General features: G+C 32.5%; 2 protein-coding genes across 3 annotated transcripts; both read left to right on the forward strand.

Annotated features, from left to right (window-relative positions):
* The first annotated feature begins 28,910 nt into the window (after positions 1-28,910).
* LOC123694603 (sodium-coupled monocarboxylate transporter 2-like) lies at positions 28,911-39,294 on the forward strand. The gene is made up of 10 exons (XM_045640078.1): positions 28,911-29,149; positions 30,714-30,838; positions 31,282-31,434; positions 31,731-31,950; positions 32,550-32,820; positions 32,905-32,993; positions 33,096-33,204; positions 34,654-34,815; positions 35,736-35,917; positions 38,979-39,294. Exons 1-10 carry the CDS (start codon positions 28,932-28,934, stop codon positions 39,271-39,273), a joined length of 1,824 nt encoding a protein of 607 aa, XP_045496034.1. The 5' UTR covers positions 28,911-28,931; the 3' UTR covers positions 39,274-39,294.
* Positions 39,295-49,358: 10,064 nt separating this feature from the next.
* On the forward strand, positions 49,359-54,680 carry LOC123694590. 2 transcript variants are annotated; one of them, XM_045640058.1, is made up of 5 exons: positions 49,359-49,486; positions 50,393-50,445; positions 51,555-51,737; positions 52,396-52,526; positions 54,176-54,680. In XM_045640058.1, exons 1-5 carry the CDS (start codon positions 49,462-49,464, stop codon positions 54,555-54,557), a joined length of 774 nt encoding a protein of 257 aa, XP_045496014.1. In that variant the 5' UTR covers positions 49,359-49,461; the 3' UTR covers positions 54,558-54,680. The 2 variants fall into 2 exon arrangements, with proteins under 2 accessions (XP_045496014.1, XP_045496016.1); XM_045640060.1 differs by lacking the exon at positions 50,393-50,445 and having other exon boundaries at positions 49,371-49,486.
* Positions 54,681-68,473: the final 13,793 nt, after the last annotated feature.

Consider the following 68,473-nt stretch of genomic DNA (forward strand, 5'->3'; position numbering starts at 1 on the left):
GGTGCGATCGAGACAAAGGCCATCAAGCTTGCGTTGTCCCCGTATTGTACCGTCTATCAGGCTGAGCTCCTTGCGCTCAAAAGAGCAGTAGATATAGCCTGCAAGAGTGGAGCGGCAAAGGTCGGTGTCCTCAGCGACTCCAGATCGGCACTCCAGGCGGTCACCCTGAGTTCTCCTCATCCCCTGGCTGTGCAAACACGGGCGGCCCTCCGAAAAGCTGCATTGCAGAGGCGGGAGGTCTCCCTGTTTTGGATCAAGGCGCACGCAGGGCTGAAGGGGAACGAACGGGCAGACGAGTTAGCCAGGGGGGCCGCTTTGGGGTTGAGGAGGAAACCGGATTACGATCTGTGTCCTGTTTCATTCGTCAAGCGTATCTTGAGACAGGATACGATTGGCGAATGGGATAGGAGATACGAAGTAGGAGGAACGGCCGGAGTCACGAAGCTCTTTTTCCCAAGCGCTGCTGCTGCATACAAAGTAGTCGGAAAAATAGACATCACACACCACACCACACAAGTACTGACTGGTCACGGCGGATTCGCCTTCTACTTGAACAGATTCAAGCTGAAGGAGAATCCGTCGTGTCTATGTCAGCCCGGAGTAGAGGAGACGGTTCCTCACCTGTTACTCGAGTGCCCAATTTTTGCAAGCAATAGATATGCTATTGAGCAAAAATTGGGCATGGCGATGACGGGTGAGAATCTGCCTTCCGCCCTGGGGGACAAGTGTAGGGATACTTTCTTTAAATATTGTAAATATATTGTAGAAGTAGTCAATAAACGAAACAATGGCGTGTGATGTGATTCTGTGATATTAGTATTAGGATAGTTTCAACTTTTGTAGCATTTATTTTATTTACCCAGTATTTTAATATTTTTGACTTTGTATTTGTAATATTTTTAATTTAGTAATAATTCTATTTTTAATTCATTATGTGGCTGAAAATTGTGTTTTGTAAAAAAAAAAAAAAAAAAAAAAAAATGAAAATAATGTCTCTGGACAATATTCCAGAGGTGGCGCGAACACCCTGTGATGGCGGGTGCCTTTAAAAAAAAAAAAAAAAAAAAATAGCAAGAGATGACGTTGAATCAAACTTTTTGCAAAGCTTTGTGTTTTTAACAAGAACTTAATGAACATTGCTAGTGTAAACAACTTTAACTCATTGAAAAATCATTTGAAATCCAATAAACATCAAGATTAAATAGACACAGGAAAACGGAATTGTCAGCATTATCCAAAACCTATAAAAAAAATTAAATACGATAAGGTATTGCCGTAAACTAAGAGTTCAAAAACCTACATAATATAATATTATTAAGACGTTATGCATTTAGTTTATAATATTTCATGACGTTTATCCTACTACCTACTATTATAAAGGCGAAAGTTTGTAAGTATGGATGTATGGATGTTTGTTACTCTTTCACGTAAAAACTACTGAATGGATTTGAATGAAATTTAGCACACATATAGAGGGTAACTTGGATTAACACATAGGATAGGTTTTATCCCGGAAATACCACGGGAACGGGAACTATGCGGGTTTTTCTTTGAAAACGCGGGCGAAGCCGCGGGCGGAAAGCTAGTAATACATATAAAACCTTCATCCGGCCAGTCAACAGCCGCTTATAATTGTTAAATGCACCAATTACGAAGTTCAAACAGATACTTTTCAATTAACATAAGGGTGCATCTTATTATGTTTAATTACCGTATAATGATCATTTAGTAGACTATAACTCTAATAGATAAATATCTATCTCTCGTTAGCGTTTGTGTTTATTGCTCTGTCGACGTATAATTTGTTTATATTTCTATGTGGGTTTTTATTAATTAGCTTCGATGGAGTCGATTATTTGATACGAAAGCTAATAAAAGTTTTATGGGAAAGGTTAGGTTGTAAATAATGGGGGCATAGCGATTAAATAGACCATTTAAACGGCTTTGTTTAATCACGTTAAATAATGAAGTTAAAGAGACATTTGTAATTGATTTTACGATTGCAATTAAAAACACAGGTACCTACCTAAAAAGTAAAATAAAAACAAGGTACATTCATAATTATTATAATGTCAAAATAGAATTTATTTTTCAATAGAACATTCATTATTCACGACATTATTTGCCAGGGCAAAAGAATTTGCATTAACCAAACCTGACGCATATCTAAAATCGCCCCTCGTCGAGACGAATTTACAAAAATTACTGTTATAAATCCAAAAACAAAATCCTCTTACGGGCATCGGTAATTTATTGTGGAGCAAGGAATAATCATGGAGGTGTCGTATAAATCGTGGGCCATTTGTAAAATAAGAATTACTTCCCCGAGTATTGTCACCCTCCCGGACGGTGGCTTAGCGTACGTGTATTGATTTTGACGTCATTATCATAGTTGAAATGGATAGTTTTTGCACCTGATCATCTCTGTAGTATTTTATCTTCGATCCTACATTAGAGTTACTTACTATATATGTTAGATAATGTAACACTTTGTCCACATTCATATTTGTTGCACATTAACTGACTACTTTATACTATGCGTAAATATAAGCATTTCTAGGTCCCTCATTAAGACCCTCCCTCAGATTATTCGACCAGTGTCACATCAAAAATTATTTCAGATCAAACACATCACGTCAATACTGACGCTACACTACCTAGGTAGGTACCTTCTTCTGTTTTTGGCTTCTATAAATCGCTAGCTTTTGCCATATTCTGTTTATACTTTATAACCAGTAGGCATATTATGTGTGTCTGTGTAGAGTGTATGGAAGAATAGACGGGTCCAGATAACTGGGATGAGTTGTAGAGTCACACTAAAGTGAGTAGGTGGCTATGGAGGCTGCTTCTCTTGAGCTTTTGTTTCAATTATTTTTAGCAAATATTTCGCAATCGTACCTACTGAAAATTGATATGGTAAGACATTCTAATAAACTGTTGAATTTTTTTCATCAATTGATTTATTTGATTTTGATATCCTAATAAATATTACTTATGATCTCATTAGATACTAATTGACTCTACCTGCATTGATCAAAACTTCTTCAAATATTATTCCTTTTACGACATATTTTTCCATTCTACAGCTTGTTTCGAGTATTGCATGCCCATATAAAATAATACACACAAGATTTTTTCTTTAAATATTTCAAAACTATTTCTCAAAATCAAGGACACCCAAGACGTCTACCTACCGAGATATTCAGATCCGTAGAAAATTTCTAATAAACGTGTCATGCACTCCGCTCGAGTGACACGAAAACATCAGGGTATCGTGTGTCGAGGAATTTTTAATAGTTTCTCCCTATAGCCGTCACCTAATGTATTTCGAATCTGTCTTGGGTTTATTGAAAATTGCTGTTTCAAACTGTTGGTCCTCGAACTACGTTTAACTATAGGCATGTAATAAATCCGATAAGGAGACTCTGCAACTGGGGGAGGTTGTTACCATAAAGGATTTTGGATACATTTGCGAGTTACTGTAATGTTGAATAGTGGATTGCTGAGGCTAAAAGTGGAAGCGTGGATTTGGCTAAATATTGGGCTCACAATTGGGCTGGTAGTTAAGTTGTCATCGATTTTAAAATATGATGATAGTTTGAAAAAGCTTCAATCATGTTTTTGTCGGAGGAAGTGGTTAAGAAAAGTTGAACGTATGAGGCATTTCACGTGTTCGGTGTTTCGTTGATTTATTTTAAACTTGCCAGGTCGTTTGATCAAAAAAAATCGAAATAACAAATAATTTTATCTTATTTTCACTACGCGAGCGAAGGCACGTGCTGATGCTAGTAAGGTTAGGTATAGATAGGTTCTTAATCTATAAGAAAATATAATCTACTCATTAATTATTAAATAAATACAAAACAGACTAACTTGTATTATAAAGAATAACAGAAAACCGTAAATCGTAAGGACTACAATTAAAATGACCATTCCACTCCGGCTCCCTCTTAGTACTGTATCGTAGACTGGGGCTTACGAATCTCCTCTCCACGAAATATTAAATGGCTTGGAAATGCTGCGTTGTAGGGGGGGGGTTGGAGGTGGTTGGGTGCAATAAAAAAGGAAACTGGCGTCGATGATACAGTAAAGGCGATTTAAATTACCTTTCTTTTTGTGTAGAATGCGTAATGCTGTAGACTGCTGGAAATACATTTTAGAGGAAATTCGTTAGTTTAGTGCTTCACGGTTAAGTTAGATAGGATTGTGTTAGGTATTCTTTTTTATACATCTCATTGCTAAAGAGTACATATTTTATTTTTTATTGAAACTTGTAAAATTTAATCATGTAGGTAAATAATATAACGAGTTAATAATATCTAAGCAGATATATATTAAAATGTTTGAATATGCAAATAAGTAGCTCTACATATTTGCTTTCATGATATTTTTACCTATAAGTAGATACATATTTTTATAATGTTAATGATATCTAATATTATCTGAATATAAAGTTATTTTATGTTGAACATTATTTATAATATGCCAAAGATAAACTTAATTCGAGCATTATAACACGTACCTATAACAATTTATTATTATAATACCAATTTATCATTCCCTTATTTTTCCAGTGTTTTCGAGAACGTGGCACAAAAAAGAAATTCTATATTCAAAGTGCTGTCATTATACAAGCGGATTATGTTACACTTACGTATCAACTATGGAAATGTCAACTGAGCCATTTCCCTTACAGAGCGTACGTGTTTTCCTTATATTAACTACGTACAACTATCCCCCTCCCCCCCTCGTGCCCACATCCAATAAGAGGTGGCGTAAAACTAACGCCAGTGCTCTCTTTCACGAACAATTTACTCCTTACACTAATTAAAAGAGCGAGTGAGATAGACCACGCCTACCGTTGAGAACAAACAGACGGGGGATCGCCATCCACCAATCAGGGGCTTTGATTATTTGTAATTAGAACGTTCAGTCTCTACCCTCAGGCGAGATGACCAATGGGATTTAGTATTTAGCGGAATAGCTTTGATGTTTGAAGGGAGTTTCGTGTTAATTACTGGATTTTCCGGGTTGCCAAAAGTCATTTACTTTACCTAATATTTGGAAGGAAAAAACCTGGTTATATTATCTTATAATTAATGTCATATTATTATAGATATTACAAAATAGTTGTTTCTTGATTTTAACCTTACCTATATGACCATGTAATTGCGCAAGCTTTTTAAAAGCTAAAACCACAGCGAATAAAAAACGTGTTCCATTTAAGTACTTACTTACCTGCCTACTTCATTTAAATTCATTTAATATTAGGTAATGTGTGGAACGAAATATTAATTCCAATAGAGCAATTTACAAAATGAATAAAGTAGGTACCTAGATCACTATTGTATATAAAACTGTCTCGTAAGAAGTGCTTTTGATGGATTAGACAAGTATACAATACGAGCACAATAGGGAAATTATTACAGCGTACATTAAAAGAATGAGATCGGCCGACTTCTTAACAAAAACTTTCTCATCCTCATTGAAACAGCACAATCATTCAGCGGGCAAAACTTCGGAACGAAGAATCGGAGCCACAATGAGCGGTAACTCCTAGCTGCCAGTTTGCATATAGAGATAAAAGTGGGGAATATTAATGTGAATCTCCCGGGCTCGCCCGCCTCCCCGCCGGGATGGGATGAGGTGGGGCCACTTTCTTCCAGGGCGGCTGGACCGCGGGACAGTCGTGATTTTAATTATATTGCGACGTGAGACCCGTCAAGAGTTATGGCTCTGGAAAGTTCGAGAACAAACAACAGTTATGTAACGTTCCAATTATGGAAATGAAAGAACTTCTCTTTAGGTGCCTTAACGAACTGTACTGATTAAGGCTGCCAATAAATTTGCATAGAATAATTTTATTTGTCTAGACTCCGAATTTAGATTGGAAAGTTTAATCTTCGTTATTTAGTATTTATTTAAATTTTATGCAATGCTTGTATGTACCTACCTACCTAAGTTTAATCATTTAATGTCACTGAATCACATTACCTTTAATATAATATATGTTTCTGTATTTTTATGTACCTATTGGTACAAAATAAATCCATCATGAAAGATACTTCTATTCGTAGAAAAAAAATTCTGCTCTATGTGCCTTTTTTGTAATTAGCAATATGAATTAGTAATGAATAATTGAATAATAAGTTAAACTATTTTTTTATACTTGTAACGACATTATATAATAATTAATACCTACCTCATTAGTGCTTGACGCTTGTTGTGGTGGTAGTTATTAATATTAGCTTATAATCTAATACAATTAAAAAAATAATAGCACTAATCACATATTATAGAGGGATCTTTTAGACGTTATCCTTATTTCAAGACGATACTTAACTAGATAGGTAAATAATTAAAGAGCTATAAATTTATAGAGCTACCCACCCACAACTTCAATTTAGCAACCGTTCACGCGTAAGATGTTTTCATACAGTTATTTCAACTGGCAACCTCCCAATATTGTAAGCCAAACCAATAAATTGCATCCACATCTAATGTTTAAGCAACATCGCTAAAATAATAACAACATTACATAAACTTAACCCCTTATTCGACATCACATTCGACTCACATAAATTTCTTTCGACAAACTAATGTCAATGTAAGAACGCCATTAAACAAATTCCGAGCGTTCACTACGAATAAATGACGGTGTGTGGATATAAATGGATACACTGTCGCTACGTGTGTGCGTGTCAAAACACAGAGTAGCCAGCGGTAGAGGCTTTTCGCGAATTATAATTGCTACTTCCTTCTAGGCTGAATTGATGAATCAATTTTATATTAACAATTGCGCATTTTATACAATTAGTCCATTCGAATATTGTCCGTTCAAAATGACTCTATCTTTCTTGTTCTCTCTATGTTTTGATGAATAGCAAAGAAAGTAGCAGAAAAGCCTGTATTAAATATAACTTTCTAATTCGTACTATATTTATGTTACCAAGATGCTATATAAATGAACGCCAAGAAAATGTTAAAATTCTGTGAGCATTTTATCCAAGAATTTCAAACAACGGCTACCTTTTACAATCGCTAAGAAATTATGCCATCATTAGTATGAAGTTTATATATAAAGAGAGCTGTAGCAAGACTTGCAGCATAACCTTAATGCAGTGACCTATATCTTCATCAATTGTTTGCTTGTTTATAACCGTTGCTCTATTTATACTGTATTTTATAAGTGTTTTCCCGACCTAGTCGTAATGCCGGGTCCAGACTGGTGAAACGTAACATGCAATGTAACATGCAATGAAAGAATTCACCGTCCACATTGCTGCAATGTATCATGAAAGGTAACACACTTTGTAACAATTTCTCATAGTTTGGACGTCTTGCGCGCGCGAATTGTGCATTACACGCGCATGCTACGAGCATTACAAGCCGTGCGCGGAGCGATCCGAAATTTGTCGGTTTTTCGACGAACACAAAGGGGCGCGTAGTGTGCGCAGAGCAGCCAATGTGGACGGTCGTTTGAGAACGCAACGAACATGGAGGACGAGACTGCGTGGAATTTTTGTTTGGTATATTTTGGTTGGTTAATTTATGTTTGGTATTATTAATAATGAAGTACTGATAATCGTCATAGCAAGAACGTGGTCTTCGGACTCCATGCTTCGTGTGATCTACCGGTTTGACGCGCACGAAAAAAACGTGTATGTTCGCGGCAGAATGGCGGAAACAGACGAACGCGGGATGTTCGTAGTGAATGCGCGTTATGAGCGCGCTATGCGTCCACACCAGCAGCGAACATGCAATGAAAGGCAGAATGTTACATTGCATGTTACGTTTCACCAGTCTGGACCCGGCATTAGAGCGCGCTATGCGTCCACGCTTGCAGCGAACATGCAATGAAAGGCAGAATGTTACATTGCATGTTACGTTTCACCAGTCTGGACCCGGCATTATGAGCGCGCTATGCGTCCACACCAGCAGCGAACATGCAATGAAAGGCAGAATGTTACATTGCATGTTACGTTTCACCAGTCTGGACCCGGCATTATATAACATCATGAGTAACGATAACAATATCTACTCCGAGTATTCACTCTTTCGTCATTTTCACTTTTTAGAGTCTAAAAATGATGTCACATCATTTCACCACTTCCCATATAGGTAATTATGTTGTAACAGTGTTAATAGCCACCGCGGAAACTAGCCAAAATCACAGCAGGTATTAACGTATCACATGCAATCTAAAAAACAAGCAAGCACAAAACCATTCCTTCCCTTTGCAACGAGCATGTTTCATCTGAATATATGAAATAGTTACAGCATTCAGTCTACTGCTCGGTTGATCTATCCACTACACATACGTCACAGCAAAAGGGCGCATATGCATATGTGGGGGCGTATGTAAATACGTAAACGTTAAACTGAGGATGTGTGATGTTGCTCCAGAGCGAGAGGTCCTCATTATCGACCTCAGGTCACCGCGCATGCTCGAAACATGGCCCTAACTAGGGAGTCGGGACGATTAGAATTTGGGGCCCCGTAATGTGTTTGAATAGAGGCCCTCGTCGATCTTTGAACGAAATAAGTATGAAGCATAATTTGTAAATCTAATTGTAACATTTTAAACGAAGATGATACCTTCTATAACTGCATCAAAAGGAAACAAGTTTTTTTTATGAATTATAAGAGGCAATTGTATGCTTTTCAAACATACAAAGTTCAGTATCATTACATCCTCATTTTTTATAACATAATATTTTATATCAATTTTAATGATTACATACATTTTCTTCGTGCCTTCATTCAGAGCCTCAAATGATGGGCCCTATTTCAGAGGCCCCGCTTTCAGCAGTTCCCAGCTAACGAATGCCTTATTGCGACAGCGGTTCATCGGAGTAATTGAGTTACGACTTTTTACGTAGCAATTTCGTTTTTCTCTTAGGTTTTCTCCGGTCGCACGCTAATTGGGACATATTTGAACTCGAATAAAAATATTGGATTATATGAGGTACGGGACTCTCTTTGATAATTTAACATAATTACGTTTAGCAAATTGACGTTTGTTTCAAACTTTCTCAGATTTTGTTGGAATTAAATAAAACGATTTTAAGGCTATGTACTTACTCGACCTTTGTTAATGTTCATTGAGTATGAAAATTAGGTAAAAAGAAAATGATGATGACCTTTCTGATATATAAAGCCTGTGTTGTTTTCCTTAATTCTATGAATACAATATTGGTCATCTCTAAAAGGTCTTCTTATGGTTGTAGTTACACAAGGCACTATTTCAAACCAGATTTTCTTCAACCAACAATTCTATTTACCACGTATGTTGTCCCATAGTACAATTGAATAGAATGTATGTACGTCCATGCAAGGATCAAATATTCATTAAATAGCCTCTCGACGTCTGGCTTCATATTCACAGCGCGTACTTGTTAATAGTTCGCCCGCCTTATCTCCAACACTCAGACTGGTACTGGGATTGAATAGTGTTGATACTTGAATCTTAATTGTGCACTTTTTGTAATCATTGATATTATAAATATTTTTAGTGTGATTATTATTCTTCAGAGGCTGTAAGACGGTATTAAAATCAGACAAATCGTAATAAATATTATCGAGTAGGAAGAAATATCTCAAAAATATTTTTGGTATCATCATGCCAAGTGTTTTACATGAATTGGAATTTGAACAAAATTCTTGAGTACTTATAGAAATTAAATATTTTATTAAATTATTGTACATTACTGGCTACGTAAATATTATAAAATTATGCGCAATGATTTTTTCTATGGATTGTTGTTTGTCGGTTTTTACTATGAAATACGATAGAACTTTTTAATCTTAAATTTAATTGACAAGGTGCTTTCCTGATTAGGTACTGTTCCCCAATTTATGTACAAAATTCCAAAATATAAGTATATAAAGAACAATAAGATCAAAAGTATCAAAACGTGTTCCCACCACTAAATTACTCACCTTATATACCAAGACGGTTTCAGGGTAGCGAAGGAAGGGGTAACTCGTTTGTTAACCACTGAAGGATCCTACTGATATTACTGAGGAAATTTTGTATTTTTCTAACTTTTCTGGACAATACTTAATTGGTTTCCGGTCAGGGTGCTCTGAAGTATGTGTGCAGCATGAATAAAGAACTGTCTCTGTTTAAATTTTAACCAATTTAAAATCCTTATAGCGATTAACTGCAACACGTAAATATATAAACAACAATGATGATTGAGATAATCTATTGTAATTGAAAGATTTAGCCTTATTTTGTGAAGCCATCTGACAATTCATTTAAAAGGGTTTTAAATAATAGTATTCATATATCTGCCATCAAATTAAATTGTACCCAACAAACTTGTTTATCAAAATATAATGCTCTACCTCATTACACTATCCACATAAATTCAATAAATCGTATAATCTGTACCAATTACAGCCATTTATAGGTAGCGTGTACAGTGTACACCCTCGTAACTTAAGTCTCTAGTACCATTTATTTGAACAATATCCACGACAATAATGTATGGAGATTAGGTAGAGGACAGACGCGCCCGCCGCTTGATCCGACATGATACATCAACGTCGCAGTGGACAGTGACCACCCCCCTTAATACTGCTGCCCGAGTGTAGGAGCATGGAATGGGTTTGTTTTAATAAGTGATTTAATACGGCGTATTTAGTTAGGAGTGTTTACTGAATCAAAGTATAATTGTTGTATTTAAATATCTATAAAATAGGGCTTCTTTTGTTTTTGTTAAAATATTATGTGAAGGAACAACAATTATTATTTACAATAAGCCGAACAGAATAAAATCTATACATATAATAAAATCGTAGGAAAGTCAAAACTGTACATTGAATATTTTTTTAAAAGAATACTTGGGCCGTGATCTATAATCGATATAGAAGCCAAAAACATAGTTTTTAGAATTTTTGTCTGTTTGTCTGTTTGTCTGTTTGTCTGTTTGTCTGTATGTTTGTCTGGGCTAATCTCGAAAAGTACTGCATAGATTGACTTCAAATTTTGCATGAATATTACTAACAGGTCGGGTGAGGCTATAGGCTACATATTATCAAGCTATCACCTACGGGGGAGGAGCTGTGAACCTTTATTTTTCTTACATATTCCGTGTACTACGACAGCGTACAATCTAAAGACTCATGTTTAAATGTTGTTTTTGAGTAAGCCATGCTATTATCTACCTTTACACTATAAAAACTACGTCATTTATGTAATTTTGGCAGAGAAACAGTTAAATGAATCTTAGCAGTATAAAGACAAATTTGAAACAGCGCCATCTATAGCCAGTGTTATAAAAATCAAACACACATTAACTATTGGAAATTAATAATTAAATGACGCATATATAAATGTTGTTTGACAATATCTAGATTGAAACTATAAAAATTATGCCATTTAAGTAACTTGGGAAGAGAAACATAGTTTAAAGAATGTAAGTTGTATAATGTTAATTTTGTAACAGCGCCATCTATGAGATTTCGTAAAAATCAAATCAATTTACATGTTAACACTACTGAATACACTGTTGAAAATTAATAATTTAAATATAATCATGTTATTTATTTAACTCTTTAACCCATATCTTCCCTTCCCTATATATTTCGTGTAAATAATAAATATACTACATTTTTTTAAAGTGAGGGTAGATGTTTATTATTTTAAGTAAAACTAGACACCATTATCTACAGTAATTAATCTAATATTGATTGAGTTCATTAGTTACAATTTTAAAAATCTTCGTGTTTTATAAATTTACTAGCTTACCGCCCGCGGCTTCGCCCGCTTTGTCTAAAACCTAATAAATTATATACTAAAACCTTGCTCTTGAATTAGTCTATCTATTTAAAAAACCACATCAAAATCCGTTGCGTAGTTTTAAAGATTTAAGCATACAAAGGGACATAGGGACAGAGAAATCGACTTTTGACTATTGAATGCCATAAAACCAAAAATATCAAATGCAATCTTAGTGTTTTGTGAATTTTCACCGTCATGCGTTCCCACTAAAGGTAAGTTGTTACATACAGGTATTTATTTTTTTATAATGATAGCAATTCATGTGTTTTGTTGGTATTATATTATTACACTTTTTGAATGAAATAATAAAATGATGAATTGATGAATTCTTTTATATATGACTTTTACAAGATTTTGAGGTGCATTGGGAACAGTAGTTTTTGATAAAATTTTATTTGTAAGTAGCTTTTTTTATAGATTTACAGTTAACTTTTGATTTTTTTATTTACAGATTCAATGCTCATAAAATTATATCGCCTTTGGAAGACGATTTCTGCTGACAATTTTACAACTCCACTTGAAAATTGATGATTTGATGATAAAGTATTAATTAAGTGGAAATTAGTAATCATCCGCTTCGTTAATTTTTGACTGAAGTTAATGTCCAACCTCCAATGGTTCAATCATTGATCAATATCAATAATAGTGTTAATCATAATGGTTCAATCATTGGAAGTATCTCGGGAAATTTTGGAGGATATTTTTCAGGAAGGAGAGGAGGGGCAGCCAGCCACATATCAAACTACTACGTTTTAGTACCGAAAAAATGTTATTGCCAAATGAAACGTAAATTTTGCACTCACAACTGTACAAGTAATGTTTTTATTTTGACTTTGCGGTTATCTGATTATAATATTTATTGTTATGGTTATCGATGTACCGAACGTACTGGGATCAGAGTACATGATATACAGTTCATCATCCAGGATTGCTAAGAGCATTTTCACACTGAAAAAGATGTTTTCTTTGAATCGTAGTTGCTTCATTTATTTATTTTTAATCATTTTACATAACTAATATGTTTTATATTTTATAAATATATCATTTTCATTATTTATAAATAAAATGGATCCAACATAACTTTGTTGTGTATCATTTCTCTATTAATAACCCATAGGCATATTTTCCGAGCGCCCCATTTAAGTTGCGGTCCTGAAATTATAAAAAATTTATGTATACTTTTGCCAAATATGTATAAGCTCATTGCTCAAGCTCATTTTTACATAAAAATAACAAAAACTAAACTACTAAATAAAATAAATTATGTAAAGATTTTATAAGAAAACACAGTATATTTATTAGGAGACGGTGATCTCTTCCAGGCAAAAGATATTCATCAGCTCAATAAAATTGAATAGTATGTTGTTAGTTATTCTTTAGATTCACAATTGTAATGAGCATTTCCGCATGCAAGTTATTTCAAGTAGTATCGTAGTTTAGATATAGGTATCATAGTTTTGACACATTAAAGTTCCAACAAAACCCTCAAATTTTTGAGCAGAGTTGAGCAAGATAATTTGAAAAATGTGCCGTGTTAAGTATTATAGAAAAGGTTAGTTCGTTGGTAATTATTATTTCTTCTTCATTTACATGTTGTTAGTAAAAATAAACTTTGACTAACAGTCAAAGTATATTTTAACTAATACTACTTAATACTAACTATTATACTTATGTTCAGTATTTATCTGTATTATTATTGCTTGGTAATTAATATATTTTCATGTCGTATACTTAATTATAAACATAAGTTTGATGTGTTATTAGCTGGATTTATTGAAGTGAAAACTTTTTTAGCGGCGTTGGGTATAAAATCTTAAACTCGCGTCAGGACACGTGACCATCGAAAAAGCGTAAGACGGATGTTAGTTTTTTTAGCCCTTATATTCCATGCGTAAGACAGATACCTACCATTCCAAAATATCAAACATGCTGAACGTTAATAATCAAGTTTTCACTTCTGCCGGCTATCTGCCGGCACTCCCGGAGTGCAACCCATCTTTTTTTTTACACACTCACAGACTTATAATATTTTATGTTAAAATAGTGTTAATCATATTAATATTTTTTCACAATTAAAAATATTTCCTTTTTTCTGATGGTGATGTTATGAGGACCATATTCGGTCCTCATATCATTAAAAATCTGTGCGAAAACTATAAACACTTGTGAGGCCCTCACGGCAGTCACGGATGAATTCTACACATACCCGTGGCCCTGTCGTTGATGCGGCTCGACGGAACACAGTGGGGTTTTGGTCGGTAGGAATCCGACATAACCCACGGCCTCTTCCCCGGAGGCCGTGGGTATCTATGCAAGATTTCCCCACTAAAAAAAAAAGGCCCTCACGGCAGATCGGGGCGGTCTGACGCGAAGTGGGGACAGCGTTGTCACTGTATCGCTTTTGCCACGCTTTTCAACAGACTTATTCGATAGTTCAGTTTTGTGTTAAGACCGCTGTGACAACCAACCCGTGAGACAAACAAACCCGGTTTCCCCTATTATCCCGTTAGACCGAAACCCTCACTGAGAGGGAATTACGTCTCACTACTGATCACGACAGTCATATTTTATCTCGAGAATCTGAAACTTTACTCAATATGAAGACCGTTTGACAAATGATAGGGTGTATCATAATATTATTCGATCTCTTGAAGATGAACATGAGCATAAGCAATGACTAGAGTAGGGACGCGAATATTACAATTATTTGAGACAAGAACGATTAATATTTGTTTAATGAAAGATTAAGAATTGAAATTATTCAGTCTCTGAAAACGGACGAATAGCGAGAGGCCCGTCTTACTGCAGACGATTTCGTCATAGTCTTGATGACTTAGAGGTAAACAATCTACGAATTCGGTGGTGTGGTCCGACAAATATAAAAGTGGGTTTGCTTATAACCTCACAATTTATTACAGATCATCTTCTGTATAGGCGATATAACGTAGTATGTTCTTTGCATGCTTTACATGCTTTAAAGTGGAGTAAGGAGACGGCTTTCGTTTGAAGATACACCGGAACCTTTGAAATCACTACTTTTAGAGGAACATACTGTGCAATCTAAACTGTTATTAGACAATATTCGCTCTTATAGTAGTGCGTTTCAAATGATCCTTTGGTGCTCAATAATTATCAGAAGGTCCTTTCATGCTTACTTTTAAGATACAAGGTCAAGTTTACCATTTGATAGGATCCCTTTTGCCTGAAGGCCAACCTAAGTTTGATTAAATATATTTTGTATTCGACTACAACGAATAGTGGAATACAAGAAATCAATATTTCTCAAATTTAAAACTGAACTCATTTCACAATTATTTTAGAACAGGTTAATTCGTATGTATGCAGTTTTAAATCGACATTAGAAGCTTTTCCTCAAGATGGTGATATCGGCACTCAGGAACTCCCTGGACGTGTTATAACGCCCAGGCCACAGTATTACAATTTTTCCTACAGTAGAGCAACGAATGTATTTTCGCATAGCAACGGAGGGGAACTCGCGGGGGGTCAAGTGACGCGGGCCACGTACCACAAACATGCTTAGTTTGTGGTACCGAGCGCGAAAGAAAGTCATCGTGTTTTTAGTAAAGTTACTATGTATACTGACGTATTATTATTTGAAATACTAAGTAATGTAGAATTTAAATCACATTCATTCATGTTGTCTTTAGATTTTAAAATTTTCTTATCAGTGTTCAATTTTAATTTAGTTAAATTTTATAAGAGACAATAATTAAGAACATTCAAAAATAAAGTGCCACGTATTTTTTTTTAAACGACGAATGACGAAAAACGACGTAATCGCGGACGAAGTCGCGGGCAACAGCTAGTACAGAATAAAATGGAAGCTGTCTTACTGAAGGTAATTTTTGTACAAGATATGAAGTTCTGAATGCAGTCGATTACAATAATTATTATCAAAGCTTCGAAACAAATCACAGCAGCACATTGTTAACACACCACTTTCTATTTACTTAAACTTTTATTTGCAATGCAATAGAAAATTTGACATTCCTACATTTTCAATAGATAATTATCTAGTATTCTTAGTACTAGAGCCTGCATCATAAATATAATAAAAAAGTCCTCTCCATGCTATGCTACTTCCCGTCAAAGATGAATAGCTCGGCAATAGTGGACACGGCTTTGCATACCTAAGCGCGCTTGTTAACGGACGAATTAACGCTGGCCTGTGATAGGTGGTGGCCATTTATCCTGATTATTCTGTCTCCTTAATGACGTCATAATATGTCTATGGTTAATCTGTCGGAAAAAATTCTCCATGGTAATCTTATTTCGCCAATTGAGAGGAAATGGGGTGGTGTTAGTCATTTGTAATTATTTAAACTTAAAGAGCATAATATGTAACTAATTTGCATATAATTTTAATTTAGCAGGTAGTTATAATATAATGTGGAGTATAGGAAAAAGGGCTGAATAATAGATAACTATACCAGACACTTAAATGAAGAAGAATTGTAATAATTGTACTTATGTTTGGGAGGCGATTCCTTTTCATCACAGTCGACAGTCTTTTCCTTATCCCTTACCCCTTAAAAGTGAGCAACGCATTTTAGAGGTAAGGCCTCGGCTACCTCTGCAAAATAATTTTGTTCATGAGCAGTTGTGAGTTGCTCAGTTGCTATAATCTGTAACATAAAAAAACATAATGAAGAGATATAAGGACTCTATAAAATTTCTAAAGAAAGCTATATACCAGCCATAAATAGAACGAAAAAGTATGACAACATTAAATATTCATTAAGTTTTTTTTGACTCACTAATTTGCAATATTATGCTAATAAGCACTCTAAGCTCTTACTTCGATGGCGTAACTTAATTCTGCCACAAGTAATTTATAAATTATTATTTTCTCTAACAAAATAACAGTTTTAATATCGGCTTCATTATGAGGTTATTTCGTTTTTAAGCCTACAACACTACAAAAATCTACGAGGACAGTTGCTTACAAAATGCTCCTGAATAAATAAATGCAGTTAAAAATCTAAAATCCTGCTTTAATAAGATAAATTATTTATCTAATAATGAAAGTTTTAATTGAATCTATGGGTCGAAATTACGTCTATAGGAGTCGGTTTAATATAAACAGGTGAAGCTCATAAAAGCATGTTGAAATACTTCTTTTCACTTCTAGAAGCACCTAGATCAATGTTTCCCACACAATGTTTTCGTTCGATCAGTCGCTCGTGCCTCAGAAATGATGTCGAGTATTAGAAACGCAGCCATCTCGATCTATTTCCAATATGTTTGTTAATATTTATACTATAGAATCTGTTGTTTGTGAGATTGGTCATCTGTTCCGATGATTTGATTTATTTGGGTTAGATACACTGAAATATGAAGCAATAATTATTGAGAATCGGGATAGAAAGTGCGAAGGTGCGAATTAATTCAATTCTTATCATTGATCAATATAGGGAAGGTATTACATAGGTATATGCAGGCATTGAAATTGTTACCTTTGCAAACAAAAAAGAAAAAAAGACATGTGGCACTCGGGGACTGCCGCGGTAAAGCTATTGCAAAGCATGCCTTCAAGCCACACCTTCAAGCCCGTCGGAGTGGGGAGCGTGAGGTTTTTTCGTTACGGAATTTCTCGATTCGGTCCCCGCGCTCAAGGCCCGCGATAGAAGCTATGCAATAGCTTAAGGCTGGTTGCAGAGCTTGACCGACCATCAGTGCGTACGTCAGTCGCGCTTGTCATATGTATATAGTCCATTGAAATGTTACATTTTTTTGGCCTAACCTTGCGTTTTTTAGAGGACGCAATTTTATTTTTTGGATGTGTAGGGGGGTTCAATGTGAAGCTAAAACCAAGTTTGTGGGGTCACCACCCTTGTCCCACGGCCGCCATCTTGAAAATAGTGGTTGAAATGGTTTTTACGATATATCTCTTAAACTATTTATCTGATAAAAAATTTTTTTTAACATTATTTGTTGCAAATTAAATTCTCTACAACTTTGGTCCAGTAACTTTTTGTCGTAGAACTATAAATAAAAAATTTATAAGCGAAAATGTTCAGAAATTAGAGCTATTTAAATGTTTCGATAAAGTTGTTTTTTATCATTTTACGAAGAAATGATATCAGACCATTTTTGTAGATTGTTTTTCGAGGAACAACTTTTACATACAAAATTTTTTCATTACGTCAATAGCCAAGGTTTTACAGCGCTCTGAAGTGAGTACTATTTTTCAGTACTCTTAACTATACATATATTGGCTATTGGCTCTTTTCCCATGCAGCACTGCAAGACTGTTCTTGCAACAACAACTACAACTTCAACATTTCAGCCCTGCTTTTCGACGTAAAAAAAACTTGCTTCCAGACTACCTCCTGGGTGGTGGGGAAAAGAGTCAATAATTAATTATTAATAATATTGCAAAATTAATTATTAAAAATATTATAATAACAAAAAAAAAACAATCACTGATGACAAATAATTATTAGTACACACATAATATATGTATAACGTATAGCTAAGAGTACTGAAAAATAGTACTAATTTCGGAGCGCTTTAAAACCTTAGCTATTGACTTTATGAAAAAATGTTGTATGTAAAAGTTGTTCCTCGAAAAAAAATCTACAAAAATGGTCAGATATCATTTCTTCGTAAAATGATAAAAAAAAGTTTTATTGAAAAATATAAATATCTCTATTATCTGAACATTTTCGCTTATAACTTTTTTATTTACAGTTCTACGACAAAAAGTTACTGGACCAAAATTGTAGAGAATTTAATTTGCAACAAATAATGTTAAAAAATTTTTTTTATCAGATAAACAGTTTAAGAGATATATCGTATAAACCATATCTTCCGCTATTTTCAAGATGGCGGCCGTGGGACAAGGGTAGCGACCCCACAAACTTGGTGATAGCTTCACACGAACCCCCTCTACACATCAAAAAAATAAAATTGCGTCCTCTAAGAAATGCAACCCCAAATGTAACTTTTCAATGGACTAGTATGGAAATTCATAAAACCGTTCATAGCTAGACCGACCATACGCACGCGTATTGTCATGCGTATTAGTGTCATAGTCATACAATTGTTGATGCGTATCGTCAGGACCGACGGTACGCACTGACGGTCGGTCAAGCTCTGCAACCAGCCTTACAATGAAATGCACCTAATATTAACTTCTTCCTTAGCAAACTTTGGAATCTTATCAATAAATTAACTGTTTATGAACACACTGTTCCTCCATTTCGTTTTAAAATTTCAGCAAAGGATCTACCTATTATATAATTTAAGCTATGCGTAACTATTTTTATAACAAACGCGTAGGAAACTGTACAAATGATAATGGCATACAAGGGAAGGTCCGTGTATAGTAATAATGCGTAAAAACTCATCCCCCGGCCACCCTAACCCACCCTTAGTGAAATATGATGTTTTCCCATTTGAAGAAAACCCGATTAGAAAATTCGTCCCGCAAACACGATACAAGCAGCCGTTCGTAAATATTGCTAAATGTTATGAATTTATTTTTAGATACGTGACATATTTAACGATTGACCAACAGTTTTTCTTATATTGGGTATACCTGTTATCTAAGTGTTTTCTATAAGTTCGGTTTCGAGTACGCGTAACAGATATATTTTTATAGAAGATAAATGATGAATAATTTCGTGATTTTACTTGTGTTTCCTATTAGCTATTGCTTGTGATGAAACAAATTATTTTTAACTTAAGATACCAATACACTATACAAATAGGTTAAGGTGTAGCAAATAAATCTCTCTACCTCTGAAATTACATCGTAAAATGACATTATTGGCAGCTGTTGCAGGAATCAAGTAAAATTTTGTGAACTACTAACGACACGGCCTCGCTTCGCTTCGCGTAAAATAAAAATAAATAAGCTCTACTATAGTAGCTAATAACTTATACATTTCATTTTTTTTTTCGTTTTAGGTTTCGGCTAATAAGAAACGTAAGTTTTAACCACAGATTCCTAAATAGTTACTTTAGCTGTCAGTTGAAGCCTGAAGGCGCGCTGTGTTTGGTAGGCACTGGCGGGAAATTTGAATGCGGAATAAACAATGTATTTTTTTTAATCCGAACTTTTATTTATACAGGGTTACTTGTAAAACACCAGCAACCTCGCAGGACAAGATAGCTAACATCATATGTAACAACATTTATTCTACGACTTTTGGCATAACGCAATAAATTATTTTTAAATGATTTTTTAACCTTTTATTGTACTCTCCTAACATTTGCAAGTCTATGTTCTATTCATTATCGGATGGACGACGCGGACGCGACGCCCCCTTCCCCCTATCGTTCGCTTCTTGTTTACGTAATTTTTGGGAGGCGTAGAGTTTATAATATTCAAACGGACAATTAAATGAATATTTATTTTTGTATGAAAATAAAATCTAACAAATTATCAAAAGTCGTAGAACAAAATATGTTGTTGCTTATGATGTTAGCTATCTTGTCCTGCGAGGTTGCCGGTGTTTTACAAGTAACCCTGTATAGGCTAACGAGATTGCCAGAACCTATCGTTGTCATTATAAATATTTATTTATTTTTTTGCGGTTAAATACCATCAATATATTTATTTCGAAGAAGTAAAGAGTTTAGTAGTTCTAAATTTAAAACTTATATAAAAATGTACTAATTCAGAGAGCCTATTACAGTATTAAGGAATATATGGACGATAAAAACCCATGGAGGGTAGTCGCGTAAAAACCACAGGACAGTTCTTTGGCATATTACGATTATAATGTACATATTATTATGTATTTTGTAAAATTAAATTGTAAAACTGACATGATTAAAAAGAGCAACTATGGAGTTTCTTGCCGATTCTTCTCCGTAGATACTGCTTTCCGAATCGGTGGTAAATGTTAAAATACTTATGTAATGACGTTTCAAAAGTGCTTGTAAAAGAAGTCTAATTGAATAAATAAATGTTTGAGTTTGAGTTTGAGTTTGAAGTATATATTATAAATTTTAAAAACAAGTTCGATTATAGGTACTTTAATCAAAGCTTTTATTTCACAGATACTTTTTACACTTTATGATTAAACTTATAAGTTTCATAACGAACCACTTACATTATTCAAATCGTCTCAATAACAATTGACATCTTTTATCTTTTCAAAGATATCCGTACATAAATCACATATCGTAGCGAAGGATCAAAGCATATATATCATGTTAATGCTGATATGATATGTTAAATAAATAGATGCCTACAGGATATTGCCTGGACGGGAATGGAAAATGGTTCGGATCTATCTGTAGAATACGCAATATAAATTATGTATTTATGCTTCGTAATTACTTATTCGATTATCTAGTAATAAAATGTGACCTATGGGAATCTATCAAAGAATATTTTTAAATAAAAATAAAAAATAATACAAATAATCACCATTCCAATTCGATGATGTTTTATGAATAAAAAAAAACAGATATATTATTATTTACATACTTGTAGGACCTTATGTATCGCTCTCTTTTATTTAAACAGGGCTAATAGGTATAATAAATAAAAAGCTCTACATATATATAATATTAATTTAACTGTGTAATCCCCAAAGGTAATCCAACAAGAAATTTAATTTAAGATCACAGTTAAAATTATAAATCATCAACCACAAACATAATTAAAAAAATATTATAAAACAAGACGTGGAACATTCTCGCTAACATGACAAAATTTTCTGAAGTATCTACAACATAATTTAAAATAATTTCAATACATGCCTACATAACGCTTTTATGAAATTTCTTTCATGTTTTTCAAATATATTAGCGAGCGCTATCTACTCCGCAATTCAATTCCGACCTAATAATATTATTGAAAATAGGTTCAGGCTTTGTTGACAAAACTCGCTATCAATACCTCGAAGGCAATAGGGTGTGTCGTTTCACACTACTAAGAAATTACACGTTCTTCAATGAAGTCTAAGAGCTTAGTATAAAATATAAACATGTTTTATATTGTTTTAGATGCTCTTATAGAGCGAATGTGTTCACCAAATGTAATTGGTGCACCTAGGTTATTATAGAGTTGTTTATTTATATGTGTTCTAAAAATATTGAACCAACTAATGTCGAATACAGTAAAATTAGTACCTTTAGAAGAAAAAGATGTCCACAGTTTGCTAGATGTATTCTAACATACAATTTAAAACACTTATCAGTCATTTGCAGTACGCAACGTAAAAACGAGGGAAATGCAGTAAACTATAAATAAATTATTCTTACTTTCTATAATTACAATATAGAGTAGTTTTAGTGATAGCAGAAGTAAGGTAGCCTAAGAGCGAGATTACTTGATGATATAGTATCCGTGCAATATTTATGACTTAATTCAAAAAACGCGATAAATGAAGAAGCATCTCTGAGCACTATCGTATGTATGACGTCACACGCTTCGAATAAATGCGATGGAAATTGGAGGATTTGTTTACCCATATTCCTCTCACACTTTTGACACTAAAAGGTAGTGGGGCGGCAACGCTTTGTTAGCGTGTAACTATTGTTTTCATTGGCCTCGTTTGTATATGATTATGTATGCGATATACAATATCCTTGTATTAGAGCTTCTGAAATATTCATGTCAGTGTTTGAATGTATATAATGTGAAGATGAAATAGTGATTATAATAACAATGCTTCAATATATTGGTATGAGAATATCTACCTACTTATTTGTTTACTTCTAAATTATAATTATGTTTACTTCTAATCCATAAATATATGACATAACAAACATCGATAAACAAAAGAGTACCTAACCAGCGAATATTTTTTGCCATTAATTTATATCTCCGCTTACCTATATTTCATTAACTGTGCATTATTCATATTACAAATCGAAAGGGACAAATCATATCGGTTTCTATAAAATTACTCAGTTTGTTCTATGACAAAAATTTTACTGTTTCTGTGGTGGGAAGATAACTAGACAAATGATGATTATGATGGCTTAAGAATTACAGATTTATTGTACCAAATAACAGTCTATAACAGACTCTGTAATAACAAAGGACCTATGTAAAGGAATGATTACACTCCTTTAAGAATAATAATCCATACTATTAATATTATAAATGCGAAAGTAACTCTGTCTGTCTGTCTGTTACTCAATCACGACTAAACTACTGAACCAATTTGCATAAAATTTGGTATGGAGATATTTTGATACCCGAGAAAGGACATAGGCTACCTTTTATTGCGAAATATGTACCACGGGCGAAGCCGGGGCGGACCACTAGTTTAAAATATTTCTGATCATTTTCCGACGTAGATGACCAAGTCTTATTTGAATAAAAACACATTAATCCCCACACCAATAGGTACATCGATACCGAACCCAAACTTAATAGTTCCCGGAGCAACTTAACGGACCCAATTCAATTTATTCAGCGTTTCAGAACAAAATATTAGGGAGGCCTATTTATCAGCTTTGAAGGCGACGCAAAACCAACACATTCATCGTGAAACGTAGGTACCACACGTACAAACTAGAATACGATTACGTAATATATTCTGGTGTCGTGAGCGGTACGCCATTTTTCCATTCCCGACTCTTGAGTGTAGGAGACGTAATAGGTATGCCTAATTTTCGGGAAACTTCTCTATGATTTGGATTAGTTCTGGTTGAATAAACTTGATATTTAGTAATCATTCGGATTGTATCTAACTGTGAAAAAATATGAAATCACCTGTAAATAACTAATTGAGTTTCCAAATACCCATAACAAAATAGTACTTAGGTACCATTCCACTACGGCCTTTCTACGTATTTGGCTGTTCTATCTAACCTTTCTGTGGTTTTATCTGAACTTCCTAATATTCAGATTTTTTATATACAAAATAAAGAGAAAAAATTACATGGTCTATTACAATAACCAGAAAGAATTCGGTATGCGTACGCTAAAAACGTCGCCTGGAGTGAGCAATTCATTTCCTACATCAACTGCCATCGCTATCACATGCCCGGGGCATGCTCTAACTATACCCCAGATTATTTTAACCTCCCCATAACCTTTGATTATACTATTCCCTTTAACGTTGCTATTCTCAACTGTATTTGAATTCAGAGATAATTGATCAAATATTGTATGTGAAATGTCGTTGGAATTATTCATAAGAGAAGTCAAAACATAATATTAGATAGTTATATAAAGTTCACGTTCAATTACTGTAGGTATTTTAGTAAATAAATTATGTAATTATTAGATTTTATTCTATATAGGAAGACAAACATTGTATGGATTAAACATAGGTACAATAAACTTAAGGCACAGTATAAACACTTTTTTTATCTTCTGTTATATTTTATAAAAAATATTCCTATTCCTTTAACATTAGGAAAAACATTTAAAAACGATCTTATTAGTAACATTTCGTCCCCTTTTCGGTCAAAGCGTGCAATCATGCGAACTTATGAAATACGCGTCTTGTCCCCTAAATCCAGTGTCACCAACCATTGGTCCAATTTATCTTAAAATATTTTATGAAATTGTGACAAACTCTTCCCAATCATACAATAAATTTAAGTCTAGATATATGGCCGGTTGTCTATTCTACATACCTACTCTACAAACTATCAAAAATATCTTAAATTAGGTACTTATTTTGGTGCTGGTTTAAAAAGATAATTTACCAAAAATTTCCGTTTAAAGTTAAAACTTTTTCAAATAATATATGAATTTGATAGTAAATTAATGATAGATTTTATCATTCGATTGATCGATATTATAATAATGTATTTTGTAGTAGGTATGTTATGATTACTTATACCTATTATCAAATATGTACCTATGTAAATAGGTATATGTAAGTCATTCCAAATAAGGGAATACCTAACACAACAACTTGAAACTTTTGTCAAACATATTTGTTTGACAAAAGTTTCAACGACAATAAAACGAGTTATTACTCGTTTTATTTAAAAATAATCAGTTTATTTTACAAAAATGTTTTTTACACCCGGCAACCTCAGAGGAGGAATCCCTTTCTTTTATAATTTTCTCTCACCTCCGGCGACAAGCGGCCTAAGAGGCCCTCCACTTTCATTTTAGTATTCAGTGAATGAGATTTCATATAATGTAACTTTTCTGTCAAAGAAAAACATTTGATAAAGATAAATTTAAGAATTTAAATACGCAATTAAACCTTTGATGTGGAAAAACTCTTTTAGGTCGGTAATAAAGGTATTTATTATAATTATTCAGACAAATCGAAGAGAAATAAAATATTGAGGTATGTAGGTATGTGTAAAATATAAGAATATATTATAATATATACTTTCATAGTAAACTTTGTGTGAGATCTAGGAAAAATATTAATATGATACGTACCTTCTTGGTTTAAGATTTTAAATTTTAATTATGTAGGTACCTACTTATTACTAATTTTTCAATAGGACCTATACTCAAATTAATGCATGTAACATGATGTAAAAATACGTAAACAAGAGCACAAAAATTATTAAAATGGTTAAAAAAAGATAATAATTTATATCAACATCAAAAGAAATCCATTGATTGAACATTTTGGCGGAATCCATTTGCAATCCGGTCCCTCAACTATTCCAAATAAAAGGAATTCCTCGTACAAAAGGAAAACCTGGGGAAAGAAATAAAAAATATAATAATTCAAAATGGCGTCTGGCCACTTAATAACTGGCTGACACCATTGGGAAATATAATTTAATTTTTCTGTATTACTGTCTCGCTTGCTCGCACGGGGGTTGGATTTTTTGTCCCGCTCTCACATTTTCTTGGTTGAATTTACCTACTCTCGCCTTCTTCGCGGGAATTTTTGCTCGGTTGGACAGCAAATTAGGTATATGGCGAATACTTTAATTAATTACATTGCAAGATTTGTTTGTGTAGGTACCTAACTTACTTTTTACCAAATATTCTCACATATACACTAAGACAAAAATTTAATTAATTTATGAGGATTCTGCTCTATTAACAATTAGGTATTAATATTACCTGTCCTATATTAGGTACCTATATTATTTCGAATGGAGGGTTTAAATTTTTCCCACAATGTTCCTAGATAGGTACCTAGGTAAGTACCTAACTATTCCACATCATTAGATAAAACTCACATAATACTATTTCATCTTCATAATCAAAAGATGAAATGCAAATCAATTTGTTTACATAATATGCTATGTATGCAAACTCCCTCAACTCAACTCCTGGCTATCCCCCTTTTATTTTTATTTTTGCCTTTGTATAAATTTTCTTTTTGTTTTTACCTTTATCTATACCACAATGTATTAATGGAAGGGACTGGCTTTCTTAACACAGGCTATGCCTAGCAAGAGAGCCAGAGCCTCATAATCAATATTGTATATCCTAAAGGTGAAATAAAGATTTATTTTATTATTATTTATTAAACCATTTTTTCAGTGCCGTTATCTTAAAAATAATTAAATTACTTACCTATCTCAAATTAGATATTTTTGCTCTCTTTTAATATAGCATAGTTAATAATGTTTTAAAAGCATCGTTACACTAATAGGTGCTAATAGTGTAGGTACATCAATACGTGACAAATAGAATATTTTTAGTTTTCATTATTGGCATCCATCGTAGGTATACCTAAGGTAAGTAGGTATATATTACACGCATGCAAAATAAACGGAAAAAGTATATTTACGAACGTTTGGGGGCCAGGTGTGAGCATAATATTCTAATGTCGGTAAAAGCGAACCGCCATCCATAATAATATAACTCCTTTCCCCTAACTAAAATATTGTCTACCTTTAGAAAACATGAAAATGTATTTCCTCATTCTCCAAGGACGGACAAATTGTTTCAACTTTGTTATTATACTATCCCTAATTATATAATTTCTGTATATAATGTTGGAAATATATCGCATACCTAATTATATTTTTCTATTTATTAAAATGCGTAAGGAAAAACAGTATTGATATTTAAAATTTTGGTTATATAATTTTATTAGCCGCTCATATGCTTCAGAAAAAAAAAATGACCCCTTGCTTTGTTCCGTGCATCCACAGTTGCAATAACACGATCGCAAATCTTGTTTCGTGCAACTGTGGTTGCAAAGCGACTTTCTTATTTCAATTGATTATAAACCTTATTTCATACTCTCAGAGTCTAATTTTTACGTATTTAAACCAAAGACAACTAATTGATTCATCTATTTCTACCCAATACTACCAACCTTTCAAACAGAATTTTGAGAATATCTTAGTTTGTATCTTACGTGTCTTAGAAGGAAGTGTTAAAATATGCCGTAATTGTTGTATTTTATTGATTTCTACTCGTGTTTACTTACCAAATTATTCTCTAACATGTGTTTTATTGTTATAAAGTAATATTTTAGTGACCGTTGTAATAAATATGTAATTAAGACGACTTTAAAAGTTAGTGGACTTTAGACGATTTCATAACTTTTAAAGGTATATGGTAATCATATATTGTTAAAATAACACAGATTTGTATATTATTATTTCAATAGCAATCGATTACAATCAATATATTTGAAGTACTCCTCACGCGGAACTCATAAATTAAGTTTTAATAGCGGTGGGTCGAACGCGCGGCGCACGTTCCAGAGCACTAGCAAAGTAGGCTACCTTTATTTTTTTCGGAAGCAATTTAGCGTATTTCATTTTTGCAACTGTGGTTGCACAAAGCATATGAGCGGTTATTATGAAATTTGTTTCAGCGCCATCTATGCTCTCAAAGTACACACTATTATGTAAGAGTATATATTATGTGGTAAAGATTGAATTCGAATTTGGTTGACATCAATTTGTCGTAGTTTGAATAAAATACAATAGAGGGCTCTGCATTACAAAAAATTAAAAACTATATTTTTAACCGACTTCAAAAAAGGAGGATTTATCAATTCGGCCGGTATTTTTTTTTATGTATGTACACCGATTACTCCGAGGTTTCTGAACCGATTTACGTGATTTTTTTTTGTTCGGTGCGGGATGGTATCGAATTGGTCCCATAAAAATTTTATTCGGCTAGGCCCAGTAGTTTTTATTTTATGAGCATTTTTGTCTGTACTCGATGACTTAAGTGCAATGTAGCAAGTAACTTTGATTCACTTCCCGGTAACCGATTGAGCTGAAATTTTGTATACATATGTAAATTGGATAGCAATGAAACATTATCATGCCATAGAGCTGATTTGATGATGGAATCGGAAGGTGGCCATAGGAACTCAGCAATAGGTATATTGACGCAACTTTATCGAGTGTGGGCTCGTTTGATTCGTGTTGAAAATTACACTAAAAAGTAGGTATTATATAAAATTAACTGCGTTAAAAACAACCGACTTCTAAAACGGAAAAGTAAAAAACAAAAAAGATTTGATATTATTAATTACTGCATATTATTTAGATGTGCTATTTATTAAATAGGTTTGAAGTTGGTGCCAAACACCCGTACACTGGATGAACTGATTTTGATGATTTTTTTTTCGATGACTAAGAAAAATCGCAAGAGGCATTTAAATAATAACCGGCCATAATGACGCTGCATGCAGATTAAAATTATTTTAATAAGTAAACTGTAGAAACAAGTAGATTCAAGGTCAAGAAAACTTTTCTCCTAACAGCCCCTCGTCCTTCGTGCCCTTTCCTCCTCAATGTGGCACGTTTCACACAAATTGTTTGAACATAAAACACACTAAAGTCTATATTTACAAATGTTATTTGTATAATACTGTACGTAATAATTTGTAAATAGATTAATCATACTTAAACATAAGTAACATGTTTAATTAACAAAAAAAAAAATCTGTACCTATGCAATTAAAGATTATTTTCTGAGACCTGCAACTTGAAAAGAACCTATCCAATAATATGAAGTACCTAACTATTATAATGTAGTTAAAAATACCATTAAAAATAATGTTAAAGTTTTCATGCGTCTAATAGGTACCTACCTAATTCTCATTCCAAAATTGTAATAACGCACACAGGCCAAGTCGACGATACCTCAGCAAATCCAATTTATTATGTTTGCGAATAGATTCAAAGATCCCATTTTATCTGTTCATTTATCTTTTTGTACCGGCTGTTAGGATAGCTTTGATATCAGGTTTATTATCAACAAAACCGTTAATGAAGAAAGTACGTTATAATAATGTCGCTCTCTGCAAAAATGAGGAACATCACAATTCCGATTTCACCTATTTATTTTAATGTTGCCGAATATTGTTTGTTTGGAATAACGTTGGGTGTGATTATAGGAATTATATTTTATTTCGTGTTCGTTAATAATAAATATAATACTGTGTCCGGGTTTGTTTTTGGCGGGAAAAATATGTCCACTGTGTCTGTGTCTTTGGCTCTTATTGCGAGGTAAGTAAATGTTTTATTGCAATTTACATAGTAGGTATCTAACTAGTAGAACAGAGTAGACCGTACTAAATAATTTTTCATATCAAAATCAGTTCCACTCTACTAATGAATTTGATAAAAATATTTTCATGTGTGAACTACAATGTTGAAAGTAAATAAACGAATATAGCGTGAATCTTAAATCGCATTAAACAATTACTCAGAATTTTGAGATAAAGTTAGCAAATTATTAAAAGCATAAATGAATTAGAAGATACAGTGTACAGATGTAGATAAAAATAATTTTTAACTGAATTATTATATTTTGTGAAATGAATCAAAATTTTAAAAACACCACCTAGACCGGACTCTCAGAGGAGTTTCGTTTGCAAAAATAGCGGACCTAAATCTGACTTCTGATATATATTGTATAGATCCCAGACATCCTATAGACAGATGCTGCCAACCAGTTTTGTGGTCCCCCTCCCCCCACCCCAGTAATTAAATATGGCATACAAAGAAAAAAATAAAAATTTCCAAAACATGCCGTGTGTGGTATCAAATGAAAGAGCTTATTGAGTAAATCACGAATATATAGCATACTATAACATTTCTTACACTTTCTCGAAGATTTTTTAGAAAATTTACGAAAATGCTCCATTTTTGAGTTAACTTTAAACCACTATAGATTGAAAACTCATGAATATATTTTTTAAATTATTATTTTAAATAATAAACAATAGTCCATTGTTTACGATTCAATAGTTCGTACAGTGAAATAGTTGCATGGGGGAGTGGGGGAGCATTCAAAGATGGCGAGTATATTTTCAAGTTTATGCCAGAAATAAAGGCCAAATACAAAAATATCGGTGTCAGGACTTAGAATAATTAACTCTGCAATATGGCAGAACATTCTTGAATCAGCCTCTGTGTGATTTCAAATCGGTAACTTCAGTGAAAGTTGCGCCTTGCAATTTAAAACATTTTTTGGGGTCATCAAATCCACCACATACATATAGCTCACTTATTACAAACTATTGAATCGTAAACAATGGACTATTGTTAATTATTTAAAATAATAATTTAAAAAATATATTCATGAGTTTTCAATCTATAGTGGTTTAAAGTTAACTCAAAAATGGAGCATTTTCGTAAATTTTCTAAAAAATCTTAGAGAAGTGTAAGAAATGTTATAGTATGCTATATATTCGTGATCTACTCAATAAGCTCTTTCATTTGATACCACACACGGCATGTTTTGGAAATTTTTATTTTTTTCTTTGTATGCCATATTTAATTACCGGGGTGGGGGGAGGGGGACCACAAAACTGGTTGGCAACATCTGTCTATAGGATGTCTGGGATCTATACAATATATATATCAGAAGTCAGATTTAGGTCCGCTATTTTTGCAAACGAACATCTCCTTGGAGCCTGCTCTAACCAATAATAAAATAATAGTTACCTACCCGCATTTACTTGTCTAATGAAAGGAACGTGTACACTGTACAGTCAGCGACAAAATATCATGTATTTTTTATATATTTTTTCCATTTAACACATATATTTTTACATATTATTTGCAGTCATTTAACGAGTATAACATTACTCGGCGTGCCTGTAGAGATATATTTGCGCGGCACGCAGTACTGGGCGTCTGCATTATCACTTATCATCGTCACCCTCTTAACAGCTGTCATCTATTTGCCAGGTAAACATTTTGCACGTTGTAGCTCTATCGCAACGTAAATTACTATGATATAATGTAGGTATTTATGATTGAGGTGTATATCAATCAGTCTTTTTATGTTGATTAATTTGTTGGTTTGAATTACTAATTGTAAACACGTTCATATTTTTACGTCTCGTATATTTTGCATGATGGATTTGTCCAAAAAAAATCGCATTGTGAATGTGGATTTAATCCTGCGTGGCTTGGAAAGAACTTTTGTATAGTACAGCTACACTTCATCAGATAAGACTAGATATTTTTTTTATAAAAAAAACATCAAATGTTCAGGCATCATGTGAAAACACGGTTCGATTTCGATGAAACTTGGTATAATTATACCTTATTATCGTGGGCATAAAAATTTTTCCGCGCGGACGGTGTCGCGAGCGGAAGCTAGTATTTAATAAATTTTCTTATTTCAGTGTTCCACAAATTACAGCTGTCGTCAAGTTTCGAATATTTAGAAATACGATTTTCAACGCACACACGAACGATAGCTGCCGTTTTATTTGTCATCAGCAAATTGATGCTGTTACCAATCGTGCCTTATGTACCACTTATGGCATTTAGACTAGGTAAGAATACTAAATCATATTTAGAAATATTCTCACACATGTAACTTTTTGTTTTTTTTTTGTGAATTGTGAATTAAAATGTTGTTTGTATGAAGTATGAATGAACATTTATGTTTAGTGTGGGAAATTGCTATAGAAGACCATATAGCTTTATAGTATCTACTGTAATTTTCCCACACTGGGAATATTTATGACATCATCTTATTTAGGGACTAGTTATCCTTAAATGTAATTAGTATCGAAAGATCCAATAACTTTATAACGAAACTTATTCAAGAATGTAATAATTTTTGCAGTCACAAATCCTCTCGCAAGCAAAATAACTGCAGTCACATGTGTAGCATGTTCTACATTAATAGCAATGGCAGGTTTAAGAGCAGTCATTAGTATTGGTATAGTTACAACGTTTCTGGCATTAGCTGGCACAGCCTTGCCAAGCGGTCTGGCACTCTTGCCAATGGGCTTCAAGAAAATGTGGGAGATCGCTGACCATGGAGGTCGTCTGGTTTTGTATGAGTAAGTATTTTTGGACATGAAATTGACCAGATTCTTTAGTTTTCTTTAGCAGCAAAACAGCCAAAGTAACTTCTTTTGAGGAATGCTTCTTCAAATTACTTAACAATACGTGTATAAGTTACGATTTCAAGAAGCAATTAAATCTATCTTAAGGACCAAGAAAAGTACGTAGGTAATAGAAGAAATGTCATAAAGTACAATAACCTTTGTTGCATAAACATTCGTAATATTATGAAAACATTGATAATCTTAGATAGAGTATTTGTAAGCTTAACTTTTATTTACTTGGTCTTTACAAAATTAACATCATATAAATTACGAGTATGCTGTCATCGCTTGATAAGTAATGCCCTTTTTTTTAAATAATCTGTGCCTCGATAAAGTAAATTATATGAGCACGAGTATTTCATTAACGGTCCAAATTGAACCTCGTTCTACTCAGGACAATTCTGCTCTATCTTATCAGATATATTTCACTAAAAGAGGAACAAATTTCCATCCAGCTCTCAAAACATTCACGGTTATAATAAGTACTGTGTTTATATAAGAGTAGGATTTGGTATACTATATGTGGAAAGCAATTAATTTACCTTTTTCAGTCCAGATCCTGAACTGGCTCATCACACGTCATTCTTCGTTGTGACCTTAGCTCTCAGTACAAACTGGCTATGGAAGGTGGCTCTAAGTCAGTCTTCCTTGCAGAAGCTTCTAGCAGTATCGACAATATGCAAAGCCAGAGTTTGCTTAGCAATTTCTTGCGTCGGAGTAATTTTGATGAAATTATTGTCCTGTTTTCTGGGACTTACGCTATACGCTTGGTTTGCTGGTTGTGATCCATTGTTAACAGGACAGATTAAAAAACATGAGCAAGTGAGTAATTATGAACATCGACACTTATAAATAGAGGGATAAAATTTGATTTTTGAAGAATAATTAATTATTCGTTTGTTGCAGCTAGTACCACATTTTCTTAATAATTTGGCCACAATGTTTCCTGGTATTTGTGGTATCTTTATTATTTCGATATTTAGTGCGACGACTGGGTGAGTTTATCAAATGTTTTAGTTTACTTCCTTTTCTTAACAGAAGAAAAAAAATGGCGCTGTGTACATGTATTTGCTTACTTTTGTATTATCTTCTTTCAGGTGTATAGCGTCAATAATTAATTCAATATCGGGAGTGTTATTCGAAGAATTCATTCGACCATGGATGCCACAGAGTACGAGTGAATTGGCCTGCTGCAAAATTATGAAGGTAAATATCCACATAGGTATATCTATGGGTATAACATACATACCTAATAATATGAACATTAAAAAATTTTAACTGGATAGATTTAATTATCTAGAAACTTTATACTCAATAATTTTGCCAAATTATCCATGAGTAGTTAATTCTAATAAGGAAATGAAATTGGATAAACAAGTAGGTAACAACATACAATTATTATTGTCAAACATTTCGTTGAAATATTTATTTTAGCACTATTGACGTCAACTGTACCTACGTACGGATTAGTAGTATCATTCTCGGCACAATAAAATCTTGAACTGATTGCTTTATGGTTTTGCTCGTTTCTGCGAGAGAAGTAGGAAGATTGTTTTATCTTTATTATTGTGATTGGATTGTTCTAATCAAATGTCTGTGTCATGTGGGCAATATTGCATGGGTATTTGTACTTATTACTTTTATTAACTTAAGACGTACCTAGTGTAGTATACTTAATTCAATAGTTACTTAAACATTTTTGGTTGGTATTAAAACAAACATAAAATGGCAAAAAAGTCCTTAAAATTCTACACTATGTTTCTTCCATATCCGTACCAAATAAAGCCTTTAAGACTATTTTGTGTCCTACTGTACCTATTTCTGCTGGAAATATTGTCATTTTAAGGGGACTAGTAGAGATAAACGCGAGTTTTATAATGATTGAAAGTATATGATTAACTGCAGTAAAAAATCTCAGACAAATATATGATATTCTTCAGGAGATATACTAGCGAGATAGTGTGTTGAAAACACAATACAACTTATTTATTGCCTCTAAAAAAATCTTAAGATACTTAAAAACCATACTAAACTACATGCAATCATTCTGTATTTTCGGCAAATGATTCTACAAGCAACATATTATGCTAGAATAATAGTGTTTTATTTTTTAAGTTTAATCAATAGATTTCGTGTAAATCGCAAGGTAGAAAGTGCGTGAATGCCTGTGCACCGACAATACCGACCGAGGCCTGTTGCTCGACGGACGTGTCGCTTGTTTTGCTGATGTTTTTCCGTCAGAATTCTTAGTTTTTGTTGGAGAATCCATTTTACTTACTTTAAAACTGATAAATTATTTGTATTTATTTAAATATTAAGTAAGTAGGTATGGGAATTAAAACAAAACCCGTCAAGAGGACTAAAATCAGTCTAAAACCTAAAATCGTGATCTCCATCAACCGTCGTCGATTGTGTTAACCAATGTGTGCGCGAGTAACTCAAGTTCAACTAGCTCTTGTAGTCCTCTTTAATAAAATATTTCAGAACTACAGGCTACTCCAACTAACTCGTAAGTTAGTTGATTTGGATAGAAAAAGTACACAACTTTTACAAAAAAAAAAAACCGTAACGGAAATCACCAACAAACGTGATCACTATTTAAATTATCACCATACAATTTCAATTCTTCTAATCACTATTACATTATTCTTTCAGCTTCTCTGTCTAGTAGTAGGATTGTATTGCGCCGGTGTTGTATGGACCGCTAAAGAGCTGGACAGACTGCAGCACGTGGCTTCGGGAGTGACGGGAGTGACTGCTGGAACTCTGCTTGGTCTCTTCACATTGGGGATTGTTTCTTCAAGGGCCAATTGTTCTGTAAGTGAAGATTGGTATTAGAGTACATATATATGTTGCATGCATGCATGAATAAATTCAGGGACGATTGTATCAACAATTTTCATTATTACCCGATAATACCTAATGTCTTAATTACAACGCTACAATTTTATGTAGATTAGGTGATACAAGGTAGACAGGTACGACATGTCTACGATGTATATTATGTTTTTAGTAGGATACTTGAATATGTTAAGTAGTTATTTTTTTAAGAATTCGCAAAATCTCTGCATTTCTTTCTAGAATTGTTTAAATAATAGAATATAAACATATTTCATTAAATTTATTAGACTGATACTAGTTCTAGTTATTAGGTTTTTTATTGGCATTAATAAATTTAATATTATTGTATTATTAAAATATTATTAATCTATTTTTTATCTTAAATTGCTAATAGTGACATCTATGTTATTTATGAAAAATTAATATGCTGCTGTACTACTACTGCATAGCTAAGTTTTATCGTGGTGTGTCATATGTGTGATAAATAACAGATGGCGTGGATATTAATCATTTAGATCTTAAGTGGCACACTAGATGGCGCTTGAATAAAAGTACTTAATCTTTTTTCAATTCCGTCGGTCCTGACGATACGCGTCAACAAATGTATGAAGATATTAGAGGATATAAGCTTCTTGATGAAGATATACGCATGACAATACGCGTGCGTATGGTCGGTCTAGCTATGAACGGTTTTATGAATTTCCATACATATGACAAGCGCGACTGACGTATGCACTGATGGTCGGTCAAGCTCTGCAACCAGCCTTAGTCTTTGAATGCAGTAATTTAATGACAACGATTGTTATTTACTTACAGAAAAACGTACACAAAAATTAACTATAGACTCACGAAGCTGTGTGATTTACGAATCTCAGCAATACGACTTTTTCTTTCAGGGAGCTCTAAGCGGATGCCTCTTAAGCCTACTTCTATGCGGGTGGCTACTCATAGGAGCTGAAAACGCGTTGGCTACGGGGGCATTGACCTTCCAGAGGAAACCGTTGCTAACTTCAGGCTGTGGAAAAGTTAACTTCACGCATGTTTTGGTGAACGTGACTACAACTGCGTATAGTGCAGCGTAAGTATAAATTTTGTTTAAAATAATTTTATTTCTGACTACATAATAATAAATAATTGCTGTATGAAAAATTGCAATGTTTGATTATATATTAAAAAATATATATACAGGCATGTTCTTATAACGTGTTTAGAGGCATGGAAACTTGACGTTATAAAAATGCTTTTGTACCGTATAAAGCTTTTAACCTAAATTAGGAACTAACTTACATTAGTTATTTCGTTTATTTTATTGAAAACTATATTAAAGGTTCACGATTGAAGATGTATAATTTACTATTTTAAACTTTACCTAGTTACTTGTATTGTAAGTTGTAACTAGGGAACATTAGTTAGTAGAACTTTCTAGATTAATATTTCACAGTTCTCGAACCTATGTACTTTTATTTACTTGGTTTTATCTTGTTCTAGGTATTCAATTACTAAATATATAAATAGACATTTCTATACACATGTACATATTATAGCACATGTAATATACGCATGTACATAAGATAGTACATGTAACTAGTTGGTTCAAAATAATTTTCTCCTAGTCTAATAGCAGAATTGCGGCAATTGTAGCGATAAATTAGGTGTTCGGATTGTGGTAATAGTGTAAAATTATTCATAAATTACCATTTCAAAGTGGTTAGCTACTAGTTTAATTTGGCTTGAAATTTGAGAACAAATATAATTGGACTAATCTGTAGTTATTTACATGTGACCTTGACAATACTGTACAAATAAGTTAGTATTGTTGTCTTGTACATATTTTAAATCTACTAATAGTTTTTTATAGTGTCTTTCGTGTGGGTAAAATGTTTATGCGAAGTAATAACATTTATCCATACTAATATCACAGTATTACCATATTTAGGAAAATAATATTGTAATACTGTGCTAATATTATAAATGCGAAAGTAACTCTGTCTGTCTGTCTGTCTGTTACTTAATCACGCCTAAACTACTGAACCAATTTGCATGAAATTTGGTATGGAGATATTTTGATACCCGAGAAAGGACATAGGCTACCTTTTATTGTGAAATATGTACCACGGGCGAAGCCGGGGCGGAACACTAGTATATCATAATAACAGCATAATTAAATTTATCATTTATCTATGTATAAATAGATATGTATAAATAGGTTCAAAATATATAACCAATTATAAACAATCGTAGATATACCTATATGTAACAGTATAACAACCTCAATTAGGAACATTGTGGTAGGTACACCACACTGCATGGATCCAATTAATTAGCCAAACTTATGACAAGATTTAAGTTAGGGTTAAGTTAAAGTTGTAACAGATGTCTTTGAACTAAATTTAATGTCGATTTCACAAAGACTAAGTGTCCACGGCTAACATAACCGCACCACTTAGCTTTTAAAGTTACAGGTTTGAACTTTATTCAGGGGCTAATTTGTTTTCACTTTTAAGTGCTTAGAAAATGTCGTTACACTGTACGCTCGTTTTATTTTAATTTTGTGTAATGATAGTTTAGCTAAAATATCTCTTATAAACTCTAATGAAATTGTTAATTAAAATAACTTGGATTATTTACTTCGAAAGGAGAGTAATTAATTAACTTTAGCAATAAGTTTTATTTTAAACTTCAATTGTTGTAGTGTGTACCTACAATTGTTGTAACTTGTGGTGTGTATTTAATATGTATATTGTATGTTCTTTTTGGCTTAAAATGTTTTTTAGTCTGAAGATTTGAACCGTTCTAATGATGAAACAGATTAAATTAAAACCAATCTATCATAGAATATCACTATTAAACGATATACATTTTTATAATCATGTCATCATCTTTCTATATGATAACAGATTATTGCTGGATTGTATTTTATCTAACAATGATAATTTTCTTAAGAAATCAGCCATCCAAAGTTTTAATCATAGCTTGCTAACTTTGATATCGGTTGAAAGTGCACTTTTATTCCTCTTTTAAAAACTTCCTCAACATTACTATAACGGGATTCGAACAGTTTTATGACTTTTTCTTACAAATTTTCCTTCGATCTCTTGTTCATTTGGACTTTAATGTCTATTTGTGATTTATATTCTGAACGTTGAGTGCATTTTCAATATAGCTTTGCGCCATGTGCTCGAACATAATATTATACTAGCTTTCCGCCCGCGGCTTCGCCCGCGTTTTCAAAGAAAAACCAGCATAGTTCCCGTTTCCGAGGGATTTCCGGGATAAAACCTATCCTATCTCTCAAGTTGGATCGAACTGCACAGGGTGTGCGAATTTTATTATAATCGGTTAAGTGGTTTAGGAGTCCATTGAGGACAAACATTGTGACACGAGATTTATTTATATTAAGAAGATTATGAATTGGTATGAGCCTTTAAATAGGTACTAAAACTTTCAACCGGCGCAAAAATCAATACGGGATTGAGTATTACGAGCCAGAGTAAATACGCCTATCCAATGTCTCACTGGGGACAGCGCTTATGAATCTTTTAACCCTTTTAATATTTCACAACATGAAATGAAAAATATAGTTATAACAGACGCACTTAAAAAAGTATGTGTACAGTGGTAATTTATGGTGATAGTGATAACTTATTGAATGCAATAACAATCTGGGCTTTCGAATGGATTTAATCTGTTTTTTTATTTATTTTTTTATTGTCTTCTTCTGAAAGAGACTACTATCATAGGTAGACTAGGTATATGTATACTCTAACTCTAACGCGACTATAATATTATCTGTAATAGTTATGTAACTAATTTTTACGTGGTAAAATCAGGATTTTTTCCCAATCATTTATTTCAAGGCTTTTGAACGAATGTTCATGGCAGCCCCATTGCAGCAATCAACTTACAAACTAAACACAAATTAATAAACATATATAAATAAAACAATGAGAACGCCTAGGAGCCAGCGCGATACGTTGAAAGAAAAAATCAAGTTAAAACAAGAAAAAAACGATTTAGCAGTAGATAATAATTTATTTCACTACCGTTCAACTCAACGAAATTTTTTCGATCTTCCACAACTGGGTATTAAAATTCTTATATAAGTTATAATATGTACATAATCATATCTCCTTTTTCAGAACGCAAATGCCAACAAAGCCGCTGCAGTCTCTCTTCCGAATTTCCTTCACGTACTGTCCTTTCGCGGGAGCCATCACGGTACTCCTCATAGGCATTCCCATGAGCTACCTCACCAAGTCCAAAACTGAATCCATGAACCCAGACGTATTCTGCCCTCTTACACAGAGTTTCCTTCACAAATTGCCCGACAGAAGTACGTCAGAGTCCATAGAACTTAGAGCGCCGAATTCACAGGAAATCTACATGGCTCTGGATGAAGCTCTGAAACATTTGAAGGAGGTTATTGATAGGTAGTAATAAATGATTCTTTTTTAAGAGATGTTTTATTAAAATAGCCACCAATCAATAAAAAGGAAATACGTAGCTTACGTAGCGGTGAAAGAACCTTTGAGATCGATCCAGCAGTTTTTGTGTAAAAACATTACAAACATACCTACCTACGCACATAAACACAATATTTTCTCTTTATAATAATATTAGTTAAGATATAACAGGATTTAGACTAGGTATAAAAAAATTTGTCCGCCAAGTTGTAATGACAATAATTATAAGGTGTCTACGTAGCCACAGAAAATATTTTCTTTACTGATCCCATCTCAAATAATATTATCCCAAAAGTAATCCTAGCGTATCGATATTTGTCTTGACAAAATATACCCGTATAAAGAGACTATAATCATCCTATCTCTCTCTCAGTGTAATACAATAAAACATCGCTCAATCCCGATTTTGTCCAGCAACCATCTAAAAATAAACCTAAGAAATGTCTATTGTTTAGAGGACTATCGCTAAGTAATATAAATCTCTTCATTCACATTCCATTCACCAAGCAGAAAAATGAAAAGAAACACTGAATGATAACTGAATCAAAACCATTTGTTATATTCGAAAATTTGGAATTTTCACAAATTTACTGTTCCAATAAAGCCAACGAATCGGAGCTTATAGAATGAATGCGATTTTACAGCTCGATGCCCACAGCAAATTTCTACCGTCATCTTCCATTATTCATGACGCAACGATGATATATTGCGTGTCATTAAGTCGTTTACCTGACCCGAATTCTGTCCTCATAAACATTCCCATTCGTCATTTTTTCCCCGCTTTCATCTTATCAACGCTAATCTTCATACATAAGTGATGAAAATTGATGGACTTGGCAAATAAATGCAGAAAGAATAAATTACGTGGCTAAAGTCAGTCGGCTTTGCATAATGAATGTAACTACTCGCTTTGATCATTTTCAAATTTGAGATGTGTGGTCTCTTATATTATGATGAGGAGATTTATTAATTTCATTATTATTGAAAAGGGGATAATTAGCCTTAACTCTTACTTCCTCGTCTCCATCATTCAAACCTCATTATATCTTATAACATAGCTTTAAGGTGATTTAAAATGATATTTAAATGTTCACGAAATACAATTTAAATCTAATTTAAAATTATTATTTTTGTTCGTAATATTTCACATTTTGTTTTAATTTTTAAATACTAAAAGTTAATTACAGTCATTAAGATAATACCTTTTTGGAACGCTCTGCTCTTGTTATTTTACTAAAAGTCTCTTAGTAATAACGGTCTATTGTTATTTACGTCGCACAATAGTTGTTTGCGGAGATTTTGGCAAGCGTTTTCGTAATCTTTTATTTCCAGAAAGGAAACCAGGACTCCGTCAGACGAGTCTAATAGACAAAGGCAAACGTCCACGAGTGCGTGCTAGGTTTTAGACACGGCACATTAATTCCTAGACCGCAGCCTACTGTCTCGAGTGTTTTTGGGTCTAGATTGAAAACGTCGTATAATTTAAATGTTTTTACGCGATTTTAACCCTTTTTCAAACGTGTTTAAAGTCGAAACGATAACATAGGTGCAGATTAGAGTACTTTGTCTTGTATGTCAGGCTTTATTATTTTCTGTGATAAAGCCTTTTAGATATTCATTCAACCGATAAGACTGTCTTTCGGCGAAACGCTGTCTGATGTTTTCTTTATATTATAGTCTGTTGAACTACATCAAACGTTAAAAATTTTCATGTTATCTTCACTGCTTGTAAGGGTAAGACACCTTCTATCAAAACAATAATGTCTTGTACATATTGTTTTGAGAGATAATGTTATCCTTAATAATAATGGAGTATGATTTTATACTATTTTCTTTCACCGTCTTGGAAGCTGGATGTATTTATCTTTGACGATGATATTATTTTTACGTACCTTTAGCATTGAAATTCTTTACTGCACTTTAAAGTAATCTCTACATTAATTCTACAGCTTTCAACAAGGTACAAAAAATCTAAAAATAATGTTTTCAGTTTATCGCCTACACATCGTGGAGTTAAATTCTATGACTCAAGTCGTAGCATTAGATTTTTATACTAAGAAGTTTGTGGTTGAAGGTTTGAACTAAGTATTAATTCTATGAAAAAGTAGAAATGATATATCTAATATAAACACGAAATACAATTAAACATATAATAAATCTGTAGAAGGGTCAATTCTGTACATTGAAAATATTGAAAAAATAAATAGCAGGGGGTGTTACTGGATCGATTCCAAACCCAAATATGTGATTAAAAACTTTTTTGTCTGTCTGTCTGTCTGTCTGTCTGTATGTGAAGACATCACGTGAAAACTAACGGTTCGATTTCGATGAAACTTGGTATAATTATACCTTATTATCCTGGGCGTAAAATAGGATACTTTTTATCCTGAAAAAATACGTGGAAAAAAAATAAATCTTAATTTTTCAATTTTATCCATAGACGTCGTTCTATAGAACCGCAAACACACGTTGCGTTATCCGCAGTGGATTCTTTTTTTTATAAGATGTCATTGTCAGAGTTACTTACTCAAAATGGAGAAATAAACCATCCACGCGAAGACGGACATCCGCGCGGACGGAGTCGCGGGCGGAAGCTAGTGTATAATATAATTTAATAATGTACTCATAATATTGATTAAATCGAAAAATACAAACATGAAGTCAAGAACTTTTGTAGACTACGAATGTATCTTCTTAACGTTTTGGTCTGAAATGTATCTATTTATAACTTTCATGTGTACATGCCGTATTTCATAGCTCCATCAACTATTCGTATTCGTATTCGTAATCAACTATTCGTATTCGTATAATCGTCTATAATAGACGGAAGACGATCATCTTTCAAGCGTTCCGCCAATTAGCTAGTGTCAAATTTGCACGCACTTGACAATACTGCTGCGGGATCGAAGCGGCGAGACACATACGTCACGACCATTTTGAATCCAGCAATAAAGGATTTAGCTTCGAGGGATAATATTGTGTGAACGCTATCGTTTTCAGTAGGATATTTAAATGAAGGGTTTGGAAGAACCGATTTATGAAAACTTGTTTGAGAAAATTTTTAGCGCTCTGTTTAATTATTTACTCTATGTTTAAAGGTTTAGTTCAAGTAAGTGTAACTAAAATGACTCGACGAAATAAAAGCAGACACTATACATCAGAGTATTGTTGTGTAATTTTTATTCATGATTTAGTAAAGGTAAAGGTTTAATAATCTTGCGAATAAATGTCATGTATAATTGAATTTTTTAATTAAACACCCAAGGATTTCTTCTGATTTAAGTCAATTAGAACTTTCGACGAAATATAGGTACGCTTAGTTAATACCTACTAGTAATGTAAAACATACTACCTATGTAATACCATATTTTACATTACAGCACGAAATAAGTTTCATTTAGAATTAATGTCATGACGTAGCCGACGTAGGTTAATACCTATAAATTTAACAAGGATTATTACTGAAAATATGAAAATAAACATGGACTGATTATTTCATTAATGGGAATGTTTGCTGCATACTTTTAATTTAATCAAAAATAAAATAACATAATTTTAATTCGACAAATATGTGGCAGGTTACACGCCAGGATTTATTGATACAAAGCGTAATTCCATTTATTGCGGTAACGTAATTGTGATTTGGCATTTTGTCATTAATTCATCATTAATGCTATCACTTTTTGATCAATTTGCTAAATGCGAAATATTTGTAAAATAATGCAAAAAGCTGTAGTATAAGCACAGTCCATGAAAAGCTCTGAATTATCCTTTGAAATTACTGTAAAAACCGCTACAAAAGACAGTACTAAAACGAACAAAAAATGGAATTATTTTTAATTGCCACCTTAGATATGAGCATAAAGGTGTAAAAGGCAAGTAAATTGTACTCGGAATTGGGACAAAAAGTTAACTGAATTAGTCTCGGGAGAAGAAATGTTAAAAATTTTCACGTTCGCATTTTGTTTCGAGTTTCGAAGATAAAGTGGCTATTACAGGAAAGCTTTAATTGTGAAGTTTTATATCACCACGGTGCTTTAAAGTGCCTCAGAGAGTAATTGACCATGTCGACAGTATAAATAGGTCAGGTTATTTACATAAAATTTTACGGCAATGAAAGTATCATTCTCATAACTGCAAGCGGAATGCCATTTTCCGCTTTATTCAAAACGTAAAAAGAAACATAATCGTTTAATACGATTTTGCGAATGAATTTAAATGATATTCGATATTGGTTTGTATTAGAATTAAATGAAGCTTAAATGGACCTAACTCTAAAATTGGATATTATGTAGAATGAATACTACTTAATAAAAATATTTAAAAAATAACTTCGGCGGTAGGGGAGTATTTGAAAGTACAATCTTATAAAAATATCAACCAAATTAGTTTTGTATAATATAAGTATTATTTGATCATTAAGTATAATAGATACATTTTAAAACCAAATAAAGGAGTTAAAATAAGATGATAGTATAGCTCCATTTTCCAGAAATAATATTTTCTTAAAAATACCTACATAATTCTGCTACATTATATTTGATACATTATATGGTACTAATATGAGTTATAGCGGTATGTTTTTGTAACTTTTCAGGAAACAAAAATAAAATCGTTACGTATTAGTAATTTAGTGGATATTTTAGTTATCAGATGGCTATCCATTATCCCGTGTTTATGTGATAATAGGGCTGTAAATAAACAGTCTTCCCGCTGAGCGTTATTATCTTATATATTAAGGTTATCTTGGGTCATATGAGGTCACCAATAAATCACAAATTGCTGTTACAAATTATTATAGACCGGACATGCAATATTTGTTTTGGATATTTCTCTATATAAAAATTATACAAAATGTTATTAAAATACAACTGAAATGATTTTAAGCACCTTAAATTTCATTCGTAAAATCTTATTACTTTCTTAAGTACTGCATTATTTAAAAGAAGGATAACACAAAATACTTTATTAATTATAGTTTTACATTTAAAAAGATGTTGCTGACAAAATTGATTATTGATTATATAAAGGTGTTTTCTCAAATAATAAATTTCCAACTACTAAAAACCTCAGATTAAACTAAGCGTAGCGTAAATCTTTGGATTTCAATTTTCACCACACCAGCATTTCAATTTTCTACACGTAAGCATAGAACGAACTGTACGTTTACCTTTTGACCTTTAAGACATCGTACATAGCTTCCTAATTAGCAGCCCATTGAAAATTAATTAGCCCAGTTTCTTTCAGTCTTGTTACCTTTGCAATAATATTATCCGCCTCTTTCACAAAATGTTATAAAACGAATAGTAGCGCTAAAAGCTTTGAATACGTAAGTAACACGAATTCACTTAGTTTGGAGAAATCGAATTGATTTTCATAATTTAGTAAGCTCCTCGTAGACGTTTATTTGAATAAAACATAAGTTAATAAAATATAAACATTTTCATATTATTTTTTCGTACGAATCTGTCACTTATTCTATACGTCTGAACGAAGATGTTACAAAAACCATTTCTTTGCAAATCGTTTCTTAGAAATAAACCTTTATAGGTATTTAGAATAAATGTTATATTTATACATAACAATTTTAGTAAAATTTAAGGATCTAAAAAAATTCATGTGCTCATTTCTAAGTGATTCTAAATTCAGATAAGAAGCTTTGTTAGTTTTTGTTGTATGTAAATAAATAAAATGTAAAAATATTTACTGAAATTTCTTAGTTAGGTACGTGTTTTGTATTTCTCTAAAAGTAAGTAGTAAGATTGGTTTTTTATGAGACAACGACAGATTAGTACCTAGTATGTGTGTTGAGAAACTTACTTAAAATTTAATTAAATCTAATATTTGTGGATACAGGCTATAATGAATTCTCATAAGAGGCCCGTGTCCCAGCAGTGGGAACGTATATGGGCTGATGACCGTAGAATCTCTGTTCTACAGTTCTCTGAACGTATGTGTCGTTACAAAATTATGTGATTTACAACGATTTTGTATCTATGGTATTGACCTGTTCATGTAACATCTTTCAAACCATAATACCACAGTATTACAATATTATTTCCTATTGTTATACTGTGATAATACTATGCAAAATTCAATTTCAAATTTCAAGTGACAATTTGCGCAACATTCAAAATCCAATCAAACTAAAAGTATGCTCATTGCTCATTTAAAAGTCGTTTAAAAAACAGGGAAATATGAAAACTGGCGGCTATACAGGTTGTTCAATCTTTGTCAATTTAACATAAAAGGCCTCACTAAGTGTACAATTTTAAGTTTTATGAAGACGTCTCTTTTTGTTCCGCGTTACCCAAATGGCTTGTCACGCTGTCGCTTAATGAAATTCATTAGTGTAAGCGAAACGCATTACAAATTCCAAACACGCACCTCCCCTTGTTACCTTTATGTACTTTGTAGCTTTGAACACCATGTATATATACGGGAACTACGCACAATATTCTGGACGTTACAGCGAACTGTATGATGTTTTAAACGTGCCCTGCGAGAGAATTCCTAAATAAATACATGGGTAATGAAAGGTACACTTTAATGTTGATTATTGTTAGGGCTTGACGGGAAATTAGAAAGTTAAATAATGATTTGGATGAAGACTGTAAGATACAATGTCTTCATAACTTTTATGCCCTTTCTGTTGAATAATCTACCTACTTCCTACATAATATCTACTTGGTTAATTATTTAATGTATAAGTTATTCAAAATTCAACATTACGTACCTATATCACTTGATAAACATGATATTATTATGCTTACGTACCTATTTGAGGACCGAAACAGAACAATAGAGTTTTTTAGTGTTGGAGTCTTTTTAAAAATAAATTATATTTGAAATGATAACTCAAGAATTTTGTACCACAACATAATACGTGATAGTGTGAAAATAATTATGACGAAAATTCAAATTTATTAAAATCTCTTTACTTTTGAAAAAGCCAAAAAAAAAACTGAATGATACTGCGTTGTTACAAGTACTTCCGGCGGCGGAACTCACGAGTGTTTTTAGTCTGTTGATTTTGTAAAAGTTTTAGTTAAAATTTTTATTTTGGTTGGTAAACGTCAGCTCGGTGCTGCCATGCTTCAGACATCAAGGTATTGATTGAAGCGAATGGCTCTTGATTTGCGTTTATAAACTGATTGTTTTAATCATTATGCACTCAGCTTATGAAATCCCCTGTATAATTTATGTTACGATTACTTACTGTTATGTTGCATTATAAGAAACTATAGATTATAGATATCCGTAGTTTGTATTCAAGCTCACATAATTTTCCGTGTTTGGTGTAGGTACTTTCTTGTACTTGCTTTGCTAATAGCATAAACAATGAATTCAAGTAGTCATGATGCTAATTATGAACCTTTTTTCTCCTTTAAAAGTAAAGTAGAAACCGGAATCTATCGGATTTAGATTTTCAACCCTGTGAAAAGAACTCTACAATATATCGTAGGTACTCCACGACATATATCTCATTGCATAAAATTGCTCCGTTTACAAAAGAAAACAATTATCGCATCCATAAAATTAGTAAGGATTACATTTTCATAAACCATTATTTTACAAGTTCATCATAATTTACATCATCAAGTTACACAATTTGAACTGAATAATTATTCCTAACCTTAGAACATAATTTATTTTAATAAAATGTAATTCAGTAAGGTTCATTACTGAAATGAAATTAATGATAATAGTAATTTAAATGTCAGTACGGCAATGGCATCAGAAATTGAATTCCGCCGGCGTCCGAGCCAGACTGTTGATTGCTTTGCACTGATTCAGCTTTCTGGACTTGACTTCTGATATCATAGACGCTATTTAACTTTGCCGTCTTGTGAATAAAATTGGCGAACTTCCCTTTAAATATGAGGGTATGAAGTTTAAGGTTATGAAGTGTACGAAACACGGTTTATAGAGAACGTGTTCTTTTATGTTGTACGTGAATTCTAATTCTTGCAAAACAATAGTAAAACCTATATTATTATTGTCTATCTGTAAACTAGATAAAGAGCTCAGAACTTTATAGAATGTTCTACCTACTGTATGGAATAATATACCCACTTGTCCCTAAAGAAAATCGATCAGTGAAACAGATGTATATTGTATAATGCATCTGCCCCTTACCCCACTAGGGGACATGGGACTTCACTACATATTCTTACTAGCTTACCGTCCGCGGCTTCACCCGCTTTCTCTAAAACGATTTGAGATTTAAACTATCCTATCTCTCAAGTTGGACCGAACTGCACATGGTGTGTGAATTTTATTATAATCGGTTAAGTGGTTTAGGAGTCCATTGAGGACAAACATTGTGACACGAGATTTATATACAGGGTGTCCCACTATTGGTGTACTAAGCGCGAAGGAACTTGTAGTTTTGCATACACTATTCACGTAAAAAATACTTAAACAACAAAATTACGTCAAAATTTTTTGCTAAATTTTTCCTGAAAATCCATGTTTTCTTCTCTAGCTTCGCGCAGCCGTCATATACCGCTTCTCTAATGTGAGCATTTTGTCTATGAAAACATTATCATAAACGATAGCTCACGTGAGGGTGGCAAAAATAGGCGGGTTGCTTGTTAGGGGTGTACACATAGAGTTTTAAGAATTCATCTATTTAAAAAAAAAATTCGTCTGGAATTTTTTAAGTATTTTTTACATACTCAGCGTATGCAAAACTATAACGTCCTTTGAGCTTAGTATACCAACAGTGGGACACCCTGTATACATATTATAAGATTAAGATTAAGATTACATTAAATTTCCTACGCTCTTTATAATTATAACTAACTACGCTACTCTTAATGACCTATATTTGAAATTATGTATACTAAGAACTATTATGGGAAGAGAATTCTAATTTAAAAAGCATTTTGCATAACAGCTAAATACAGAATTGAGACGTTTTCCGTGTACATTTCACGCGGCAATGAATGTTACTATTCTCCGAGCGGTGAGCTTCCACAAACTATCTATGTTTAAACAGAGTCAGTTTAAGAATATGAAATTTTAAAGTATAATAGAGTACGTATTGTTATTCGCTGGTATATTTTACTGTTTATTTATTCTTCGGCAAATAACTGGGTGTATGGAATAAGAGGTTGCTTTTTACGAAAACCTTTTTTTTGGAACGAAAGATGATGGTTATAGTGATCAATGATTTTATTTTTTATTATATAAATTAATTTAACTAAAAATATGAAAGTACCTACTTAAGTATTCTAATAAAAGTATTCGGAAAATGATTGCGTTTTATTATTTTTATTTATTATTTTAATGATGCTGTTTCATGTTAGAAACGATTATTTTTAGATTGTTTACACCGTGACCAAGTAAAACAGGACAAATGATAGATAATTATTGATAGAAGGAATACAAAGAAATTGTAATGTTATTGCAGAAGATGGAAGTGCGGAAATTATAATTTTTGTAAGATAATTGCGAATCTAATTATGTTTTATGAAACTGACTGGATACAAGAGAAATATTTTCTAAACTGATTCTCAAAAATTTTTGTTTTGGATATGGTAATTAGCAATATACAAAAATTAGTTGCTTTTATTCTACCTATCGAAGAAGAACTATTTCGGCAAAAATAAAATAAAACAACCATGAAAAGTTGTATTTCAGTAATTAGTTACAAACTTTGTTAATTATCTTTTTATTCATTTATTTTCACGTTTTTCTTGTATTGTTAACTAGCGTTCTGTTAATCTTGAATATAAATGAGTTTTATTCTTTGTATCATATAAAAATACATGAAGGTAGGTACTATACCTGCATCCCAGCAACTGCATCACTGGTCTGTGATCAAAATACTCGTATTACCCAAACCAGATAATTCTGGAAACCGAATAGTCTCAAAACATATTTTTTATATCATAAAATTTAACAGATAACATAAATGCATTTTCTTTGAAGTTGTTTCTATAAAAGACTGTAGTAAACAATTTTCTTCATGCTGCATCTTAGAGTAATAAGTGCTTCATCTATGCCCATACGTTCTGTTTCCCTTGAGACAAACGAAACTATTATATTAGAATAAATTGTTATGTACTTAGTTATCTAAAGGTCAGTAGTGTTTAGATAGCAGTGTCGTTCGATCGTGTTGTGCGCGTGCGCAGGTCTAACCAGTTTTAAAATGGAATGGTGTACAACTTGTAATGGTTTGTTATGTTACTCTTATTTATAGATTAGTTTTAATTAGATAACATATGGTTCAAATTGAAAGCCTTAAGATCATTCTTGAACACGTACATCTACAGTCTAAACGGTAAATGTACGGACTATTCGATATAATTTTTTGTTATTTTTATCTCCATATGAACTTTTAACTTTTGCATATATAATATATATCTAGATAATATTATACTACCTGTAGTTAATGTTTATTGCAGTTTTTATAATAATGCTATTCAGTGCGACTACCTATTTATTTTTCTGGAAATATAATTTACTACAATAATTGAACAAATTTCACAATTATTTTTATGATAACTCCCCTTGTATCTGTTTATATCTGCATTTGTGTAGGGATATAAACTAACTGACCACGATTAACCGCCGTTTAATTCAGCGATTATTAAAAAAAAAAACTTGAAACAAATAACAAAAAATTTGAAAAATATAATGACGAAGATAATTAGTTAACGATAAATGGATCATTTTGGCTAAGATATTTAGATAACGCTTGCGGCTTAGAAAGTGATAAAGTAATCAGCACATAAAAGAATGTTATATACTCCAAACTCTAAGATATGGAAATAAAAAAATATTTGAGTATATGAATTTGTGGAAAAAAATCTTTACTCAAATTATTAAAGGATTTTTCAGAGTTACAAACGAAATGTGTTAGCATTTAAAATACCTATTGTATGTAGGTATGTACCAGAGATAATAGTCACACAAAAGAAGACCGCTTCATATTCTTATTGACTGGATACAATTAATTTAGTAATTCTCTCAAAATTACACATATTTTTCAAGTACCGCAACGTACACGAAAGTTTTCCTTTGTAATTAGTTCCAAAGAATAGTGCGGTTATTTAAAATGCATTTTGCATGAATTCCAGGGAAATATAGAATAGAGTCGCTCTCCGTGAAAACGTTCGCCGGTGCATTAAATGTGAGTATCCTCTTAGCAGTAAGAGTATTATAGCATACTATAGGTAGAGCATATAGGTACTTGTACAGTGTACACGTCTAAGTGCTTAGTACATTATTAAGTATTAACTTTTTATTTATAATAAAATATAACTAATAAAATTCCTTATAAATTTAAAACATTAAATTTCGCGACTGTGTTTTACAATAAATATAGACAATGTAATTACGTTTGAAAGATACTCTTACATTACTTATTAAGTAGTTTCTTAAATAATAATTTGTGTAGCTTAGTTATAATTTCGGAGTTTAAGGAATGGTAGGTATACCTACTCATCACTCATGTATATTCTGCTGTTATAATCAATATACATTTAAGGTTTCAACTTCTAATACAAACTCAGTTTTATTTATAATTAGCTAAGTTAACAGTTTCTTCATTTGTTATCATCTAATATATATCTAATATCTAATATATTATATTATAAAGGCGAAAGTTTGTATGGATGTATGGATGTTTGTTACTCTTTCACGTAAAAACTACTGAACCGATTACAATGAAATTTAGCACACATATAGAGGGTAACTTGCATTAGCACATAGGATAGTTTTTATCCCGGAAATCCCACGGGAACGGGAAATATGCGGGTTTTCCTTTGCAAACGCGGGCGAAGCCGCGGGCGGAAATCTAGTTCTAACAATATAAGTATTCACCCAATTTAGTTTCGAGTTAGTCACGACACATTTAGCTATTTAACAACTACCTTTGTACATTGTTATTGAGTAGGCAAGTCTTAAAACTGTTCCAATTCGTTGAACAATATTTTATACTACAATACAAAATTATAACCAACCACACGGAAATAAGAGCGTAAACCAGTAGAGGTTTTCCAACCATGATAAAACTTCCATGTTCAAAGATTTTCGCTACGAACGTATGTACCTAATTTACTAAAAAAAATCATTACCATCCCATGTATTATGTTGCCACTGCTAGGAACGTGCCTCTTACGAGGTTTCAAGCCATAATCTACCACATTGGCCAAGTGCAGATGGCAGATTTCACAATTTAGAAAACATTCACTTACCCATTGTCTTTTTCAAAATTGTTTCAACATTTTCTGTTCACAGGTTATAACAGAATCATTTTGTCAAGACGAATACGTGTCTATTGGATGTGGTATAAACAAAAACCCAAAGGCAGCTGAGGAATTGTTAGAACTATGCGCAGACGCAGCGTTGGATGGAGTTTCTTTAGTGGCAGTTGATACAGACACAGATCAAGTTGTTGCTGTTGCTTTTAATAAAATACAGGTAAGATATTTTGTGAACTCTCTATTACAAACCATACCTTTGTAATTACATGTAAGAGTGTATTAAATTGTTGAAATGCGTTGAACAACATATGCAGTATACAGCAAATACTTACCTATCTATTTTCCCATGAATGATTCGTTATTTTCACTTTTGTAATTTTTTTTAAATAAATGGTTATCAATACAAAGTATTGACGCAGTTAATTATCTCGTATTCCAATATTGGGTTCATCAATTGATTCGAAATCTAAAGACAGTAATCATCAGTTGAAGATGTAACATTCGTTGTCTATTAATAATCTTCAAGAATCAACCATCCTTCTTTTAAATATTCGTCCTGTTTTATTATTATGTCTAGACTAACATTTATTAGCTTTTCGATTATTTATAAACCGTTATTATTCATGTAATTAGTATCGTTTGCGTGGGATTTCATATCAATTGACAATAACAAGCTTATTACTTTCGCTATATTATTTACTCTTATTACATACATCTAAGTAAGATGGTATTAACTCAACACGTCAAGAAAACACGGTTAACAATGGAGCCTTTTATCAATTTCCTTTTAGCTCCGAGGAAACCAAGGAGCGATTTATTGACAGATAGTATGAACAGCGCGGTCTGTTAGCTTTCAAGAATCTCGTTTATCACAGGTTCAAACATCAAGTGCATCGGAGAAAGCATTCTTTGAGATATTTGCTGAGGAGCGCTGCGAGGAGGAGGCGGCGCGTTCACTTATACAGTTTATGGCGAACGTCGATGGCAGGTGTAACTTGTTTGAAAAGTGAGGAAATTATTTATTTATTATCTACTACTAGAATAGTAATATAATACCTAGTTAACCGGTACATACTAGGGAAGTATCATCTTAGACAACATCTTGCCATCAGGCAAGATTGTGGTCAAGCGCTTCCCTATCTACAATAAAAAAAAAAAACTTAATAAATATAACATACACTCATAGAACTCGGCTTCTAATATAGTTATAAACTGTTTTTTAGGAGCCTGTGTTCATACTAGGTTATATTACACTATTACAATGGCGTATACTTACACGAGCTTGCTCAGCTGATTACATTATACGTTTGACAATTCTATAAAAATTGTTAAAAAAAACATAGGTTGAATAGGTTGAAACAAACGAATTGAGAACGAGATTTCCAGCGTTGTGAAACCGACGACGACAAAACGACGATTTAAAAATGTTTACAGTCTAATTTACGTATGGTAATTCCGTGCCATTTACTATTTAGCACAGGAATTCTAAATTTCAACGTGGAGTCACGTCGTATTATTAAATATAACATATTTTTGTCTTCGGTAGGAAATTAAATAACTCTTGGATATATCAATCAAGCTCAGCTTGATGTCAACATGTCATGCTATTTATTGACGTGACAACGTCTTATAATTCGATAGAGCCGGCAGCACGCCCGAAAAAACATGACTCATGCGGCGTTACCTCGCTCTGAGGCGTTCCAGTGCAAGCGAGAGCGCGGAACGAGCGACAAAGAAGCACAATCGTTGTCACGTTCAACTATCGTCAGTAAACCGGATTTACAGACAACCAATTTTTTTATTTTATACTAGGTTACCGCCCGCGGGCCGCGGCTTCGACCGCTTTGTCTAAAACCTAATAAATTATATACTAAAACCTTCCTCTTTAATCACTCTATCTATAAAAAAAACCGCATCAAAATCCGTTGAGTAGTTTTAAAGATTTAAGCACACAAAGGGTCATAGGGACAGAGAAAGCGACTTAGTTTTATACTATGACTGTAGTGATTACTTACCATTTACCAGAAATCTATACCTGGCATCTATCGGTTATATTATCAACATTTTGCATTTAAAAATCTGCTCAGTAGAAAAAAGGAGAAGCAATTTCGGTCGGAACGGATTACGGATAGTAAATTGCATCAGACTTTATAGCATGACTGCAATAACAAGTTATAAAAATGTAGCTTATATTATATCTTACTAATTTCTATGAATTTCAAGTTTTAATTTCAAATCATGATTAATGTTGGTGTAATAAATTCCAGGTACTATATTTTTAGTTCATTAGAACCTAAATGGCCTTAATTATGATTTAATTTGACGCTAGTGCTAAATATTTCAGACCGTTGATACAACGCTGTAAATTCTCTCTTTGTTTCGAGTTCAATTACCTCTAACATATTATGTCAACATAATAACCTGAATTATTTCATTTGAGTTGCCATTAATTCTGTCCATTACCTCTTATATATCTGCGTTTGTGAAGTTTTAATAAATTAATTTAAACATTATATTTACGTACTTTATTATATCAAATTTAATTAAGGATCATAAAAATATTACATTTCAGTAAAATAATCCTGTTATAACTATTTTGAAATGTACAGTAACATAATTAGTTGTAATTAATAATCGTTTATTCTGTAATTTCAGATATGGCGTCGATTGCAGCTACGAAATAATGTTTCTAGCTACACTCCGTGAACATAGACACAAAGGGCTTGCAATGGACCTCTGCAAAGCTTCAATAGAAGTAGCAAAGCAAGTCAAAGACGGTCCAATAGCACCTCTTACAGTTGCAGAGCTGGGACCTAAATATTCAATGCTACAGCCCCGACAACCTATCACGACATATCCAAAGATTTGCCAAGCAATCTGGACATCAATAGGCTCGCAAAAAGTTGGCAAAGCTCTAAATTTCACCGTACACTTGACAGTACCGCTTTCTGAATTTGTATTCGATGGAAAGACTTACACAGAGCGAATAGGGAATGAATCCGCATTCTGCGAAGTAGCAGCGATTGGTCTTGAATGAGTTTTAAAATTTAAAGAGACCAGATTCGAAGATGCTTCTAATTCAACGTGTCTAGCATTCCAGAGCTATTTCTCATTAGAGTGTTGAATATAGCGATTAATTCTAAAGTTTAAAAGATTTAAAAACTAGTTTAATGGTTATTAATTATTATCAAGTTATCTTCAAGCTTTAATTGAATCGAAAACTTTGGATAAATTGATTCTTGTGAGGTGTGATTGATTGAGGCTTTTGTGCAATTATATTCAGACCGAATTATACTATTATTGTCAAAAGTTAACTCTTCAGTCTTTCTGTTTAATTTTAAAAGAAGATTTTCCAATTTGCCACCGATTTCATGACCATTTACGATTTTAAATCGTATTTTATTTGGCATTTATATATCGGAGGTGTATAAAAAATTATTTGTCAAATGTATTGAATTGTGTATTTAAACTATTCCAAATAAAGTTCAAACTTTTAAATTGTAATTGACGGAGAAAAAACAAATAATAAATTTTATTGAATAGTGCAAAGTAATGTAAAATAATTAACAATTAAATAGTTTTATATTATATCATCTGTGGTTTTACTTAAATATCTAATCTATAGTTTCTTGGTTTATATCAGCAAAAACAAAAAAATAAAAAATATTTGGTTAAGAGCAAAATGTATATTTATTATAAAAATGTGAATAATAAACGTGTTTATTCACAACTACTATTTGCAATTCTCATAATACCAGATCATCAGTAAACGCTCCAGTGAAGTTAATAAAATATTTACACAAGATTCTTATTTCATACTTCATCGAGCCATAAAATTAGGAATGTGATTTTTATTTGGAATATACGTTTACATTTAATTTAATGTATTTCGTGATGAATCTATATTGTTAGAAAGTCTATACCTATTATGTACTTAGGTATTAGGTATGTGATATTAATTACACAGTATAATATATTAGGTGACGATTTGTAATATGTGGTAAGTAATAGTAATCAACTAATCAAGTCCCTTATCAAATGTATCATTATTACTATTTAACTTGTGCTTCTCTTCTCTTCTTGTTTATAATTATATTCTACTATAGCTTTCCGCCCGCAGCTTTGGCCGCGTTTTCAAAGAAAAAATAAATGTACTTACATTCATCAAAATTACAATGGTTGTACATTATACATCTACAAGGTATGATTTTTATACATCTATGGTGTCTGAATTAATTCCCGATTTATGCCTCAAAGCGCCATTGAGGTAATGATCAATTAGCAAAAGTATTTTCCTCTTACTGAATAACCTCTGCGCTTGTAGACGTTTACAATGAACGTAAATTCTCAATACTAATAGATTCTTAACATGCAGTCTATTTTTGCTTTAAACGTTCTTGACATACAGGTAAGTACTTTTTCTATTTGTAAGTAGACTTAGGTACTAAGAATTTTCATTGACTTGGAAATAGGCTGCATATTACTAAATGTTTCACACATGTTTTTCTTATGATCTCAATAATTTCTGAGTATTAGTTACTTACACTATCGACCATCGTCGTGTCTAGATATTGTTTGTGTATTTAAAATGTTAGTACATATATTTTCTTTCTGGTGTAATAATAAATTGAGCAAAGGTACAGTAGACTTAAGATAGAAATATTTGTACTACAAACAATATTTTGATTTCTTTCTTTTTAAACTAGTTTTGAAGTGAATGTAAATACAGAGCACAGTATTACAATATTGTGATACAGAGCGTGTGTTCAGGTATATTTTTAAACCTAATCAAGCAAGCTACTACGCATATCCGATTGTACCGTCAATCCAACATCAAAATCATTCCTAACGCATACTATTTCAAATATTAGTTAATAATTCAATAAACCGATCCCGATCCGACAATATCCGTGTTTACTGAAGTACATTAAATCAATCTCAACGGGGTCTGTTCGGATTCACTTTGCATAGCACTTGAAATTCAAATTGTGCAGTTCATATTGAGCCTCCCTATATAAGTACCCGTTGCCATAACGACCACGGCATTCCTGCAATTTGTATTCATACTTGGTAAGAATTCACCTTACGACGTTCGATTTTGTCAAGCGAATCTTCAAGTTGTAAGGCTGAGTAATTGATACGATGATGACTAGTTGTCTTGGCAATCGTCTCACGGTGCATTTACATCATACGAGCGAATGCTCATTCTAACCCCACTATGTCAAATTATTTTAGTGAAAACAGGCGTAGAGCTTCGTAGAGAGTTTCGTTGTTTTTAGTGCATTTGAAGCTCTAGTCTAGCCCTAGCTCGCTAGCCCTAGCTCAGGGTTTCTCCTGATCTAAATGCACCGTACATTTATAGATCAAACGAACTAGGTACCTACTTGAAATGTGTTTTTTTATGAGAATAGTTGCAATTTGCAAACGCAACTGTTAATTTTTTTATAAGATTTGTAGAATATAGAAAAAGGAAGTTACTTTCTTCTACTGAAAATATTGGAAAGTAGAAATTCTGGCGTTTTATTTGAGAAAAAGTTGACTCATATGATAATATAGTTTCACAGTCCATATCTACTGGAAAAATGGTATATATTTATTAAAGATAATATAACGCTAAACTAAAGGTGACAAATATTTTCCATATAATATTTAATAACGGTTATATAACATATTAATACGATATACATTCATTTTATATCGCATATGAAAGTACATTTAGATGATATATTTTATAGGCCCTGAAAGTTACAGCTCTAGGTTCGTGGCAATTTATTAAATGTAATGTCTTGCAAATTCGAAACTCTGTTACTTACATTATTTATGAACCATTGGAAGCAAGAAAAGTACCATTAATAATAAATCACAGATAATTAAAATACACACATTAACAGTATAATCTGTTTTTACGTGTATATCTAATACATTTATTTAGGCATTTGCAAATATAAAATGATTATTTTATTTACAATTAAAATATCCATTGAAAGGGATTCTAAATTACAAATAACAATGAGTTAAAATCCAAAAGGCTTCGATGTTTGTGGGAAAACTTTTCTAATTAAACGCGCTAGTTTTTAGTTCTAATGTCGATTTGGAAACTTCAAAGTGTTACAGAAACTGGATTATTTACTGTGAAATACTTTCCTAACAAATAATAACAATGTTCATTAAATTTACTTTTAATCTTTATGTTAGTGGAACATTTGTTTTAAATGTTTCTATTTTTAAATTGACCCAAATTCACTTTTATAATATTATTATCTAATATTACGAATCCTTTTAAAGTCGAGTTGTTTTTGTATGTTTATTAGTCTGACTTAATTTTAACGCACTCCATATTGAATATGAAACCAAAATTTATTTCTAATCATAATCATAATTTTATTTATACGGTTTTTAAGTGACGAGGTTTGTATGACATATAGCTACAGATACTTATTTGCGGAGATATTAAAATAGAATATTTAAAAAGAAAACCACTGAATTTCCGGGTTAGTAAATTAATTGTTTAGGAATGAAAGATAGCAAAATGGGATACCTAAAATTTACCTATAAAGTAATACCTAACTTTAAAATCACTATTAAATCACATAGTCAATACCTACAATATATTTGTAAAGGAAAACATACCCTCCTTATTTCCCATTTTCAAGGGACGCATTGTTAATATCACAGAACTATAAAATCTACAGCAAAATTATTGGGTAACAAAAAAACTGGGTCGGATAAAAATTGTCTCCGTTTACGACTGTTTTACCGCACACGCTATTCAATTCCGCGTGACACGAGGCAAATTACAGATTAAACTCGACGATAACCGTAAGTAAGCTATAAACTAGTTTAATAAGAGGGCTATTTCGTTGTCAACATCTTTTCGGTATCTGTACTTATTTTACGAGCTATAAACCTCGTACTATCAGTTTGATTACTATTTCGGAAGTTTCGTTTCAAAATTGCTGTAATTAGTAACGATATTGATGATACTGAAACAAGCCACCCGCGTGGCTCCGCTTCGGTTGGTCTTAGCGTGATGATATAATATAGCCTATAGCCTTCCTCGATAAATGGGCTATCCAACACCGAAAGAATTTTTCAAATCGGACCAGTAGTTCTTGAGATTAACGCGTTCAAACAAACAAACAAACAAACTCTACAGCTTTATAAGATTACTATATTTGAGAAGCATACAGAAGTATTTTAAATTTTCATGAAAGAGATACATGTACATACTTGATACTATTAATAAAATTCTTTATTACGTAACGGCTCATTATAGAGCAGATTTTTTCATCTCAGTTATCCATTACATTTTAAACCTTCATTATTATTTTCCTTATCTTATCCCTTTTGATTTTTGGCAGCTTATTAAACCGGCTCACAGGATTTCTTGCCAAACAAAGAAGGGGACAACTTAACGACATACCATTTAACAGCTACAATTATATATTTCTCCCATAAATCAACACAGGCCCACAATCCTGCCGCTCCATTTCATTTTGTCGGAACAAAAACCGAGGAGAGGCTTCCGCAAAGCCGTTGGGTGTTTGATGCCTTTGTAACTAAAACCAGACGGGACGGGTTGTTTTACTATAGTTGTAAGCGGTATACATTTCGTCTGGTATTGATATACTGTTAAACTTTCGATGTTTATTGTTTTAAACGTGGTAAAGTCTAAAGCAATACATGGATAATGGATTGGTTTTGTTAGAAATTATGTAATTAAATACGGATGCATATTGAGAATAAATACTGTGCAATGAAAATGTATGTCCAAAACGAAATAAAAAATGTTGTAATGAACCTACCTATTCTGTATGATATTTACCTAATTATAAACTCAGAGAAAAATTACTGCTGCGTGTTTTGTATACCACCTAATTTATATTTCAAACTTAGAGCGTACTTACGTACACTGCAATTTCAACGTTAAAATTTAAATACATATTTTAAAATTATAATCACGTCTACAAACTGATCTCTACTTTTAATGTAACCGTAAAATAACACAATCAAAAATAAGAAAACACTTTCTTCAAATGCTAATTTTATTTCCGTTCTTTTTGTAAGAAATCTCTCTTTTCAAATAAATCTATAAAGCATTAATCATAATATACTTTCCATAGAACCAAATAATTTCTACATCGATAGCAATGAATATTTACTAGAAAATTCCAGCTAACGTTCACAAAGTAGTCCTAGCGGTATGAAATAACAAACCATTACGAACGCAAATATAACGTCTATATCGGCAAACTTATTTTCCTCTTCGCGGTCTTTGATCAATAAGTCTTTGAACTAACAAGCAGAATAAATATTTTTCGTATCTCGAAAATAAAGCGACTTTTTCTAACTGGATGTAAATAACCCCTCTATCTAACCTGAAGGGTTTGAAAACGATAGGGGGCCACTATTTTCCCTTTGAAAACGACACAATAGCGATTGTCGGGTTATTGCTGTCAGTATAGGTTTTACTAAGGTTTTCTATTCAATGTATGATAAGGAAAAAGGTAACGGTTATTTTGAATGTGATTATGTTCGGGCGAGGGTAATTTGGTATTTTGCCTTTTTCGGCTCGCTCTGTTATGTAAGAAAAAGTAACAATAGTTGAATAATGTTCTAATGCATATATTATGTTATACTATATCATTATTCTTAAAATTAATGTTTAGGAAAATGACAATACACTTTTAAATGAACAGAATACAGTAATAATCATTTAGTGAGTGCCAAAAGTAGATAATATTAGATATAAATTAGCTTCGCGTCATTATATTTGTTTCTGTTTTCTTCAAGTGAATACAAAAAAATAATGGGTTAAAAATTAATAATATAACAAACAGCGATGAAACAAAATAAGGTAATGTTCGCAGCCCCACATTTCTCATTTTACAAGTATCAAGATATATAATATATCCGCGTCCAATTAAATTGCAATTTGTGGAAAACTTTATCGATTTTATAACAAATTAACAACATAGTAGCAAAGTCTATGACTGTAGAGTTAGTATAAAAAATCAAAGCTCATGCGGGGATTTGAATAAAACCGAATGGTTACACCGCACTATAAATACGGTCCTAAACCTCCCCTATTTTTTTCCACCCTCGCCGGCCAAAACGTCAGTAAATCCGGCTAAGTCCCTCCATATGGAGTATCTTGTGAATAAAACCTAACCTTACTTTACGCATATTGTTATTTATATCTCATGAACCGAAACAGCTGTTAGTTTGGTCCACTTTGTAAATTTATGATAAAAGCCTCTACGATAGTGCCGGCAAGTAAACGATTTAAGGAAGGTATTCGAAGTGTTGTTTATTTCATGCATTTGTTTAATTTTGCGATTAATACATTTTATGAATGTATTAATCGCAAAACTATAATAAGACGTCTTTAGAAGAATAGGTATATGTAATTTGGGTATAAACTAAGTGTAATGAAATTATTATGGTGTTATTTTGTTATATGTATTATAAAAATTTCCATATCATTCAGCTATAAAGAAAGAAATATTTATGTGACACACAATTACTTTACTTCCTTTCAACATCATCATTATAGTATTATTACAGAATATTCGAGACAATCTCGACGTTGTAGTATTTTTTCGTCTAATGATACAATGATAATACTATGTCGTGATTCAATATTATTCCTCAGAAAAACATGTATAAGTTACGATCTTGTTACGATAATTTATTTCATATCGAAATGCTTTCAGTAGATTAATAAGGTTTTATATTATTTTTATTACCATCAACCTGATAGATTTATCTGTGACTGTTTTTGTCTATAATATGTGTGTAGCTGAACTGAAAAATAATACAATAAAGTGTAATGTTTGTATCACAGCAAGCGCTATATTATTTTCCAATAGTCCGAATCATCCTTTGTCATAGCCCAGATAATTTAAATGTCTGTTTTTCATAATCAGCTTTTTGCCATAGTGAGAAGTTTGCCATGCCATAAATGCCATGGGAAGGCTCGACTGGCGTCCCATATAACATTAACTCTAAGGGCTTTTGCGTGTTGTATCTTTGTCGCCCCGTTAGTTCAAATGACCGCTACTTTCTAGTGGTACCCCATTATTATGGAAATGGGACACATTAGTAAATTAAGGCGTCAATTATTAACGTGTTGGACGCATTGTTTCATCGTATGCCGACCCAGTAGTTTACAAAAATGATATGTAAATATTAATTATTAACCATCACATAAAAGTTTGAAGTGAGACATAAAAGTTTCACGTGCATTTTAAACTATCCACCAATACCAATCTATTTTCAACTTGAAGTGTGCAAGAATATGTTCAAATATATAAAACAATTCCAAGAATCCATTGATTGACGACACCAACACATAAAACCTCATATTTAAAACAAACACAAACTGTTCGTGGTACATTCATACATATTTGATTGAAACCAAAAACAGTTGCGGGTTGAAAACAACTATGAACTGACCTCACGCTCACTCTAGTATTCTCTAATGTTGGTACACAGACCTTACTACGCGTTATTTCTTGCATAAATTATGACACCTGAATTTATTTTCCAACTATGTCATACATGTTTAATTTATGATGACCAGTTTTAAATACGTGGTTTTAATGCAATCACATTTTCTCTACATTGTTACTTATTATGAAAACACAATGCTATTGAATTATTTTATAATCCTAGTTTAATGATTTTTATAAGTATAATTTATATAGGTACTTATAGTTTTATTTTCCGTTAGCAAAGAAAACGTTTGTTACCAGTACAACGCTAGGAATAATGGATTTATAATAAAAGGAATTATAAGGTTTAAAGACATTTATTCCCATTAAGACATTAAGTCACTTACATGAGAAACTTAAATTTAAAACATAGGTATTTATAAAAAATATCATTCGTTAGTTAATTAAAAATTTAGAGTAAGTTACATACTAAGTAAGTTACAAACATAAGTTTAGGTTAGGTACTCATTCATTGCATTCAAAGTTTGAGCGTGTGGTCTTCCAGGATGTGTTTCGCTAATTGTTTTTTGAATACAATGAATGAGTTTACACTTTTTAATTTGCTTGGCAATCCGTTATAGAAACGTGCTCCCTCGTATGTTGCCGTTCGCCTTCCATAATTCGTTCGGATCTTCGGGAGGGCAAGATAGCTAGCTCGTCTATTAGGATAGTGGCGATTTGATGTTGAGAATATTATATTTGTATTTATGTTTTTATGTAGCGCTTTGTGGATGAACATACACGTATTATAAAAGTATAATTGTTTTAAATTCATTATTTTAGTATCGTCGTAGATTTTATTTGTAGAAGTTAAAAAAGGATATTTAAAAATGGTTTTAATAATTTTATTTTGTAAAATTTGTAGTGGCGCTAATTTATTTTTGTAAGCGCTACCCCATACTTCTATTAAATACATTAGGTGAGGTTTGACTAACGTGTTGTAGATGGTGTGGCGTAATTTATGAGGAATGCAAGAAGTGATATTACGCAGAGATCTAAGAAGTGCTGATAATTTATTTTTTAGGTGGTCGATGTGATAATTCCATTTTAGAGAGCTGTCGATTCGCAAACCTAGGTATTTCTCGTGGGTTTTATGTTCTAATACAACACCGTTAATTTTAAGTGGAGCGTGTGGTGGAATAATTTTGTTCTGAGCTTTAAATTTAATATAACACGTTTTAGATATATTTATTGTTAGTAGATTGTATTGAAACCATTTATTTAATTTATTTAAATCATTTTGTGCTTGCTTTATCATGTCATGTATAGAGGGACCAAAATAAAACAGACAGGTGTCATCCGCATAAAGTGTTAGATGACCATTTAGTTTTAAATCTTGTAAATTATTAATATAAATTAAAAAAAGCAATGGGCCTAAAATCGAACCTTGTGGTATGCCACACGTAATTGGTAAGGGAATGCTATTGTAGTTATCTATTTTAACGATTTGTGATCGATTTTTTAAATATGATTTCAGCATGTCTAGTGCTTTACCAGTAATGTTAATGGATGCTAATTTCTTTATTAAAAGTTCGTGAGAAACGGTATCGAAGGCCTTTTGTAGGTCAATAAATACTCCCAAAACTAAATTTTTTGCGTCAATGTTCTGTTTTATTTTAGTAGTCAGGTCTATAGTCGCTGACAGAGTGTTACTTTTTGGCTTAAAACCGTATTGACGCACTGAAATAAAATTAAATGAGTCTAAATATTTTTCTAATCTCGTGTGTAAAATTTTCTCTAATATTTTTGACAACACTGGCAACACCGAAATTGGCCTATAGTTACCAGGTTCAAATTTTGAACCACTCTTATAGATAGGAGTTACCTTCGCTATTTTTAACGAATCCGGAAAACGTCCTTGACTTATAGCTTGGTTGAAACAATCGCTTAAGGTATGATTCAATTTTTCTTTAATGCATTTAATTGCTTTTGTGGTAATACCATCAAGACCTGTACTACAGTTTGAATTAAGGTTATTTATAATTTTTAAAATTTCATTAGGTGTACACGGATCAAAAGTGGATAATTCGTACTTTTTTGATGGTGATTTAGGTAAGGTTGAGGAAGAGTTGGTTTGATATTGTAGGGGTATTAAATTTGCTAGACGAGATCCTATTGTAGAAAAATATTGATTAAATATCTGGCATATTTCATTTGGCTCGGTAATATATTCAGAATTTATAAGTAATTTAGTAGGTAAAGTACATTTTACAGTTTTGTTATTAGCTAATTTATTTACTAAAGTCCATAATTTCTTGGGTTTATTTATATTCCTTGTAAATTCTTGGTAATAGTAAGAATCTTTTGTGTCTTGAATAAATTTTTTTACCTTTATTTTTTGAGTGTTAAATTTTATTTGAAGGTTTTTATTTTTAGGGTTGTTTTTTAGTTGAGACCATAATAAATTTCTTTCGTTAATTTCTGTTAAAATTGCTTTGTTTATCCAGTCTTTTCGGGGCAGATTTAGAAATTTAGTTTTAGTAATCTTACTTTTATCTATAATAGATTTAATTTTATTTTCTAATATTGTATAATCTTTGTTTATTTCAGTATCAACTATGGAGTCAGACAGGGATGATAATCTTTCGTAATTAATTGCTTTATATTGAGTTTTAACACTTTTTGGGGGTAAATATTTTTTTAATTCTACGTATATGTGCTTATGGTCGGAAATACATGAGTTTATTATTGCGAAATGAAAATTATCATTTTGAAGGTTCGTACTTACATGGTCAATGATAGATTTTTTTGAAGAGTCTCTTGTGCTGTATTTTTTAGTTAGTTTATTGAGTAATATATGTCCATTATACTTAAGAGTATATTTGTATAGTTTGGTATTTTTATCTTTTGTTAACAAGTCGATATTAAAATCTCCAAAAATAATAGCTCTGTGCCTTTGTTGTAATTGCGATTCATACATTTCAAGGAATTTTTGACAGTTAGTATAGCCCGGTTTATAGATAACGCCTACATCAATTTTACATCGTTCTAAACTTATCCATAAGTAATTGTTCCCTTCCTCGTATCGTGATTCAATAAGATTGTGTTTTAAATCGTTGTGGATGTATGCTGAGACTCCACCTCCTCTTGCGTCAGTCCGGTAGTTAAAATAATGTGTGTAATTATCAATATTTAATTCTGAAGCTTGCGCATCAGAATTTATCCAAGTTTCAGTAATTAGAATTACGTGGATAGGTTTTATTAATGAGCTCAGGATACATTTTACTTCATCTAGTTTACCTTTTTTTCTTATGCTTCGCGCATTGAAGTATATAAATCTAAGCCTGGATCGGGAGAGTTGCAAATTTTCATAGCTGTCTAGTATTTCATAGGAGTTGATATTTTGGTTGTTTGTCTTTAAATTTATTTCTAGTTTTTTGACATAATTTTCTTTATAGTAGGCATTCCGTTAACGTATTTTATTGTGAGATCTGTTTCTCCTTCACCAATGCGACGGTTTAGTTCATCCTGTAAACTTTTAAGATATTTTTCCTAATTATTCATTTCATTACCAAACTGTCGCTTTCAGAACACGGTGTAAATTCGTAAACGTGATTGATTTCTAAATATCATATCGGTGTAAAATCCAGTATGTAAATATTACAAAGTTTCTGAGTTATTAGGTACTTACCTACTTAAAGCTATAAAACTGCATCAGTGTAAAATCATCCAGTATAATGTCATTCATCATTACGAATTCATCAAACAAAAAATATCAAAGCTGATATCTTTCAAGCAAGCTTATTACATAGTATGGGTATTCTATATAGGGGTGGGTACCCCTTTACTCAGATGAATTGAATTATTCACACCATAATTTTAAGGGAAGGTGCAAACATCAAAGTGTTTTGGAGACCTCTGTGTATTTGCTCCCGCGAATGTAACTTACTGTGATTTAATTATTCAACGTTAGAACAGAAATGGCGCCAAATTGTTCAAGTGTTTCGTGTTCCATTTGCGCTGTTTGCGCTATGTAATGACAGTTTGTTTATGGGAAATAATCGAGTATAATGAGACAAATTTGATTTTCATGAAATCTTATGTGCTCATGTGTATAAGGACAAATGATTTTTTAGTTGTACAACAAAGTACCTAATGTCATTATAAAGTCAATTTGAGTCGAAGAAACTCTTCTGCGCCTATTGCTTGATTAGATTGCATTGCATTCTGCTTGATTAGATTAATCAAAAAGGAAATAAATTATAATAGATAGGGAGGCGAAGAGGGGAATTTTCTGTAATACTCGAGCGTGGCAGTTTAAGATATGAGAGATACCTTAGACCTAATAGAACAACCTTGTTAACTATTTAGCTCTATATGTAGTGACGCGCGCCTAGGATAGACGATAAGATTAGTAAAAAAAAAATCGATAGTCTGAAATACTCGAGCGCGTCAGATTAAGATATTGGGGGTTGATTTTAGTGTTTTAAGACTAAATTTAACTAATATGACCATAAGTCCTTGACGCCGCCGAGATATAGGGTCGCGAACTTGTAAAAAAAAAACGTTAATCCGGCATTCTCGAGCGTAATTGTTTTTATTTTTATTTTGAAGAATATAATCTAAAACTTATTAAAAATACAAAATCTGCCGGTTTCCGCATGACCGGAAGTCTGGAGGAGCCATTTCATCTTCCGAAAAACGCGTTGCAGCATATAAGTCGCAAACTTTACTTTTTACAAAAAAAAGTTTAAATAAACAAAAAAGGTAATTTTATTTTACAAAAAAAGGTCTCTTTTCATTTTTGTCCAAAGTTAAAACTTTTTTTACTTGAAGCATCGTAAAAACTCAAACTCCCGGTTTTTTGTGTATATCTCGAAAACTGAGGGAGTTAAGAAAAATTGATATGAATAACGATGATTAAAAATGAAAAAAAAAAAAAAAAATTATGATAAACCAATTTTTTTTATTTATGATAACCTTTTTTTTATGATAAACCTCCCCTATGAAAATCTGACGCGCTCGCTTATTTCAAAAGGACTCTTTTTTTCTGCATTTTCAAAAATTCATCAAAACTTATCGTCATGTCGTAATCGTCAGTTTTTTTAAGGGGAGCTTCCTTGGGGCCTACTTAACACCCCTTCCGAAAATCTGACGCGCTCGAGTAATTTTTTTTTTGTGCATTTTTGACGAATTTATATGCCTAGCCCCACCACGCAAACCGGCAGATTAGTATACCGTTGTTATCAGAGGGACTTGGGGCATACGTAGTATGAATATCTGACGCGCTCGAGAATGCCCAAGTAACTGTTTTTTTTTTTTACATTTTTGAAAATCCGTACACGCCAAACCCACCGCTAAAATGGTTTTTACCATAGAAGCTTTTCTTTTCGAAATTATTTTCTCTTTCGATTTTGATAAGTCTCGACGACGCCGTTGAATTACGCCATTTAGCTACCTCGCCTCCCTATCTATACATATAATAAATCTGTAGAAGGGTCAATTCTGTACATTGAAAATATTGAAAAAATAACTAGCAGGGGGTGTTACTGGATCGATACCAAACCCAAATATGTGTTTAAAAAAGTTTTTGTCTGTCTGTCTGTCTGTCTGTCTGTCTGTCTGTCTGTATGTGAAGACATCACGTGAAAACTACCGGTTCGATTTCGATGAAACTTGGTATAATTATACCTTATTATCCTGGGCGTAAAATAGGATACTTTTTATCCTGGAAAAATACGTAGAAAAAAAATTAATCTCAATTTTTCAGTTATCCATAGACGTTGTTCTGTAGTAGGTACCGCGAACACACGTTGCGTATTATTATAGACCTAGCCGTATTTGGGTCCAATAGATATTTATAAGATGTCATTGTCCGAGTTACTCAAAATGGAGAAATAAACCATCCACGCAAAGACCGACATCCGCGCGGACGGAGTCGCGGGCGGAAGCTAGTCTATAATATAATTGACACGCCATTTTTCAGTTTCACTTGAATCCGGTCAACCGTATATGTATGATATAAAGGAAAAACATGCAAATTCGACGATTAAATTATTTACATTAAGGAAAATTTAGGTACCTAATATACGGAATTGCTTTCTTTTCCCTTCACATTCGAATATGCATAATACGAGGAAAATAAAAATTTTCTTTGTATGCTTTCGCTGTTTACAATTTATTCCTGTCCAACATACCGAGTACATACTGTTTAACGTTCTTTTATATAAAAAATATCTTAAGATTATGAGAAAATCGGAAAAGCTATGCTTTTGTCGTAATAAATTTTCATGAAAATCCCATCCGAATTCCTCGATATAAAGCTTTCGTTTCATTATATTGACTCTCTTCTAAATAAAGGGTAGGAATTTTAATCCCGAATTTTAGAGATCGCTCTTCTTATTTACTTTGTGCCTACAGAGGTGCTTGAATTCTAACAAGTTTATACGGATTTTCCTTTGAAAATAAATGATAAAATGGTATATAATTTAAAATAAAATCACTCGAATCACAAATA

This window comes from Colias croceus, chromosome 9 (genome assembly GCF_905220415.1).
Source record: "Colias croceus chromosome 9, ilColCroc2.1".
NCBI lineage: Eukaryota > Metazoa > Arthropoda > Insecta > Lepidoptera > Pieridae > Colias > Colias croceus.

Excerpts from the sequence above, each read along its gene's own strand:
- LOC123694603 (XM_045640078.1), top strand. The coding sequence starts at position 28,932 with ATGTCGCTCTCTGCAAAAATGAGGAACATCACAATTCCGATTTCACCT. Across the intron at positions 33,205-34,653 it reads CCTGCTGCAAAATTATGAAG|CTTCTCTGTCTAGTAGTAGG; the intron begins GTAAATATCCAC and ends TTATTCTTTCAG. Across the intron at positions 34,816-35,735 it reads CTTCAAGGGCCAATTGTTCT|GGAGCTCTAAGCGGATGCCT; the intron begins GTAAGTGAAGAT and ends TTTTTCTTTCAG.
- LOC123694590 (XM_045640058.1), top strand. The coding sequence starts at position 49,462 with ATGGAATGGTGTACAACTTGTAATG. Across the intron at positions 49,487-50,392 it reads ATGGTGTACAACTTGTAATG|GGAAATATAGAATAGAGTCG; the intron begins GTTTGTTATGTT and ends CATGAATTCCAG. Across the intron at positions 52,527-54,175 it reads AGGTGTAACTTGTTTGAAAA|ATATGGCGTCGATTGCAGCT; the intron begins GTGAGGAAATTA and ends CTGTAATTTCAG.